The sequence below is a fragment of the Pinus tabuliformis genome, chromosome 2_2, assembly GCF_031772625.1.
Source record: "Pinus tabuliformis cultivar Carrire ecotype Pingquan chromosome 2_2, CPIR1, whole genome shotgun sequence".
In the NCBI taxonomy this organism is placed as follows: domain Eukaryota; kingdom Viridiplantae; phylum Streptophyta; class Pinopsida; order Pinales; family Pinaceae; genus Pinus; species Pinus tabuliformis.
Window position 1 is genome coordinate 657,290,218 of NC_142300.1, and position 72,089 is coordinate 657,362,306.

At 38.1% G+C, this 72,089-nt stretch overlaps 1 protein-coding gene across 1 annotated transcript; it reads right to left on the reverse strand.

The window, feature by feature from the left end:
- Nucleotides 1-29,220: 29,220 nt before the first annotated feature.
- LOC149194332 (uncharacterized) lies at nt 29,221-32,921 on the reverse strand. Its single transcript, XM_089405067.1, has 3 exons — nt 32,041-32,921; nt 29,963-30,235; nt 29,221-29,728 (listed from the first exon to the last, which is right to left on the reverse strand). Exons 1-3 carry the CDS (start codon nt 32,644-32,646, stop codon nt 29,459-29,461), a joined length of 1,149 nt encoding a protein of 382 aa, XP_089261193.1. The 5' UTR covers nt 32,647-32,921; the 3' UTR covers nt 29,221-29,458.
- Between the last annotated feature and the right edge of the window lie 39,168 nt (nt 32,922-72,089).

Below are 72,089 nucleotides of genomic sequence, written 5' to 3' on the forward strand. Positions count from 1 at the left end.
GGGAATATGCGGGAAGGTCCACCATTCAACCACTCATGGTTGTAGTATTTTCGATTCAATGAGTGAGCCAAACAATGTAAAGGTCTGCAATTCTTGTCCCATCTGCTGACAAGAATATCCTGTATAGTGGTGAAGAAGGCCTCTAGTGATGTATCATACTCGAGGCACTCACTCTGTAAAATAATGCTCCTCACAGACTCAATCATGGAATCCCATCCCTCATAAACCTCTCATAGGATGGGTTGGTCTGTATCTTCAAATTGAAGCAAAGAAATGATAGGGTCCATGATCTGAATAAGTAGATCTACCTTCTCCCACCAAGCATCATCTAACATTGTGTCCTTCACTCTTTTAGAGGCTACTTGATCTGTCTTTCTCCAAAAAGACCAAAACTCTAAAATAACCATGGCCCCAAGAACAGTCTTGACCTCCCTCAACCTCTTCAACATGGTGAATGTGAAGCCAAACCGTGTATCCGCAATCTTCAACAATGATAGATTGTTGTACTCCTTGTAGATAGTGAGGGCATTTGTATGATTTTGTACAAAGTTATGGATATGTCGTGCATCCTCAATAATGTTACCAATCCAAAGCACATCAGAAGCAATGGATTTCAATGCTAAGTTCAATGAATGGATAATGCAAGGTGTCCAAAACACTTGTGGATATTTAGCTTCCACAATCATGCTAACAGCCTTGCAAACAGGTGCATTACCTGTAATGGTTTGCACACAAGAATCAACACCTACATCTTCAATAACTTTAATAAACAACTCACCCATATATTGTGCATCCTTATGTTGTCCATGTGAATCCACTGCTTTCAAGAGAATTGGACCATTCAAGGAAGATACCATGAAGTTGATGAGTGGGTGTCGTGCTAGATCTGTCCATCCATCAGAAACAATGCTAACCCCAGATGTTGGCCATGATGTTTCAATAGGCTCAAGCATTTTTTCCACCTTTTTTTTTGCCTTCGTCAACAATGTGGTTCTAAGTTTCTTTGACCCAAGAGGCACATACCTTGATGGAGCCCCCTTGAGTTAGAGCTCGGGACATATCAATAAATAGAGGTGAGTATGCAACGTTAAAGGATATGAAGTTTTGATAGAAAAAAAAGGCAATGGTGAGATTAAGCTCTTCGCGTTTCTCCTTCTGAAAAATCTTGTCCATTGGACCAAGTGAAATTGCCTTTCTTTTTGTTGCTTGTCCCCCACCAGAACTCTCAAATGGGAATTTGTTGTTGTCTTTCCTCAAGAACGGAAAGGGGTCATCATTCTTGGCTTTTTTTTATTTTGCAGCCACATTTACCATACCAACATTGGACTCTCTTTGCACTCCTTTCCTCTTTGTTAAAGGCACCTTTGTAACAAGCTCCAATCCCACAACCTGGTAAAGCCAACAAATGACCTATCACATGAAAATATGTGCTCCTGAAAAAACTGTGGTAATAGCTGCATTTCCAACTCACATTGCCTCCTCCCTTCACCTTGCTGGGTGGCCCTTGCTCTCTTGTGACATATTTCCACAAGGGATATTTGTCAATGTTACATTGACGAGGAAGTCTTCCCTCAACATTACTTGCAATAGAGGGAATACTTGCAGTAGACTGATGAAATTGGGGGAGGAGGGGCATCTCCAATGGGGACATTCTTCCCCTTCCTTTGCCCCTTCCCTGTTGCCCTTGATTGAGCCATGAATACTGTCAAAAAATGAACCAAAAATGCACAAATTTGTAAAAGAAATGCATATGCAAACTATTGTAATAAAAATGCAAAAAAATAGAGAGAAAATGCACTTACCTGTTGCTTGAATCTCCTTGAAAACGCTCCCACACCCTTTGCTCTTTGCTCCAAAACACCCACAGCAAACCCATAGCAAAATAGAAAAGTGAAAGTGAAAAAAAAAACGAATCCAGTTTCTTAGTTAAAAAGGTGTTATTAAGTAACTGCGTAGAATTTTTTGGTTTAGACCCAACCTGGTTTCATGTTTAGTGAATTCTCATCATGGTGAATGCCCAACCCACATGTTAGTTTGTTGTTGTCATACACATGAATATTTTCAAAAATTGAAACACGAGTCTAGTATCTACTCTATTTTTAACTTTTGTTGAGAAAACACAAGCAACCCACAAATTTTTAGACTAGAGATTTATTGTCAATAGACCCTGGAAAAACCCCGAAGGGAAAACCAATGAGAGAGAGAGAGAGATTCTTATTTCTTTTAGAGAACTATTACAGCGATAAATGCAACAAACACAGTCAACTTATTTCTTTGAATTCATGCACAGAATTCCTTGAAAAATGTGTTGACAATCTCCCTTGAAAATAGTGCCAACTGCTGCTCCAAAAATTATGCAGTATAGACCTTGATTTCTGTGACCAGACTCACTCGGAAATCAGTGTCTAACAGCGTCCTCAAAATTCATGTCAGCTACATGAATTTCCCAGCAAAACTTCTCCCTCGAAAATCTCGCTCAGTCCCTCGATTTTCGTGTTGGTCTATTGTACTGACAGACTGCAATAAATGCATTGTCAGACCTCCTCGAAAATCATGCCCAGAACCTCAATTTTCACCTTGTTGTAGCAGCTCTGACAGTGTGCAATAAATGTTTGTCAAAACTCCCGAAAATTGCATTGACAGTTACAATTAAAGCTGGAAAGGTGCCTTGATTTCAGTGCTCTACTCAGCCTAGAAATGTGTGCCTCTCTGCTTGGAAATCATTGTACTCTCATGTACTTGCTCCTCTATCGTACTTTGCCTCTTCTCTGCCCTCTTCTCCTCTTCTCCAAAGCTAGTGAAAAATGAATGCATATGATGCCATTTTCCTCCCTTGAGTTTCTTTTTGTTCTCTCTTAATGAAGAGAACTAACTCTAAAATCCAATGGTTGAAATTAGATCTTAGCCATTGAGATCAAGGGTGGGGATTTAATCTCTCATTGATGCATAAGTCACTTTATCCCCTAAGTCAAATTTTCATTAATTAACCCAAAAAGTCACTCTATCACTTTATGTCTCATAAAGTTACATTAACTTTATTTATCATTAAATTAACTAAAGGGGATCATGTTGGACACTTTTTCCTAGGCTAGACACCAAGCCTTAGAAAACACTTGTCCTTGGTACACTTTTTCTAACACTCCCTCTTACAGACGAAAGTTTTCTCCCCACTCCTAGCTTTCTCTAAAGTAGACATGCTTGCCTCTTGACAAGGACTTCGTGAGAATGTCAGCGTCCTGCTCATCAGTAGATATGTACTCAAGTTGCACTGCCCCTTTCTGAACATGGTCACAGATGAAGTGGTATCTGATCCCTATGTGTTTTTACCTGACATGAAAGACTAGATTCTCCGTGAGTTTTATGCAACTTTGATTATCATTGTAAATCACTGTAGGCCTCAATTGTTGATCAAATAAGCCCACCAACATCTTGTGAACCCAAATGGCCTCACAACTGGCCTAACTAGCTACCATGTACTCTGCCTTAGCAGCACTCAACGCTTTTGACAATTGCTTCCAGTTGAACCATGACACAACTATCGAACCCAACCTAAAGCAGCACCCAGAAGTGCTTTTCTTGTCAACAAAACATCCTACCCAATCTAAGTCTGTATAGCCAATCAACCTGATTCCATCCCCCTGAACATAGTCAAAACCATAATCCACTATCCCCTACAGATACCGAAGCACATGTTTTGCAGCCACCCAATGCACTCTCCTAGGGTCCACCATAAACTGACTAAGATTGTTGACTGCAAAACATGTCTAGTCTAGTGTTGACCAGATACATCAATAAGCCTATCAATTGACGATACATCATGGGATAAACCAACTCAGACTCAGAAGCTTGAAGCTTCTTCCAGTTGGTAATCATAGGTGTGGACATGGGCCTATAGTCCTTCAAGTGAAATCTTATCAAAATGTCTGCTACATGCTTGCCTTGTCCTAAAAAGATATGCCCCTCCTCGGGCAACAACATGTAATCCCAAGAAATATTGCATCAGTCCAAAATTTGTCATCTCAAACTCTGAAGCAAGATCTCGCTTGCAGCATGCTATGAGTCTCTCTGTAATGTAATAAATAAATCATCCACATACAGTATTATATTGAGAGGATCCCCACCAACCATAATGTAATAAAGGTTTGGATATGCATCACTCTTCCTGAAACCCAATTGTTGCAAGTATTTATCCAAGAATACCAAGCTCTCGAAGCTTGCTTCAGTCCATAACTCCATAAAGCGCCTTCTTCAATTTGCAAGCATGGGACTCCCTCCCATGCACCTCAAAGTATTGTGGCTATTCAATGTAAACCTCCCCCTAAATAATCACATTCAAAAATGCAGTCTTCACATCCATCTGGTAGATCTTCCAAGCAACTGGAGCGAAGGTCTCCTCATAATCGACTCCCTCCACCTATGAGAACCCTCGAGCCACAAACCAAGCTTTGTACTTCTTGATGCTCCCATCCACAGTATACTTAATCCTGTAGAGCCACCTAGAGTTACCACTGACTTCCCCTCAAGCCTCGACACAATCTCCCAAACATCATTCTTCATGATGGAAACATACTCTTCCACCATGGCATCCCTCCAGATATGTTGGCTTGCTACCTCCTCATAATTAGAAGGCTTGGACTCAAAAATGCTAATCACCATAGCCAAATAGCTACCAAATTGCTTTGGTGATCTGCTCTCCCTAACTAACCACTTGGGTTTTCCCACTGATTCCTAGGCTTTCTTCAAGGTCTCGTGAAGCCATCTTGGCTTCCTCTTCCTCGAAGTAGCCTCATGTACTAGAGTGGGTATATCCTCCTATGAAGATTGTACCCCTGAAGATGATGCACGTGTGGTTGATGGTGAACCTGTGCCCTGCGACCCTGTCACCAACAGACCTGTCACACCTGAAGCCTATAATCCTCCAGACCCCTGTGGTCCAATACCCTGTGGTGAACTCCCCTACTGAAGAGTATGTTGCTCTACCTAATCCAACTCTCATGACCTCCTCAAGGCTCTCTCCTCAAATCTCACATCTTGTCTCACAACCACCTTCCTCTTGGTAGGAACATATATGTGGTATGTTGAAAATTGTAACTAGTGTCGGTCTTCGAGTCATGATGTAATGAATTTGTCAAAAGAAAGAAAATGAAAAAAAAAAATTATAAAAGAAAATTATTTATTAGCATGGGTTTCATGCTTTATTTATTTTATTTCTAGGTTAAAGCCTCCATTGTAAGCTTCTAGGGTTTGTGTTTTGATTCCTAATCCTTGTCATCATGTAATAGACCCTTCTTGGGCTTTGTATATCAAGAAAGAAAATTTATGTTGATGTAAATTGAGTCAAATAGGCCTCCTCCACCAAGTCGGCCTCAATAGGAGCCTCAAACCACTATATATTGGCAGCTACTTGACTCATTTGGTGGAGACAGACAAGCAAGTTCAATCTACAATTGCAGGAGAAGAAAAGTGTGAAATACCTAGAAGAGGAAGTAAATACCCTAGCTAAGAAGAAGGAACACTAGCAAAGAAGTTTGAAGTCCATTTTCTCTCTCTTTTGACTTACACGTGCACAAATCTAAAGCTACAGGAAGGCCAAAGTTGCAAATCTGTAGTAGGGTAGAAGTTCTGGTTGTTAGGGGCCAAAATCTGAGGTGGAAGCAGAATTGAAGCAGTTTGACTTAAGTTCACTCTTGGTGTTTAGCTAAACATCTTGGAAGGCTGACTTGGTGGAGTAAGGAAAGTCTTTTGGTCTGGTCTAAGGTCTCAAATTGTCTCATTTTAATTTGAATCTACTAGTGGAAGCGTTTGACTGGGTTTTCCCCTTCTTAGGGGTTTTTTCCCTAGATGAGTGCCTATATGTGGTGTCATTGATCTTCATGTTTTGATTTGATAATTACTTAATGAGAAGAAGATAAAAGAAGAACACAAAGAAAGTTAATAAGAATACTAGAATATAACAAATAATTGTCAACATAAGAAAATATTTCTTTCTTTCTCATTTTCTAACATGGTATCAGAGCTAAGGTAAAGAAAGAGAAGGAAAAAGGTAGCTTGAAAATCTATTGAAGGAAGGGTCAAGAAAACAGTTTCAAGAAAGATCATAAGGAGAAGGACCATATGAAAAGAGGAAGGCCTATTATCTACATCAAATAAGAGAGACATTATAAAATCTATGGAATCTTCAATGAAGACTGAAAACAAACTAGAAGGAGACACCAACTACAGAGCATGGAAGAAGAGGATAGATCTCATCCTTGCAAAGCACAAAGTATTGGATTTTGTACTAGGAAAAGTTAAGGAACCCGCAGATGATGCAGGAAAGGAAAAGTACAGGGAAACAGACATCTTGGCCATGAATCTAATTGTAGATGGAGTAAAGGATAACCTAATCCCCTACATATCCAATATAGACACTGCAAAAGGGATGTATGAAGCTCTCTCCAAATTATTTACCATCAAAAACATTGGACAAGTAGCTAGTCTCAAGAATGAACTAAGAACAATAAAGATGACAAAATATGACACTGTGTCTTCTTATTTTGTAAGGATCTCTCGAATAAGAGATGAGCTCCAAGCCATTGATGAAGTCATACTAGATAAAGAGCTTGTGATTGTTGCACTACTAGGTCTACCAAAATCATGGAGCTCCTTTGCATCAGGTATTAGCAGTTGGAAAGAAACACCATCTTTTGAAGAAATGTGGAATGCATGCAGTCAAGAAGAAGCTCACATCTCATTAGTAAGTGACAAGAAGGAAGATGAAGATAACAACACATCCAATGCATATTTTGCTCACTACAAGAAAAAGGGAGGACACAAGAAGTTTAAAGGACCAAAGAAGAAGATTGACCTATCCAAAATTGAATGTTTTAATTGTCATAAGATGGGACACTACAAGAGCCAATGTCCTGAAAATCCAAGGAACAAGAAGAGAGAAAGAGAACATGCAACAATTGTTGATGAAGCTCCACCCAAGAAGAACAAGGTTGAAGAATCTGAAGTCAAAGATTTATATTATTGAGCCTTTCTCTTGCATATCCTTTACTTACAACATAGACTATTGTTTTAAGTTTTGTAAAGTTTTTCTTTTATGTTTTGTATTTCTAGATCTAATATGTCTTGTTAGAAATTCTTGAATTACTTTGATAAGTTGTACGTATCCCTCAAAAAGATTGAATTGATGTAAATTAAGAGGGAGCCTCCACCATTTTACTAAAGATAAGTATCACGTTCTTTGTTTCCTTTTTTTTTCATGTTTGATTTCCTCCATACACCTAGAGTTGTTTGTCTTACATACTTATAATCCTTTATTTGAATTTTCCTTGGTAGGAAAGCTTGCAAGAATAAACGAGGATTATGGAGAAAATTTCAACGAAAGATTTGTATCACGAAAGTAACCTTGTTGTTAAAGAAACAGGTTTGTTAAAGGACAACTCAAAGTATGTTTTAGACTCTAATTTTTGTCGCAAAATCTTATTCATACAAGAAGGTATGATCATTCTTTTTTTCGAATTTGCTTTACTAACTCTCTCATGTTTATGGTTTTGAATCATCAAGATTCTTGTTTAAGGTGATTAATCTTTAGATTAAGTCAACCTTTGTCATACTCTCTATCTTTTGTTTACTTTAGTAAAACCCTAACCTTTAGGGTTCGCTATAAAACCCTAGCCTTTTGGTGCTTAGGGTATGTTAATGTTAATAATGAAACCCTAGTATTCTCAGGGTTTATAACTCATGATGAAATCCTACTCTCTTGATGTTTAGGGTTTTGTGAATGTTATGGTAACACCTAGCCCTTTAGGGTTTGTTGTTGATGTCTAGGTTATATGACGAATATCTAAATCTTTAGGGTTTGATGAGTTAAGATTTACGACAAAACCCTTGTAATAATTAATGAAAGATCCTAGGATTGAAACCCTAGGTATATGTGCTTCTGTATATTTGAAATCATATCTTGGTCGAGTTGTTGTATATCTAACATTGGAGTTTTTTTCTAGGGTTTACGACAAAAGCCCTAGTAGAGATTGATATAAGTTTCTAGGGCTTGATAATGAAACCCTAGATATTAAATGCTTTTGCTATGATTGGATTGCTAACTTGATTTAGTTGTTGATATCTAAGGCTTTAAGTCTCGATGATGGAATCTAGGGTTTGTGACAAAACCCTAGCAAAGTTGTTGAAGTCTAGGGTATTTAAGATGCAACCCTTGTTGATTGTAAACCTGACTAGGTTTAGGTTTTGGATATCTAAATTTTGATTTCTTATTTTGATAAATGCTCCCATTTCTGATAACATGCTAACCCTATATTGATAAAGTTAACTTCATGCTCTTGTATATCTATACTTGGTTGTACTTGTTATTGAAGATTTGTAGGTACATAGTCTTCAAGATGTTGAAGATGTTCACCTACCTCATACTTAATGATAACTTGATGATAATGTTGAGCATTATGAAAAAAATGGAGCTATAAAAATCTTGATGGAATTAAATTTTACATAAAAGAAATGATGTTCCTGAAGAAATTAAGTTTTGGAAGATCAAAATTCTCCGATGATTATGATTATGCGAGAGAAAGAGGTTGTGTGGTTGGAAGAAAGAGGTTTCCGTTGGACTTATCCCAGAAGAAGCTTGGATAAAGAAAAATGTATATCTCCCCAGCTGAGAGGGACGGCATACTATGACAGCTATAGTGAAGACCTTGAAGAAAGAACAATCAATTCCCTCTTGATGTCTACTCTCACACAAAAGTACTTGAACTCATTGGAGGTATACATGCCCCCATTGTCGAACCTCAACACCTTGATCTTCTAAAGCGAACAAAGTTCCTCTACAAATTAATTAATCCAAAAGACTTGGAATATGTAATTATCCATTGAGGATATAAATATTATATTAAATATGTGAATAAGAATAAGAATGAATTACAATGAGAACGAGAGGCTTGCTTTCATATCAAGCAAGTGTCTCTTCATGAAGAGTCATGTCTCAGTTAGACATGCCTCTTCAACCTAATTACTAGTTAACTAATCATTATTACCATTATCTTTATTATTTATATATATTTTATTCATTACATTGCCTCCTTCCTCAAAAAGCTTTGTCCTCAAAGCTTGTCAATAAAAAAGGCTTGATCTCTTTTTTGGCTTCGAAAGTCTCTCTTTCGGAATATTCATCCTCGTCGAGCTGATATGATCTTCTAAGTGACAAACAAAATTGCTGCCCTGAGAAGGGATCAGACCATCCTAGATTAATCTTCTGTGTAATATTCTGATCACTGGAATTTTGTAACGACTTGTTAGCATAACACTGGATTGAGATTACATCACTCTTCTCTGGAACATCAGTTTGGTTTTTCTGGTCTGAACGGTCATGATACGTAGCATGGTTGAGTTGTCTACTCTCATGATTTGGATGTCGATAGGGTACTTTTTTTGTTTGACTTTCCCTTATTGGGCATGTGGCAATTTTTATATTTTCTTCTGGCGAAGATGTTGTTGAGTTGGTTATGGAACATTCACTTGGGATGTTCACAGTTTGAACTGCAACATCTAAGTGTGTCGTTTCTTCAATTGACTTGTCTTCTTGAGTAATCATATTCACTGGATTGGTATTTGTTCCCTTATTTTCAACATGAACTGTTGCGAATGTAGATTTCGACACTTCTTCTTGAGTGAATTGTTCTAACTTATCTTTTAATGCTTTCTTATCATCCTTAAGTGTCATAGTTTGATTGAGCAGACTTTGATTATGGTTTCTCAGACTTAAAAATTCTTTGGTTTTTGATTCATCAACTTTATTTTCACTGTTTTGACTTTTAAGTTTTTCATCTTTTAGATCTCTGATTTGTTCTAATAAATTTTTATTAAAGTTCTTTAAACGTAAATTTTCCTCTTCTTGTTCTGATAAAGGCTGCTTGAATTCTTTCTTTGAGACTTTAGTCTTCTTCACTTGTGCCAGTGATTTTTCGACGTGGTCCTTGAGACAAGAAATTTCTTCATTTTTTTCCATTATTTCTTTCTAATGCATATCCACAAGATTTTTATGTTCGTGTTCTAACGCTTTCTTGTTTTGCTGAAGTTTAGCTATTTTCCCATTCTCTTGATTTTTTTGCTGCAATTTCTTGGTACATTGGATTATATCGTTTGGTAGAAGTGATGATGGGCTTTCAACTTGAAATGTGGATTCTGTTTTCTTCATTTCCTTATATCTTGCCATTAATTCTCTCATTTTTCTTGCTATTAATTGTTTATCTGCATCACTAAAAAGTTTGACTAAGGTAAAAGTTTTGTAACATTTTGTGCAAACCACATTTTGATTTCTGAATGATTCCTGACAATTAGGGTATCCTTCTAAACAAAAAGGACATAGTGCAAAGAAACCGTTGTTCTTTGTGGACAACATCTCTCTTTTTTTGTTGTTAATAAACTTTTTTTATATAATTTTTTTAACTCTCTTTTTATTTTATATATATCGCTCTTTTCTTTTTTTTCTTTTTTTTAATTTTATATATTCTCTTAATCTATAAAATATATTTCCACTTCTCTCTTATAAAAAATCTATTTTTTTTTCTCGGTAAATGCTATTCTATTAAAAAAGTAAAAAGATATGTACAAAGATCAGAGCCGCACAGGAGGCCGAGGCCAGTCCTTTAGCAAAAACTCAGGGATTTTACAGTAGGTGTTGTTCACAGGATGAACAATGCAGATCTTGAGATATTGATTGCTATCCCTGACATCCTGACAAAAAATATCCGGACTATGATATGCCCATCCTTCAGTAGTTTCAAAAATACATTGATATCTATCAAGACTGACTGTATAACAGAAAAAGAAGTCTGAATTTTCTAGTGTTGCTATAACCATCTGAAGCCTAAGACAAAACAGACCCGAGACTTAAACTGTAAAACCATAGACACAGAGTCAAAAAACATAACAGGCACCCGGAGTCGAATCAGTCGGCTTGACTTGGAGAGGCCTGCCTTTCTTCCTTCACCGGACTTGGAGAGGCTACCCATGTGACATAGCCTTCTTCGTCCATCAGCGGTTCTCCAGCCGAATCCGTTACCAGGTGTAAATTTCCAGAAGGGAAATGAGCTGGTTCTCTGACTTTGTCTTCTTCCATGGCCTGAGCGGGTTGCTGAGGAACATTCGAAGCAGGGGCTCCCTCGTTGATGAAGTCCGGGTGATAAACCAGTCCCGTCATATCTCCGAGCAGAACGCCTTCATTCTGAGAACTGGGGGAAGCCGGAGGGGTCGAGCTGGGATGGTGGGTTTCCTCCTCAGAGATAAACACAGAAAAATTCACAGTGACCGTCGGTTTATTAATCCGACTCTGGAAGACAAAACTGGAAGACTGGTATGAGTTGTTTGGGTTGGCTCTCTCCTGGTCAGACTGCGGAGAAGAGGGCTGAGCCAATGCAATTGGAGTTAGCTGTCGGGGCTCTGAAGGCGAGGGGCTTACTCTGATACCAGAGCGACCACCCCTTCGCGGAATACCTCGACTGCGAGGCATTGGGGAAGCGCCAGGGAAACTGAGAAAACAGCTGAGACGGAGAAGAACCGGCAGAGCAGGGATGCTATGGAAGCCAGAATTGCAGAGCCAAACGACTGAGGCCACAGGAGGGACGAGATGGAACATCAGAGACCACATGGTGATATAAAGGCCGAAGGCAAAACCCGCAGCGGGAAAATGAAGGCGCGTCATGTTGAAGAGCGCGAACCAGGACGAAAGGGCCATGCGCGCATTGAATTGCAGCGCCGTCCGAGACTGAGCGGACATTAATTCACTTACCATGAGCCTTAATATGGCGTGTTTCATGCGGGCCGGATGATCACCCTCCTGCCGACTGGCAATCCAGATGGCTGGGCAGAAGGCCATGTCCTTAAATGCTAAGGTTAACACCCGCATCCGGGTTATAAAAAATCTAATATTAATATATGTATATATTTCAAATATTCTCTTCTTCTTCTTTTCACTCTTTTAATAAAATAATTTATATAATAATACTTTTTTTATATATATTATATAATTTTAATTTATATATATTATACAATTATAATTATATAAAATTTATATATACTTTTTTGAGACCCACTTTTCCTTTTATATGTAACTATATAAGGCTTATATAGTATCCTTTTTATAATTATAATAATATTTTTTTTCTCATAAAATTTGCATGAGACGTGACTCTTGGTATGGTCACAATCTTTAGATTTGAACAATTAAAATTATTTAGATCACACCTTTTTTCTCCAATGTTATCAAAATATCTTTTACTTTTAAAATACCATGGGCAATTACCATGGGTTGTTTCTAAAACCTTGGTTAATGTTCTCCACGTAAAATGTAAAACTCACCATTGGTTTCTAAAACCACCAGCAATTACCATTGGTTTCTAAAACCACGGGCTTCTCCACGTAAAAAGTTTTAAATATACTTGAAAAGATTCCCGCTTATCTTTATTATGCACTTTTTATCAATAATGTAAGACCTTTATATATATATATATATATGTTCTCCTTCAAAATTTAATTATTTATTTTTAAATCTTTATATGTACTTTTTTTATATTTTTTATTTTCTTTTTTCTTTTTTTAATTTGATTTTTTTCTATATTTATTTTTTGAATGGCCAAATAGTTGATAGTGAAATGGAGAAACTCCAAATTCTTGTAGCGAAACTCTTCAACGACAACAATGTTAATGAATTTGATGGTCAAGGACCTGGATTGGAGAACGAGTTCTCTGCACCAGTTAAGCAACCTAGAGGACCGAACTGCTCTGGTACCAAATGAAGTGAACAAAGTTCCTTCTACAAATTAATTAATCCAAAAGACTTGGAATATGAAATTATCCATTGAGGATATAAATATTATATTAAATATGTAAATAAGAATAAGAATGAATTACAATGAGAACGAGAGGCTTGCTTTTATATCAGGCAAGTGTCTCTTCACGAAGAGTCATGTCTCATTTAGACATGCCTCTTCAACCTAATTACTAGTTAACTAATCATTATTACCATTGTCTTTATTATTTATATTTATATTTTATATATATTTTATTCATTACATCTTCTTACCTATTTGGTTTTCCACAAGAGCCTTAAACTCCTGGAACCTCTTGAATACCTCACCCATAGTCTTCATGAGAAAAATCCAAGTCTTCCTGGTGAAGTCATCAATGAAAGTGACAGTACTCATATCCACTCAACAATACAGAAGATATGGGATGTTATGAGTGTAAATAATTAATAATTAATAGTTGACAATGATTAGTGTACTGAGGAGGCATGTCTCAAAAGACATGACCATTCATGAAGGGGCACCTGCCTAGGTATATAAGCAGGCCCTCATTTGTAACAATTCCATGTCTCATATCAATTATTTTATATACTATTCAATATCTATTTCTATCCTCAATGGATGCCTTCATATTCCAAGTGTTCTTGAGCATTTGACACGTACACATACGAACTTTGTTCGTAACATTTGGTATCAAGCGTATACAAACTTTGTTCGTAACATTTGGTATCAAAGCCCCGGCCTTTGGCCATCAACCTTTGTCAACTTCGTTGTCGTTGTGAATGAAGCATTTAGCTACACAGCTTTTGGAGTTTCTCTGTTTTGCTAGTTTCATCATTCAAGCCCTTGGCCATTACAAAAAAAAATGGATATATATATATATATATATATATATATATATATATATATATATATATATAAAATAAGAAAAAGATAATAAAGACAAAAAAAAGTTAAAAGAATAAAAATTATATATAAATAAAATTATAAAAAAATAAACCAACCAACTGTCGCAATCGTACAGTTGTCGACCACTACCACAGTGACCACTGCTGCCAAAACCACCACCCAAACCGGAGCCACTTCCATGTCTGTTGTCCGAACCAGAGCTCGCAGCGTAGCCATTACTTTACACCCGACATTCCACCTAAAGCAGTGTCGCCCATGCTGAGCCAAGATAGGCTGCAACAGCCATTGCTATATCCTTTGCCATCCCCTGATCCATTATCAATATGTCGTATGCCTCAGTCGCTGCATTCGCTCATAGCACCAACCGCTAAAATCATTCTTGTCTACACTCTGTCTGCAAATCGCAGACCATAATTCTACAGGTCTTCCTATGAACTGTAAACAACCAAGACATCCAATTGGGAGATAATAAGGGAAGAAGAATCGTTTCCCATCATAAACCATAAGTAGCACAGACTAAAGTTTACTGCAAGAGAAGGTAGCACTGGCAGAAATCAATTTTGGTACACAATAACCCAAGGTTACTTCACATGAAACATCGTCATTAATGTGACAGCGACACTATTGTCAACCATCCAAAAGACGTGTCAATTGAACCTTCAGCTTAATTAAAAGTTAAACTTCAAATTCAATCCATATTAATTATACAAGGATATATTTTGGTAGGATTGACAAAGAAGGCAGAAAGAGGTATTAAAGGCATAATTATTGAAGTTCAATTTTTTCATTAAAAAAAAAATCAAAATCAAAATAAATAACGGTATTTTATTAAAAGGTGTTGAGAATATATTAACCTTGTATAACGAGAAAAATAAAATAAGGTGGAAATATATTTTTATAGGTGGAAAATTAAAAAAACAAAAAGCATATCTCTTTATATAAGTATAAAAAGAAAAATTCAAATATGTACAAGTGGAATTATTAGGAATTATAAAGGTGAAGGAAAGAACTTGAATTCAAAGATTTTTACAAAAAAACAAAAAAACAAAAAAAGAAATAGATAAGTTGAAAAGAAGCAAAAAGATGCATTCCATAAGGAACCTTGGTTTCTTTTCAAAATGTCCTTTTTGTTCAGAAAGATATTCTAATTATCAATAGTCATTTATAAATCAAAATATCATCTGCGAAAAATGTCACAAAACTTTTACTTTAGTTGAATATCAATGTGATACACAAAAACAATTGTTAGAAGGAGATATGAAGTTTTGTAAAGAGATAAAACAATTACTAGCGACACTTGAGCGACAACATGCAGATTCTAATAAAGAATTGAAGAAAATAGAATCCAACTTGCAACTTGAACACCACTCCTACAAGACAATGTAATCCAGTGTACCGATAAATTGTAGTTGGAAAATAAAGAGAATTCACATATTAAAAATTCAGAAGATAAAATAGCCAAACTTCAGCAAAACAAGAAAGCGTCACAACAGAAATATAAAGCTTTTGAGGATATGCATTATTAGCAAGTAATATAAAAGGACAAAGAAATTTCATGCCTCAAAGGTCATAGTGAAAAATTACTCGAACAAGTCAAGAAGGCTAAGATTACAAAGAAATAACTCAAAAAGCACCTAACAGAACAAAAAGAGGAAAATTTACGCTTAAAGAACCTTCATCAAAGGCTATTAGAACAAATCAAAATTTTAAGAGATGAGAACGACGCTAAGAATAAAGTCAACAATCTAGAAAACGAAGAAATTTCATGTCTAAGAATCATAATCAAAACCTACTTACCCAAATAAAGAAGCTTAAGAGTGTTAAAAAGCCGCTAAAAGAAAAGTTAGAACAACTTATTTGAGAAGAAGCATCAAAATCTTCAAATGTGAAAATTCAAGTTGAAGAAAAGAGAACAAACATTGATCCAGACAATACCACAATTCAGAAAGATCCCAATCTAATTGAAGTGAATATGTACTCAGAAGTTGCAGTTCAAACTTCAAACAACGAAAATTTCAAGTGAATATCCAGCGATTAACCAAGCAACTTATGTACTTGAAGAAAATCATATACCTCCAGTGAACCAAGAAATCGCCACAAACACATTAAGGGGAGATCAAACCACAATAACTCCTTATTGACACCCAAACCATAAAAGAAGACATCTAAACTAGTTTGCATATCCTTATCACTGAAACCAGAAACAAGTGACCAGTGTTCCCAAGAAAGTCGATGCCAACATAATCCAGTCTTATGATAACAATTCATCCCAAGTTTCCAGTAATCGGAAGATTCCACAGAAAATTAATTTGGGATGGTTACATAGTTTCACAGTACGACAATTTTGTACCATTCAAAAATTCATATTGTCTTGTATCATCAAGGATGACCATTCCAAGAATTGAGAAAGACAAGAAGACATTACGAGACAAAAAAGATATCAAGCCTTTTCATTAATAAACTTTGAGGATTAATTTTTTCTAAAGGGGAAGGCAATGTTTTGAATGCAAATAATTAATAATTAATAGTTAACAATGATTAGTGTACTGAGGAGGCATGTCTCAGAAGACGTGACTATTCATGAAGGGGCACCTGCCTAGGTATATAATTGGGCCCTCATTTGTAACAATCTTATATCTCATATCAATTCTTTTATATATTATTCAATATATATTTCTATCGCCAATGGATGTCCTCATATTCCAAGTGTTCTAGAGTATTTAACTCGTGTATACAAAATTTGTTCGTAACATAGGACCACACACATCAAAATCAACAAAATCAAGGATCCCTGCTACCCGACTGTCATTGCTTAGAAAATGCAGTCTTGGTGTACTTTCCTGATGCATCCCATGCACACATCCTGGTGTTCAATACTGAAATCTGGTAACCCTGTAACAATCTCTCTCAATAGTCTCAGAGCCCCATGGTGCAAGTGGGCCATCCTCCTGTGCCACAACTCACATAAGTCATTGTTGTTGGTGGTAGAAATCAATGCTCTAGTTGGTTGAAACATAAGCTTGTATAGCTTCCCATGACGAGCTCCAATCACTTTAGCCGAAGTGATAATAGATCCCCTAGGACACATGAGAACTTGCCTATCACAGAACACCACCTCATATCCCTTGTCCTCAATAGTGGAAACTGATATCAAGTTCTTTTTCAATCATGGATCATATAAGACCTCTGTCACTATCATGGGAGGTTGTCACTCCCTCTGAAACGATACAACCCCAATACCAAATGTCCTGACTCAAGAGTCATCACCAAGCACAACCTCAAGATATACATCCCTCTCAGTAAGACCTGTAAAATGCTCCCTAACACCTGTCGTATGGCGTGAAGCTCCACTACAAATGTACAATATACTAGAAGATGTAACACTAGTGGAAAAACTAACCATCAAGGAAAACTGCTTATCGAACTTAGCGAAAAACTTATCCACCTCAATTGAAGTTGCAACACCCTTCTTCTTCTTATTAGGACACATAACAGCATAGTGTCCCATCTTCTAACAAGCAAAGCATCTCACTTTGCTCGTGTCCTTCTCCTCCTCCTTTTGCTTACCCCTTTGCTTGGTCCCACTCGTGGCACCCTTCTTGTACTTCTTTTTTCCCTTTGCCACGAGAAACATTCTTCTCATCATCCCCACCATTCTAGCCTCCACTCTTGGAAATCATCCCACATTCTCTCCCAATCTGGAAAGTTCTCATAGGCTGCAATTCCATCAATGAAAGCATCCCACTTCTTGAAAAAGCCACCCAAGCCTGATCTAACCAGTTGCTCTTCCAAAATGGCCTCTCCCACAACTGCCAACTCATCTCTCACTTGAATGATTTAATGAGGTATGAGGAAACTGTGTCAGTCTTGGTCATCTTGGTTTGCCTCAGTTTTTCCCATAATACCATTTTCCTATTCTCATTGGTACTTTTGTAAAGCTTCGTTAAGGATTCCAACATCTCAAAAGCATACTTCTTCCTTAAAACATGGGGAATGAGGTGATCTTTGATGGCATCTAGAAGAAATTTCTTTGCCTTGACATTCTTCTTATTGAACTCAAGCAACAAATCTTGCAAAGTGGGTGCTGTCACTGTCTTCTCAACAATTTCCCACAACTCAAATTCTTCAAGTACCAAGACCATCCTCTCCTTCCATGGACTAAAGTTATCAGCCCCATTCAACCTGTCCTCAACCCTCAAACCTATTGCCATTTGAAATTTTGACCTGCTCAACCCGACACAAAGTCTCAGAACTTTCCAAAGGCAAACAATTGCTCCCTCTCAACCACAAATTCCTGTTTTGCTTGTTGTTTGGTCACTTTCTCAACACTTTGGCCAACCAAGCTTTGATACAATGTAGAAAATTTTGGGTTTAGAACCAACCGAGTTTCAAGTTTAGTGAATTCTCATCATGTTTAATGCCCAACCCACATGTTTGTTTGTCATTGTCATAAACATGAATATTTTCAAAAATTTAAACACGAGTTTACTCTACTTTTTAACTTTTGCTGGGAAAACACAAGCAACCCACAGTTTTTTACACTAGAGATATTTAGTCAATAGACCCTGGAAAAATCCCAAAGTGAAAACCAGAGAGAGATTCTTATTTCTTTCAGAGAAATATTACAGCAATAAATGCAACAAACATAGTCAACTTATCTCCTTGAATTCATGCCCAGAATTCCTTGGAAAATGTGCTGACAGTCCCTTGAAAATCATTCCAGTCACTGCTCCAAAAACTGTGTAGTGTAGACCTTGATTTCTAACCCAGTCTCACTCATAAATCAGTACCTGACAGTGCCCTTCAAATTTGTGCCAACTACACACATTTCCTAGCAGAACTTCCTCAAAAATCGCACTTAGTCCCTCGATTTTCATGCTAGTCTATTGTACTGACAGGATGCAATAAATGCATTGTCATACCTCCTTGAAACTCTGCCCAAAACCTCGATTTTCATGTTGTTGTAGCAGCTCTGACAGCCTGTAATAAATGCCTATCAAACCTACTCGAAAATCAATTGACACAACTGCAATTAATGCTAGAAAGGTGACTTGATTTTAGTGTTCTACTCAGCCTAGAAATGTGTGCCCATGTCTGATTGGAAATCATTGTACTCTCCTGTACTTGCTCCTTCTTTGTTGTACTTTGCCTCTTCTTAGCCCTCTTCTCCTCTTCTCCATAGCTCATGAAGAATGAATGCATATGGTGTATTTTCCTCCCTTGAATTTTCTTTTTTGTTCTCTCATGATGAAGAGAGACCTAACCCTAAGATCCAATGGTTGAAATTAGATCTTGGCCATCGAGATCAAGGGTGGGAATTTAATCTCTCATTGACCCACAAGTCATTTTATCCCTTAAGTCACTTTTTCATTAATTAACCCAAAAAGTCACTTTATGACTTTATGTCTCATAAAGTCACATTAACTCTATTTGTCATAAAGTTAAATCAAGGGGGTCATGTTGAACACTTTTTCCTAGGCTATACACCAAGCCTTACGAAACACTTTTCCTTGGTACACTTTTTCTAACGCTATGGAAGATAAAGCAAGGAAAATCTTTTCAAGATTAGTTTTGCTCACAAAATAAGATACTTACTTGATATGATGGTCCTTGATGCTTTTCTTTGGATGGCTGCCTTGAGGAAGCTTGTATGTGCCTTGAGGAAGCTTGTATGTCTGTCCTTCAACTTGAATGTGAGGGAACTTGATATCTTATCCTTGAGGATCTGCTCTTCAACTGGAGTGTGAGGATGCTTGTTGCCTTCCTCTTATAGATCTGCCCTTTAGAATAGTAGATCTTTCCTTCCCTTTGATAGATCTAGGGTTTTGGAATGTAGATCTAGATCTTGTTTTGCCTTCAACTTCAACTGCCTTGCCTCTTCTTTAATGTTCTTTGTCAGCCCTTCCTTGATGTGCTACCATACGCCTCTGATACCATGTTGAGAAATCTAGGGCTTTGATATGTTAATGATTTCTCGATCTAGGTAACTACTTGTGAAGTCCTTTTTAACTTTTTATTTATACAAACAATTTCTTCCTTATGTGTGTGTTCATTAACTTCATCAACCAGCTACCATGAACAATAAACAAAAGAACAATAACACAAGATATAGGCAGCAGCCAGGGCAAAACCTCTCCAAGACCTTGAGAGGAAAACCCACAGAAAATCTTCTTATAGAATCTTCACTTGACAAAATTTCCAAGACCTAGACAAAGACCCTTTGACTGATGTGTCTCCAAGATCAAGGCAAGTACCTTTGACTGCTGTTGTCCTCTTACTGCTACTGTCCTCTAACTGTTGTACAGTGAACTGGATCAGCTTCTAGATGAGCTAGGAGCAGCTTCTACCTTCCTTGTACCTTTCCTCAAATTGTACTTGTTTCAAGGGTGATTACAAATCAAGTTTTTACCCAACAACTTGATCTTCCTCTTGCAATTTCAGTCAGCCCTGTAAGTCTGCAATTTCACTGTGAATGACTTCACTAGATGTCAAGGAGTGGCTCTCCTAGCCCTCCTATATCTTCGCTTGCCTTAAGGATTAGTCTTGTGTATCAAGATCCTTACCCTTGACCTTAGAACGAACCTTTTGGAGACCTTTTGGATGACTGCCCTAGCAGCCCTAAATCAGATAAGAAAGGATCTGCAATTCAAGTTCACATGTGGGAGAGGTTTAGGGCTCTTCTAGCCCTCCTAAACCTTCGCTCTTCTAGTCGGATACTTCCACTTAATTTTTCCCTTCAAACTGACCCAAAAACAAACCCTTTCCTTGCCAAAACGAGCACACAAGATGACGCCCTAGTCTCAATCTGTTGTTGCACATGTGGACAAACTTCTTTCTATTTAGGATGGCAGAACAGACTCCTTTTTTTCGCTGACCTGCAGCTCCTTGTCTTGACCTTTTCCTCGCACCTTCATCTCTGATTTTGACCGAGTTCTTGAGTATAAGAGAGTGACCGAATTGATTTCCTTGAACGAGGTGAGTGGGGTCCTTTTATAGTCTTTTTGTGATGCCTCATTAGGCCGACTTGATGACTGCCCCTAAGCCGACATGAAAACTTCCTTGAAGTCGTTCTATCAATGCATGTGTAAGCCTTCTTTGTGCCAAATTAATCGCTCTTTTGCCTTGCTTTTGGAGGAGGAATTTTACATGGTTATTGCCCTTGATCTTGGAGACACAACTTCTCATTTTGACATATTATTTACAAGTGTAACAATTACAATAATGACACAATCCTATCACCTAGCCTAGAGCTCACAATGGGAGCTACTAAAACAATTTTGAGCATGAAACCCATGACTCAAATTTTACAAAATAATTTGCTAGATACAAATTTACATCATGTGTCATTATAAATACCAAACCTAGTTACACTTTCTTCAACACTCTTGTCCCATTGATCTTCATAGTTTGGTAGTTGTTTGATGATAAGAACACAATAATAATCAAGTAAAACAAGAAAGTTAACTACAAGTACATCAAGTAAAAGAACATCACAAGCAGTTATCAAGGTAAGAGAAATCACCCTAATCTAGCTGCCCTAGATTTCTCAACAGTCTAAACCTAGATAGTGATATAAAAGCCTTGAAATTTCAGTCTTAAAGAAAGGAAATTGTCTACACCATTGAAAACAATCAAGGAAGCAATAAGAAGAACTTGTTTAAATTGTCTTGCACCAGCTTTTTGCAAGAAGAAGCAATGAGCTCTATAACATCAATCCTTCAATCATGGAAGCTAAAGGTATGCAATCTTGAGGTGTGTATAGTTTGTTCATTCCTTAAAGATCTAACATTAAAAGCATTAGAGTATTGTAATATATATAAAGTTTAGGGTTTTTATTATTAACATCTAGGGATGGTAAATCCTAAGCAATATGTAAGAAACCCTTGAGGAAAACTTAACCCTAACTTGTTCTCTTAAAATTGTAGCTCTTGTTTCACTTTCCTAGGGCTTGTAATTAATCTAAGGTATATTTCAAATCTTGTACTTGTACATTTCGTTTTGTGGTACTTGTTAGTAAATATTACAGGTACATATAAAAATAAGAATGTTGATGGAATAGGGGAATCCCTCCAAAGGGAGCTTCCATCTTCTCACAAAAGATAAGTATTATTTAACTTTCTATTTATGGCTTTATCTTTTGTTGCTTAACTATTTTCCTTGAAGAACTAAGCTTACAGATATATTCTTAAGAATAAGTAGTAGATTCAGAGGGATTCCTTTAAGAGGAAACCTTACAAGGTTTGTAAAAGTAGCTCAAGGTATGTCTAAAACCACTTGATTTGTAACTAGTCCTCTTCATATAAAAAGGTGCGATCATTTTTGAATTTGCTCTATATTACTAACCTTTTTATGTCTAGGTCTTTTGAATCATAAGGATTCTTGTTTGGGTGATTAATCTTTGGATTAAATCTACCCTTATCACACTATCTCTTGTTGGTGAAACCCTAACCTTTAAGGGTTCACTATAAAACCCTAGTGTTTTCGATGCTTAGGGTATGCTAATGATGAAACCCTAGTCTTCTTAGGGATTTTTGACAAAGTTTAGATCTCATAATGAAATCCTATTCTTTTGATGTTTAGGGTTTTGGTAATGAAGTGGGAAAAACCCTAGTCCTTTAGGGTTTACTGTTAATGTCTAGGTTACATAATGAAACCCTAGATTTTTAGGGTTTGGTGAATTAGGGTTTATGAACAAAACCCTTGTAATAACTAAAATTAAGGTCCTAGGAATGAAACCCTAGGTATATATATTGGTCCATAAGATTGAAACCCTAGCACTGTCAAAATTGTTCTATATCTAACTTCGATGTATTGATGTTTGTATCTTGGGTTTACATAGTAGATATTGATATAAGATGCTAGTGGACGATAATAAAACCCTAGATATGTATATGCAAGTATGCTAACTTAATTACTGATTACTAAAATCTAGGGTTTGTAGCAAAACCCTAGTAGAATCTGTTATGAATTCTAGTGTTATGATTGGATTGATATCTTAATTGAAGTCTTGATGATGGAGTCTAGGGTTTGTGACAAAAACCCTAGCATATTGTTGAAGTCTAGAATATAAAAGATGTGACCCTTGCTAAATATGAACCTAACTAGGTTTAGGTATTTGATGCCTAAACCTTGAATGTTTTGATGCTTCCAATGTAATGACATGATTTTGATATAGTTAACTCCATGCTTCTATGTATTTGTATTTGGTTGTATTTGTTATTAGAGTTTTGCAGGTACATAATCTTCAAGATGTTGGAAATTTTCGTAATTAAAGTTGATAATAATGATGAGCATGGTGAAGGAAGTTATAAGAATGATATTGATCAAGATAACCTTGATGCCATGAGAAAGACATGAAGCCTTGAAAGGATAAAGTTACTTTGATATTATATAAGAAGGAAGTTGTTGATCTCCCTGAGTTGAGAGGGAGCTCAGATAGAAGAAAGGGTATATCTCCCCAATTAAGAGAGAGGGCATATTATAATTGTCATAGTAAATACCTTGAAGAAAGAAAGAATGAAAGTACTTCAAACAAATGTTCATGATTCATAAAGTTGCAAACAAAAGACTTAAGAAGTATTGGGGCTATATTTGGTGCTACTAAAGAAATGAAAGAAGAAAGCTTCTGACAAGTTGTATTTGGATAATATGATGAAGATATAAGTAGCATCAAAATGATTGAGGACCCCGAAGGTTTGTGTTTACCCATATACATATTTGAAGGTTTATTACTGATTGGGGTTGTGATTGTGCGAGATCTCTCCATAAAAAGGTTGAATGTTTGAAGCATGCTTGGATTGGTGGATATGTCTTATTAGGAGAGATAAAGCATCTTGTGGCGACAAGATGCTTGGGAGGACATCTGGTCGACCTATGTGTTGATGTCTAGATCCCGAAGTAGGGAGGGTGGCGTTGGTCTTGGAACTCCGACCTTCAATACGCACCTAGATCACTGGGTTAGTGTTAGGGCTTAATAGCCTGGCGGTACCTAGAGTAGCTAAAGCTTGAGTACACCTTAGTCCCACCAGATTAGAGTACTCTAGTCAAGTATCTAATCTATAGCACTGCATGTGCTATAACTCTTCATACAGTATATCATTTTGAGATCTTCCATGTAACTTTGTATATATGTAATTATGAATACCTCGCTACTTAAGAGGAAGTGTTGAAGAATGTAAGTAGTGTCGATCTTCATAATTATATTTGTCAAAAGAAAATTTATTGTAAAAGAAAAATATTATCAAAGCATGGATTTCATGCTCTTTCATTTATTTTCTAGGTCATAGCCTCCATTGAAGGCGTCCAAATTTTGTCAAGAGTCAAAAGATTCATTGTAATATTTATTAGAACCTTCTTGGGCTTTTGTATCATGTAAAGAAATTTATTTTTGAGTCAAAGAAGTCATTTTGTCCCTCCTCACCAAGTCGGCCTTGTCCTGGAGAAGTCGGCTCTATTGGAGGCAATTCAACCTCATCAAAGTAGTATAAATAGAGGGAGCGAGATTCATTTGGAGACACACACAAAAGTCTTATCTTCATAGAGAAAGAGGACGAAAATGAGAGCAAAGTGCTAGAGAAGAAAACCTAATCAAGGAAAGAAGAAAAACGAAGTATTTTGGGCATCTCTCTCACACGTGCGAAGTTTGCTAGGATTTTTGGACTGAAGCTAAGAGCCAAAATTTCTGAATTAGTTGCAGGTCCGAAATTCTGAAGCTGGAGTCAAAATTCTGGATTGAAGCTGCATTTGAAGAGCTGACACTTGGAAACTTTGACAGAGATCATCTACTAGAAGGAAGGGTTGACTTGGTGATTGGAGGAGGTTTGTGTCTAGGTCTAAAGGGTCTTGGATTGTCTCATCTTAATTTACTAGTGGAAGAGTTGGACTGGGTTTTCCCCTAGATAGGGGTTTTGCCCTGGCTGAGTGCCTACATCTTGTGTCCCTTGTGATCTTCATTGTTTGGCATTTGTCTTGATGAAAGGAACATAATAAATTGAAAGAAGAACTAATAAGAAGAAAAGAGCAATCACAAGAAAATCTCAAAGTCTAAGAGAAATCTACCTAAAGAACCTAATCCATATGATGCCCTAGATTTCTCAACAAACTGGCCAAAACAGTCTGATTCACCAGTCCAAACAGGTTTTGCCCTCCAATCGGTCAAACAGACTGGTTTTGATCAGTCTAATCTGATTCTAATAACATTGGTTCCAGATGGCAAAAGTACCTCCCTCGCTAAGAGGGAGTGTTGATGTTTGTAGCTTGGGCAAGTGCTTTTGCACAGGCCTAAGTGTCTAAGCATGCAGAAGTCGCCCAAAGTCTCCTTAGATACTTGCTCTAGTGTGAGCAAGTTGTTTTTGTAACTTAGCTTAAGTTAGACTTAGGAAAAGCACATAAGTATTATGTTGACTTATTGAGCTAAAGTAAACTTAGAAAAAGTAAAGCAAATTACTTAGTGGATATGTTTTAATCTCAGCCCTTGATCTCAAGTGAGGTGAGATCTAATCTTGGCCACCAATCACTTCAAAGATTAGGGTTAGCAATTTAGCTCAATGTAAAGTTATAAAAGCAAGGTTAGGGAGAAGGAGAAGACACACCATCCAACAGCACAAGATTGATAGAGGCCACTCAGCGAGTGTGATGGGTCCGAGGAAGCGGCAGCCAAGAGATCCAAATCAGCCACGGAGGTTTTGATCTAATGTCGTATGTAATTCCTCAGTTGGGCCATTTTCCTAGGAAAGGAGCCCAAGCAAGTTCAGAAGTCTAATGAAGAATTGTGATTGTGTAGAACATGTGTCATTTTTGTGATTGAGATTGGTAAATTTGCTTTCCACATCAGTTTCTTTGGTTAGTTGGTGCTTTTATTCAGTAGATGTAAATTTGCTCAGAACTAATTTTAGGTTTGCTAGGGTAAGAAAATTAAGATGAAGATGTATCGAGGCAACACATGCGCAAACACTGCCGAAATTTCAGGGAAAGTCACAGGGGCCATCAGGGTCCCCCTAAATTTATGACCCCGCCCAAGATGCTAATGATTTATAATTTAAATATTTGAAATACATAAATGATACATAATCATTGAACAATAAAATTTAATCAATCACAAAACTGAAACAATCATCATTCACACGTCATAATCAACGATCACCACTGTATATCTCTTTATATTTATAAAACTTCCATCAAAAAATATTGATGATACATCAAATGACAAAATAAAATACTATGATACTGATACATCAGATCAAAAAGTTGTAAAGTGCTAGAAACTGTAAAGCAAACCTAAAATAACTCAGAAAAGGTGAAGACAGCCAGCCCTACACTCCCAGCCACTATTCTTATATTTCCAGCAATAGAAGCACAAACATGCTGCATCTCCTCCATGATTTCACAGAGAGATGAATTGCTGGGTGTTTAATGGAATGATTCTCTCCTCTTTTCTGATTGCTGCCCACAAAATGCACACTCTTCTGCGGTGGCTCCTCAAAGTCCACTCTCACAGTCATGCATTGAATTTTCAGTCCACTCACCAAGAAAAGGTAAATGTAAATTTGTATTTTGGTGTGTAGAGGGATTTATATGAATTGTAACTCGGGTTTGGGGGCTACATGCTTTAGGGTTGGTTTTTTTAGTTTTTTTGTTTTATTTTTTTGTATTTTCCCTCCATGGCATGCTTTTATGGGAGAATCAAGAAGTACCCTTAGACATAGTTACCGGAGAATCCACAGTAAAACTTATTTTTCGTCAACATTTCAAATCCCAACTGGGATCCATCATCGGGACTTTCTTGAATGGTACCCTTGTTTATCAGGGTACTTGCTGGCATCCCTGAAACATTATGTTTGAGAGGAAACACTCCCCTTTGTCATGGGGGTGTTCCAATTCCCGTTGCATTCCCTGGAATACCCTGCAAACAGACACATCTGGGAATATTCCCACTTGAGTACCCCAGTCACAGAGAGCCTTTCCTGTCCCTGGGGTTATGTCCATGTGGAACACTGGTTCCTCTAGGAGACTGTTAAAAAGGAGAGAACACTGCTCTTAACCCTGACAGGATTGATTACTGAACACAGGAAGCAACTTCTTGTAAAGTTTTCTTCATATCCTATCTCCCAATGAAAGAAGAAATTACTTTAACACCACCTTGAATGATCAGTGGCCACTAAAACTGGACTGGTTTATTAAACTGAAGCCAAATCTGACTCTAAATCCAGTTCTAAGACTTCCTGAGATTAAGCCCATATATGGAAGCCTTTTTCAGGGTACTTGATGGCATCCCTGAAACATCATGTTTGAGAGGAAACACTCACCATTGTCATGGGAGTGTCAATTCCCACCTGCATTCCCTGGAATACCCTGCAAACAGGCACATCTGGGAATATTCCCACTTGAGTACACTCATCACAGGGAGCCTTCCCTGTCCTTGGGATTATGTCCATGTGGAACAATGGTTCCTCTAACTGAGAAGACTGTTAAAAAGGAGAGAACGCTGCTCTTAACCCTGAAAAGGTTGATCACTGAACACAGGAAGCAACTTCTTGTAAAGTTTTCTTCATATCGTATCTCCCAATGAAAGAAGAAATTATTTTAAAACCGCCTTGAATGATTAGTGGCCACTAAAACTGGGCTGGTTAATCGAACTGAAGCCAAATCTGACTCTAAATCCAGTTTTAAGACTTCCTGAGATTAAACCAATATATGGAATCTTCAATGAAAATTCTGTTAAAACTTGAAAAACAACACACCATGCCGGAAGTACTGTACTTTTTGAATAAATCTGTGTTAAAGATATGTAAACAAAAAGGTAACGAGCTATCTTTTCTGAATAGTAAATACATAAAGAAATGTACTTGTATTCATCAGTTAATTATGCAGCACAAGTGGAAAGGATGGACAGAGCTTTGAAAATTGAAAACCATTGCGGCTAGGGTTTTGCCCTAGCTGACCGATCTATGCTTTGATTGCATGAATCTTTTGCAGATCTGCCCTGCAGTTCATTCAATGGTGAATCTCAGTGATCCGGTGAAAAAGACAGTTTCTCTTGCAGGCATGGTTGCCGGTCAAGCAAACTCTTCTTCGGTTTCGTATAGTTCCATGCTGAAATTTGGTTCTGGTCCTTCAGTGGTGCAAGAAGTTTCTTCCCTCAATGTTCCTCTGGATGAGGAAGCTTTCAGTTGTGAAAAATATTTTGCAAAGCAAGGTTGGGTTTGCAGGTTTAATGGGTTTTGGCCGCGGCTAACAGATCTGCACAAATGGTTCTATGAGACATGGAAACCTCTTTTGAGAGATGAACTGAATATCTACCTTATGGCATGGAGTTTTTTTGTCGTGGTTTTTGATAATATTAAGGACAAGCAGGCCATTTGCGAAGCCGGGCCGTGATTTTGGGGTAGTGTCAGTCTCTTCATGTAGCCCTGGACTCCCACTTTTGATCCGGTAAAGGCATCAATCTCCACGGCTCTAGTGTGGGTAAGGCTTCCGAACCTTCCCCTACATCTTTGGAATCTTCCATCACTATCCTCTATTGGAAATGCATTAGGAAAGTTTTATTGCCGTAACCTTGAAACTAAAAAATTTTACAAGACTACTTATGCCAACATATGTGTGGAGATGGAATTCAACAAGGGTTTTCCCACTGAGATTAATTTGACAGCTCCAAACTATGTTTGGGTCCAAAAGCTCGATTATGAAAATGTTTCATTCCAGTGTAGAGCATGCTATGAAACAGGGCATGTAATTAAAAATTGCCCCGAGCATTCACAGAAAATCAAAGATTGGAAAAAGAACCGAAGGTCCAAATGGTTGTTAGGAGCTTAGGGTGATCACTATATGGGATACAAACAGGAAGAGACTAAGGATAAGAAAGAATCAAAAGATAAGCAGTAAACAGATTCTACCAAAGAAAATGCATCAGCGGCAACAAAAATCAAGCAGGGAAAAGCACATACCAGTGAGGATTCTCCAGAGTCGGCAAAAGTGGAAAATCAGCAAACCCTTGTGGATCACAGATCCTGTCCGGAGTCCACAAGGATTTTTGCTGGAAAAGCATCTTCTTGGGAAGATCAAGCAGATGAGGAAGAATTCCAAAATAGCAGCATTCACTTGCCAAAGAATGATCTGCTGGAATTAGCAAAAAACGTGAGCTGGACTCAAGTTGGAAAGAAAGGAAAAGGTATTTGCCAAGGAAAACAAGAAGTCGGACTAAATCAAAATAAAAATAGTGAATAATGGAGTGTAAATGTATCTAGAATTTAGATATTGGGGGTCTTTTGGAACAATTTTAGTTTAAAAGGGACTGAAATTTTTGTGTTATGGGGAACAAGTTTGAGGGTTTGGATTGAGCCTCCGCGCTCAATTTCAAACCTGCAAGGAAGATTGGAATATGTAAAGGTTCTGGTCTTGTAGCCAGATTTTTTTTTTTCAAAATACAAATCTTTATCCGTTTCTTTAAAAAAAAAAAATAATGCAGCACAAGCCATGTGAAATAGGAAAACTGCAGTATACAGATGATCAGTAACCAAAGTCAATTGATGCTTTATTCACTGCAATTGCGAAGGTCAAAAATTCTTATAACAACAAAGAATCCATATTGAGATGCTTCTGAAAAGGCAATGAGAAAATGGTGAAATACATGAATGAAAAAATGATGTCTCATTCATTTTAAACGCCAATTTATATATCTCCCAGAAGGAAGATGCTTATTTTCTTCGACAAGGACCTGACTTATTGAACAAAACTGAGGCCCTTGCAAATTAACCCATTCTTTCCTTTTCCAGTTTTTCTAACTCTTGTTGCCTCTGAATCTCTTCTTCTTCAAGCTCCCTCTGCTTGTCATATTCCTCTTCTTTCTCGTCTTGATCTTCAAACTCTTTTTCTGCAGCCATTGCCTTCACTATTGGATCCCTGAGCTCAGAAATCAATCCACCTCCAATTGTGTACTCTTCTTCATTTCCAATCAAGAATATCCGTTGATCTGGTCCACTAGACATGGGAATGTCTACTGCAAGTAGCTTAAAGTCATACTGCAGAAAGATTTCAATTATCTTTAAGGGCAATCAATTGTCACTTAATGAAATAATGACCCTTCCAAAAGTGACAAAAATGTTATTTTACTGAAAAACAATTATATCAATCATGCATGACATCTGATCAAAAACAGTTTCTGGCCTAGAATAATAAACTTGAAACATCCTCAGTAAAACAAATGCTTCTGATAGCTCAGTTGTATCAAATTCTAATAAAGATTCGAGGCAAACCTGGCCCTTTTTCTTCTTAACTTCCACACTAACAAGACCTCGCCTTTCAGAGCCATATATTGGGAATATCAGGAAACAGCGTTTTCTGCTTAGCGTGGGCTTAAAGTTTTTTAGTCGAATCCTGCCTCCAGACATAATATATGCCCGGACATCTGTTCCAGAAAGAGGAGCTCCCATAACCTCCAAAATTCCAGCTGATGTGTTCAATTTGCGCATTGCAATCCTGTAAACTTTGTCAGGATTGACTGTATATCTTGCCCGTACATAAAGACCCTGCAAACAATCAATGTCTCTTTATCCTCTTCCAAGATGCACAGTGACTACTCTGCTTCTGTTCTCTTCTCTGATGAAAATTGAAAATAAACCAGAAGAGATGAAGAAGAAGAAATGAAAAACAAGAGAAAAGTGACGGAATCATAAACTTGAAAAACTACCACAATTTCCGCAATTGATTTGTTCCAGAGCGCACAGTTTTGACAAAGGGCAGTCGTAACTTGTGGAGTTGAATATTCTCACAGAATTCTAATGTTTGTTGAAAACTAAATATAAATTTCTTGATAATACAAAAGTTCATAATATTTCTACAAAGGCCAGTAATTTGAACACCGTTACACCACAATACTGTGCATGCTTTGGGGCTTGAAATTGCAGTAGATGTGCCTGCTTTACAGTTTTTGGCATTGGCATTGATCGTTGTATATCAGACCAAACTAGCTTAATCAAAACAGATTTTAATTTTAAAAAACTGCATCTCAACCTTGTAAACTCGCTCCTGCAAATAGGAGAAAAAGAAACTGCAGCACATTTGCTAATTAGTGGTAAAATTAAATGGCCTAATTTCTTCGCCAAATCAAAAAAATCCCGGTAAATCTGTATGCCAAAACAGCATAAGGGACTGAAAAATCAAAGTTCAGCAAAATATTCCCAAAATTGGGCAGTTAGTTCTTCATAACAGTTTAGGGATTAAGGATACGTCCCATCACCCTGGCTTTAAGCATGGATGCTGTATGGTTTGTCACAAGCATAAAAATGTTAAACGTTTTATGTGGAACTGCAAGGTTACCAGAGCTTTTTGAGTTTGGATTCTTGCTGAGTACAGTACTCCCTTTGTTGCCCTTCTTCATTGAAGGGGGGTTATTTGGGGGGTCAAATACATGATCCAATAGGCAGGCAGGAGTCTCTCAAATGATAAATCTGAGTTACTCACAGGCATATCCTTCATAAAAAAAGATGCCAAGCAACCTTTCATAAAGCAGCTAATCCATTCCATATTGGAGAGGTTTCAAGCTTTAGATCCGAGTTGACTATGTAGATTTTGGCAAGGAGAGATTTCAAGCTTTAGATCAGAATTGACTTTGCAGATTTTGGCCAGGATTGGCATTTTTGGGCAAGTTGCAGATTCTCACTTCCATTCAGCACCATGATGAATTTTATATATATATATATATATATATCCTAAGGAGTTAGCTCAGCTCAATTAGTTGTGTATTTGGCTAGTTACATGCAGGTGCCTGGTTTTGAATCCCTTGAGTGAACCCACTAGTCTACCCCTACAGATTTACTAGAGATGCCATCCACAAATTTGGGTAACCATCAGTTAAGTTTCATTGCAAGATCTTCTTTAGAAAACACATATAATGTAATGTGGATAACCATCACATGAGTTAATCTTGCGGGGAAACTCAAGTGATGATAACCCACATTCTATATATAATGTAGATAACAATCACTTGAGTCAACGAAACGAATGTGGTGGTTACCCAGATTTATATATATATATATATATATATGAAAATTCTAAAGAGAAATTTAAGCAATGGTTAGGAAAATTTCTGATTGGTATTCCTATTAAATCCAATGTATATTAATGTGCTTCACCCCAAGGGATTCGAACTAAACACCTACTGATACGGAAATTATATAACTGTCAGTTTGCAAATTCAACAACCCCATCCGCAAAGAAAGAGAAGTCAACAAAAAGTCTACAAACCTGATAACTTTAGCTTGAATTGCAGAGATCAGAAAACACGAACATTCAATCCTCAAACAAAAGTAGGAGTTGAACAATAAAAACGCACCGCAAAGGCGACGATTGCAGTAGCAAGAGCAAGGAATCCATACTTAGCAATGCCTTCAGATAGTCCAATAAAAGTGCTCGCAATTCCGAACATAATCCTCCACAGTAAAATACAGAGACCGACTCCCAGCAACCCTACCAGTACCAGAGTATTCCTCCTCCAGAATGCCTCCAACTGAAGCCCAAACGCTTCTCGGTACCGCGAAAAATTGAACTTCGCAGCACCAAGAGGCTTATGGAGCCCTTTAGGAATCTTCTGAGCAGCATTTGCAGCGTTAAAATTCACTGCCAAGTTCTGTTTAACTGTCTGCTTCAGCCTGAGAGCTGCAGATTTCCATTTCTCTGTCAAGGACTCTGTGGATAGCAATCTCCGATCATATGAAAAAACTTTCTGTAAAGGGCTTGATGGGCAATTCAGGGACGGGGGTTTGGGGATCGAGTATGTAAATGTGGGATTAAAGATGGAGTGATTTGAACCCGCGTTTCCATATGACCGAGAGGAGAAAAGACAATGGGTTTGTTTAGTTGTGGAATTTGTATGAATCCAGAGGGTCTGGAGGCCTCTGTAGAGAACTTTACACGACCTATGGGCAGTTTCGGATGCCATTTTAGCAGAACAATACCCACATTTCTTAACACAGAGACTCTTCTGTATTGATTTTTCAGAATGAATAAATATATATGTAATCTTAAGAATTGATCTATTGTTCCCCTGTTAACTCTTTCATCGTGGTTACGAGTTGCTGAAAAATAGAGCTCGCCTTCACCAGCCCACCCGCTATATCTCTGCGTAAAGGTGCTCGAGGTCCACCCGCTGCAAAAGGTGTAGACATTTTATTCGAGTCATCTTAGAATTGGGTGAATTGCGTTGAAATTAGCGGAAATTACAGTAAATTTTGGCTGCATCTGACGGAAACGGAAGATAGTTTTGACCTCGTATTGCTAAGAGCGGAGTATTCCGTTCAAAGATGGGGATTTAGGTTTGCGCCTAGTTTGACGTTTTAATATTTTTGAAAAGCCTAAAGTGATTTGTTGTCCGTTGGAAATGCATCTGTAGTTGTGGTTGTAGGCTCGGTTCCACGGGTTTTAACTTCTCTCGTAGCGCATTTATTTTGATTACACCAATTAGTAGCTAGGTTTGTTAAGTTCTTTGATTCAATTCGCATGAATGCCCTTGCATTGAATAGTCTTCGAGAGCTTGCCACATCATCATGGTTAGTAGTTCTTTGGGAGGACCTCTTCTTTTTGTTCCCGTCAAATGTTGAAGCTTTTAATGCTCTCATCTTAACCTAGGCAAAGCCACAACAATTGCAATTCATGAAAAGATTAGTAGAAGTTCCAAATAGTTCTATCACTATCACGGTCCATGGCTCTTTGTCTAGCAAGAAGGGGCTTCATCGAGCAATTCACGAGTATCTAGTCATCATTGCACTCACTCACATCCTAGGTGGAAAAGAATTGGAAATCACAAATAAAAGGTAATCTAGCGTTATCCTTTTGTGGGAGAGGTTTTTTCACCTTTTTATTCGAAGAAAAGTTAGTTAGAGATTTGATCTTCAAGAGCGGGCCATATTTCATGGGGCCTCGGGCATTATACTTAAATAGAGGAAACCCAAACTCTAGCCCTAAAAATTATGTACCCTCAATGATCCCAATTTGGGAAAGACTTACATGTTTCCCTCTCTATTGTCGGAATAGAGGGACCTTTAAAAATATAGGAAATGCCTTGTTGAACCTAAAGATGGAATGTTTGCAAGTACTAGAATATGTTGGAAGTAGACTTAGAGAAAGGGATACCATGAGCATTTCAACTAGCCCTGGACAATTGGACCTTCATACAACAAGTGGATTATTATCAGATTCCGTTTAAGTGTAAAACTTGCCACAAGTACGATAATTTCACTCGTGACTACCCTAAAAAACCTGCAAAAGAATCTCACCTAGAATAGAGAGAACAATGGCAATAACCAGAAGAAGAGTTAAGCATGACCCCTGTTCCCCCCTCCCCCCACGAAGCATCCTCAACCCTCGAGTTCTCAAAGTCCACAAACAGAACCCTCACCCTCCAATTTGAACCCTCCCTTCTCTCCTCATACTAACAACCCCTAGTGCATTTGGAGGCCCTAAAGGAATCAAAGCAAGGAGAAAAATAATGGGTAAAATTAGTTGAAATATCTTTTGTGGAAGATGCTCCTTTCCATTCCTCATAAATAGGATCCCCCCTTCTTAAGAGGCAAGCCCTGTAATCTTTATAAATGAGAGGAACTCCATATTAGGGATAGGTGTTGTTCTCCTAAAGCCTAACCAAATATAGGAACAAACAAAAGATGAAGAATTCAAAGATTCAGTGGTCAGTTAATCTATAAAGAAGATGAGGAGAAAATTCAACAAAGAAAAGTGAGAAGAACATCCAAATCGGGACAAACAAATGGGTACATAGCACACTATAGTAGGTTGTTATAGTAGAAACACATAGAATCTCTAAAGGAGTTTCAATTCCTCCTACTTGAGGAGCTCCCAAAATAAATAGTAGATAACTGAAGTCATCTCCTGCAACTGCAGAGGCATGGGGAGTATTGAAAAATGAAAACTAAAAAAGAATCTAATTAGAGATGAGAACCCTCGAGCTCTTCTACGCCAAGAGACCAATTAGACGAAAAAAAATATTTCCAAAGAAGCAAAACAATCTGGGCAAACAACATGGCAAAAGCTAATAGTTCAAAAAGGAGCATTAGATGGCATGTGCATGATATGGTCAACAACGCACTTCCAATTCATTCAAGAACTAATTTTTCTCCCATTGGATTGTTGCATGTATGTTACACAATTCACAAAGTAAGACGATCAATTTTGTTAATATATATGTGTGTAAACGCATATCATGACAAACTTGCTTGTTTGAATTCTCTCTTAAGTTGAAAAGAAACAGTTTGGGAACATAATAGCATCTTTGTAGGAGATTTCAATACCACCATTCACACTTGGGAAAAGAAAAGTGGATCTTTGATTAGAGATCCTTTTAGAGAATCTATGGAAGACCTTATCTCACCCCTTGAGCTAGTAAATTTTGAGCCCCTTAAAAGGAAAAATCATCTAGTCAAACAGATGTCTAGGGCCTAGCCACATCAAGGTTAGGCTTGATAGATTTATGGTCTACAACTCCTTGCTCAAAGAAAACATTACTCTCTATTGGCGCGAAATTTCACTTGCAAGACCCAATGTTCAACCACTAGTTGCCAACAAAAGTCTTTGTTGTAGTCTAGCGCAACGCCAACCCTTTCATTCCTCCGCAAGGGAGAAACGTCTCACCTAAGGCGTGTCGAGACATTTAAGGATAGAGGGGACTGATGGATAATGTTGATGATATTTCATCTTGTAACACCTTCCTTGTAGTTGCCTTAACTCCAACATTTCCTCTAGCACAATGGCACTCCCATAAGACAACATCTCTTTCATGATCAAGAATACATCTACGCAGGATATGATCAAGTCCCATATTGTACAATTGACCTGCAATCAATTGGTAGTCTGCAACATGCACCACCAAATTTTTCTTTTGTGTTGTAGTATAATCCTTTGGGCACTTACAAGTTGCTAAAAAGAGCACAATATCTTCAAGATAATCTTGTATAACCTCAACTCTAAATAGATCGACATCGGGCAATTGATTTCAAGTGATCCTCTTGCCTCCCCATACTCCAAGTGAGAAAGGTGATCAGGACCCACATTAGCTTGTCCTAGCTTGACAACAACTTCAAAAGAGAACTCTTGGAATAGCAATAACTATCTACAAATTCTTCCCTCAAGCACAGGCTTATTAACAAGATATTTTAGTGTGGAGTGATCAGAGAAGAACTTAAATGGAAATCCTAAAAAGTAATGTCGAAATTTTGGGAGTATACCATAGCTAGGGCTTCTCACTTAGTTGTTGTATATTTCTTCTCGGTAGTAGAGAGCTTTTTGCTAGCAAAATAGACAGGATGGTCCATATTGCCATCACCTGGCTATGCCGAAATAACACCCAAGGTGATTCCAGATGCATCAATATGAACACGAAATTCTTTGTTCCAATGTAGGTATACCAGTATTGGAACACTGGCAAACTTTTCTTTCAAACTTTCAAAAGCAGCATTGCATTCTTCGGTCTAGACAAAATGCTCGGCTTTCTTCAACAAGTTCTCTAGAGGCGCAATAATCAAAGCATAGTTGTGGATGAGTCTCATATAATACCCCTTATGTCCCAATGTTGACTGTGACTATTTAACAATTGTTGGTGGCGGCATATTTAAAATTACCGCAACTTTGGCAGGATCTACACATACTCTCTCCTTGCACACAATATGGCCCAATAAAGTACCAAAAGGCATGACAAAGATAGATTTCTTCAAGTTTAATGAAATCTATAATTGTCTACAATAGTCAAACATAACCCGCAATAGACTAGAATGCTTCTTCAAAAGGTTGTATATTGTCCAATCATCCATGTAGACTTCAAGAAATTTATGAATATAATCTCGAAAAGCAACCATAACAATCCGAGAGAATACAACTAGAGCATTCTTAAGGTTGAATGACATGACATGATAAGCATAGGAACCCCATTCAGTTGTGAAAGTGGTCTTCTTTTTGTCCTCCTCATCAACACAGACCTGATGATAACCAGAATACCCATCTATAAAAGAATATGCTTCATTACCAACAACATTGTCTAAAACTTCATCACTAAATGGAGTAGGGAATGGATCATGGATACAAGCATTATTAAGGCTTTGGAAATCTACACAAACTGTGATGTCATCAAAATCCTTTTATCCTTCATAAAAATAGCACTGATCCACCTGGCTTCATCAACTGGAAACATGAGACTTGTAGCTAACATTTTATCTATCTCCCTCTTGACCTTTTCTTTAACTCGCAGATTCAGTTGATATAGTTGATGTTTGACAGGCCTCGCATCATGTTTGAAGACAATTTTCATTTCCCCTAAATCTCCTTTTATCCCCTTGAACTCTGAAACAGATGCAGGAAAAAGGTCTTCACATTGATTTCATAAATCAAAACTTTCTTTTGTAGTTTTGTCATCCCAGTAGTCACTAATAGAAGATAGCTTGGGATTCTCTTCAGTTCCAATGTTATGTTTTTGCAACTTTAAAGGCTTAATATGAGGAGTTTCTCTAACAGGGTCATCTTTGATGTCTCTTTCACCCCCAAATTATTTGAATGTTAGATGTCTTAATTCTTCTAGATTGTCCTCTTCTATCTCCTTATTCATCTTGTCACAAGCAACAACTTCATGAAATCTAGATTCATTAAGATGTCCACAATCTACATAGCTATTGAAATCAACGATAGGTTTTCTTGTTAGGTCCCTATAATGCTAGTGATTCCCCCATTACTATTGTCATTATAGCCTATATTGTTATTGTTGTGCCCCATATTGTCCCCATATTATTATTATTGTGCCCCATAGAAGCCCAATATTGTTATTTTTGTGCCCTTATATTATTATTGTTATGTCAGCTTTGATTATATTGTGACCCCTTAGACTCCTATATATAGAAAGAAGGTTTTGTCATTTGTAACATCCAAGAATTGTTCATTTGTGTAATGTAGAGGAGGTTTCCCCCTCGAAGAGGTTGATTTCTAAGTTGTTGATCTATCATTTCTATCTTTTTGTGAACTGGTTCATAACATTTGGTATCAGAGCTTTGGATTCTAGGGTTTTGCTGCTCCAAAACAGGTCATCGTGGAATTTTCGCTATAACTTTTTTTTCTACGACGTTTCAGAAGCTAAAAAGAAAACCCATTTGAGGTGACATCTCGATGATCCTTGGGTCTGAATTTCAGATCTTGTCTCGCTATATTTTTTGAGATATGTTCCAAGAAAGTTAAGGTTTTTGCAGGCTCCCGAATTACATCCCAAACGGGTGACCTTGGGAAAATCATCATAACTTTCTCTTTGAGTATCAAATTGAAATTTCGTAAGAAATTACAGAAAGAGGATAGACTGTAGTTTTTTGTGCATTGTTTTCAGGTTCGAAGGTTAAAACAGTGACATGTGGCACTTCGTACAAGTTCGCTCTACTGTAAAAGTGTATAATCAGGTCATCTTGGGAGATTGGGCATAACACTTTCTTAGGGAATCCAATTTTGATCAGACTTGTGGAGATGGAAAGAGGACTCAGAGGGATACCACAGTGCGCAATTTCAGACTTGGAGATTCGAAATTTCAGAGATACATCATATACAATATCGAGCTCCTACAAAGTGAAAAAAGGTGTGTGGTTTTCTTTAAAATTTTGCATAAGTTTGATTTGAAAAATTAGTTTGAAGGAATTCAAAGGGAATAGTGAAGCATAATTAACATTAATTGATGCCCCAAATAGAGAAAATGGAAACACCTAGTAAGCAACCTGAAAGCTCTAGCATGACTCATGAAGAAGAGGAAGAAATGCAACATGATATATCAAAATACGAGACCAAGTGCGACAAAATTCACTCTCACAAAAAGTAACAAAAGCTAAGATTGATGGTTTAGAAAAGGGCGTGGAAGCTAAGATGAATGACGTGGAAGCTAAGATGAGTGACGTGGAAGCTAAGATGGATGGCATGGAAGCTAAGATGGATTGTTTAAAGAAAGGCGTGGAAGCTAAGATGGAATATTTTAAGACAGATTTGACAAAATTTCTACAAGAAATGCTTACTAATGGCGAAAGGGTAGTAAAGGAAACTCATGATGAGAACAAAATAAATGTTAATCATGATTTCATAGACTCTAACGTTGGATCGAAGACCCACCATGTTCCAAAGATCAATATGAGGAAGTTTGGTGGCAAGGATCTCGTAACATGGATATTACAGATGGAGCAATATTTCGATCTCCATAATGTGCAAAACACACAAAAGGTACACATTGCAACTTTATATTTGGAACCAAATCAGTTTGTATGGTATCGATGGCTTTGCTCTCGTAAACAATGTGTCACTTGGGCAATTTTTACGTATGAAATGATAGCACATTATGAGGATACAAAAAGCAACATTTTTTTTAGCCAATTGATAAATCTCAAACAAAAGGGTTTGATGGAGCACATTAAGGACTTCCAAAAATTGAATATAAGGGTAAAATATATTCCAGGGGAGAATAGGATTGATGTGTTCATAGGGACTTTAAAGGATAACATCCAACATAAGGTTTGCCTTTGGGAACCCGATTCATTGGAGAAGGCATTCAGGTTGGCAAGAAAAATGGAAAGCAAAATTATGGCAACAAGGAAGCCTACCACTCACAATTATAAAGATGGAAGTGTTGTTTCCCCTAGCCTTCCACAACCTACAAGGTTGACACCACAACAATTGGAAGAAAAAAGAGCAAAAGGGATTTGTTACAGTTGTGATAGAAAATACACTAAAGGTCGTAAGTCTGCTAAGAAGAAATTATTTTACATAGACTGTGAAGAGGAGGAAGAAAAGGAACAAGAAATGTCAAAAGAAGAGGATATACACCGGGAACAAACCCTAGAGAAAGAATAAATGAATCCGACCATATTTTGTAATGCATTGGCTGGAATTACCACTCTTCAAACTATCAAGATAGAAGGGCACATCAAGAAGAAAAAGGTAATAGTGTTTATTGATTCGAGTAGTACCCATAAGTTTATTCATTGTAAGATAGCCAAGGAATTGAATTGCTTCCTATATCCAACACCAGAGTGTCAAGTGATGGTTGCAAGTGGAGGAACCATAAATTGCTACGGAAAGTGCTGTAATATCAAGCTATCCATGGGAGAATATGTATTGAATAGCCCAATGCTTTCCATTCCAATGGGTGGTGTTGATGTTGTACTAGGAGTCCAGTGGCTACAATCCTCAGGTACAGTAGCTTTTAATTTTCAAGAACTTTTCATGAAATTTTCCTTGGAAGGAAAAGGAAGTTGAATTAAGGGGTATCGCAGGGAAACCGGGAAAGATAATCAACTCTAACGGAATGACAAAGCTTCTAAAGAAAGAATAACGAGGCATAATTGCACAATTATGCTCAGTAGAGGTTCCTACATCGCAATCATCTATTTCTCCATATCTCCAAAAAGTCTTGGACAATAATTTCAAGGTATTTGAGACTCCCAAAGGCCTCTCGCCTATTCATGATCATGATCATGCTATTCATTTGATTCCAAGAAGTGTTCCTCCAAACATCATGCCTTATAAATATCCCTATGCCCAAAAGAGTGAAATTGAACGTATGGTTGCAAAAATGCTAGAGGGTGGTATAATTCAACCTAGTCAAGGTTCTTTCTCTACTCCAGTAGTATTGGTTCACAAGAAGGATGGATCATGGCGCATGTGTCCAGATTATAGGGAGCTCAACAAGCTCACTATTAAAGATAAATTTCCCATTCCTGTCATTGATGAATTATTAGATGAATTGCATGGATCAATTTACTTCACCAAGTTGGATCTTCGTTCAGGATATCACCAAATCAAAATGAAGATTGAAGACATTCCAAAAATAGCATTTAGAACTCATGAGACTCATTATGAATTTTTGGTCATGCCTTTTGGCCTTGCCAATGCACCTTCTACATTTCAAGGTTTGATGAATTCCATTTTCAAACCCTTCCTTAGAAAATTTGTGTTGGTATTTTTAGATGATATACTAATCTACAATGAGCCTTTGAAGGATCATGTTCAATATGTTGACAAGGAGCTCAAATTATTGGAGGAGAAACAATTATATGCAAAAAGCTCCAAATGTTTCTTTGGAGTACAAGAGGTGGAATATCTGGGTCATATTGTATCTCATGAAGGTGTTAAGGTAGACCCTAGCAAAATTAAAACCATTAAAGAATGGAAAATCCCCACATCCATAAAGCATCTATGAGGATTTCTCGGGTTGACAGGGTATTATCGCAAGTTTGTTAAGAATTATGGGAGAATAGCAGCACCTCTAACAACATTATTGAAGAAAGATGCATTTTCATGGACTCTAGAAGCAATGAAGGCCTTTGAACATCTTAAAGAGGCAATGTGCCAAGCACCGGTCTTAGCTACACCGGACTTCACAAAAACATTTATTGTGGAATGTGATGCCTCAGGAAATGGAATTGGTGTTGTTTTAATGCAAGAAGAAAGACCCATTACTTTTGAAAGTCATCCAATCAAAGGAAAGTATTTACACAAAGCTATTTATGAGAAGGAAATGTTGGCAATACTACATGCACTTAAGAAATGACGACCCTACCTAATGGGAAGACACTTCAAGGTAAAAACGGATCATGATAGTCTTAAATACTTTTTAGAACAAAGACTATCTCCAGAAGAGCAGCAAAAATGGGTCACAAAGATGATGGGTTATGACTTTGAAATCATCTACAAAAAAGGGAAGCAAAACGTTGCGGCAGATGCACTCTCAAGAAAGGATGAGGATGTGGAAGCATTTCTTTGCACCATTTCTATTATCCAACCAGATTGGATAAACGAAGCAAGGGATGAATGGAAGAATGACGAAGAAGTGTGGGCGCTCATTCAAAAGTTACAACAAGATCCAAGTACATCTGATACATTTAGCTAGAAAAATGATTCGTTATGGTACAAAGCTCGGTTATACCTATGTAAAAATTCCCAACTCAAATGAAAGATTCTTATGGAATTGCACACCTCTCCCTTAGAAGGGCACTCAGGATTTCAAAAAACTTACCATAGGGTTAAGAAGGAATTTTTTTGGGATGGCCTTAAATCAGATATTCAAAATTTTATGGCGGAATGTTTGGTTTGCCAACAAAATAAAGTTGAAACAATTAAGAACCCAGGTCTATTACAACATTTATCCATTCCAAGCCAACGTTGGGAGGAGGTTTCAATTGATTTTATCACAAGTTTACCCAAGTGTGAAGGAAAGAGTGTTATCATGGTGGTATTTGACATACTTACCAAGTATGCACACTTTTGTGCATTATCTCATCTATTTAAAGTGAGTACACTTTCTATTGCATTTATGGAAACAATTCAAAAGTTACATGGAAACCCAAAGATTATTGTAAGCGACAAAGATCCCATTTTCACTGGAAATTTTTTGACAAAATTATTTTCTGGCCTTGGTACTCAGTTAGCTCATAGCTCATCTTATCATCCTAAATTTGATGGGCAAACTGAGATAGTAAACAAATGTTTGGAAGGATATCTTTGTTGCTTTGTATCTGATAAATAGAAACAATGGGTCAAATGGTTGCCTCTGGCTGAATGGTGGCATAACACTTCCTTCCATACTATAGCAAAAATGACCCAATTTATGGCACTTTATGGATATCATCCACCATCCATCACATCATATTTAAGAGAAAATTCTAAGGTTCAAGCAATGGAGGATCACATCGAGCATCAACAACAAGTTCTCCAACTCTTAAAGGATAACATCACTTTGGTGTAGAATAGAATGAAACTACAGGTAGACCAACATCACAACGAAAGAAGTTTTGATGTAGGTGATTGGGTATTCCTATGGCTACAACCATATAAACAAATGCCCCTCAAGCAAGCTAAGAAGGATAATAAATTATCACCAAAGTATTATGGTCTGTACAAGGTGTTGCAAAAGGGAGGTACTAGGGCATACAAATTGGAGCTTCCTTCAGCCTCCCGAGTGTGCCCAGTTTTCCATGTTTCATGCTTAAAGAAGGTTATAGGTGACAAGCTCCCAGTTCAAACAATATTGCCAAAACTTGATGAGGAAGGAAAAATCATATTGGAACTTGAAGTAGTCACAGAAACAAGAACTCGACAGCTACGAAATCGATCAATTTCAGAGTATCTCATCAAGTGGAAGAACTTACCCGCTGAAGATTCCACATGGGAGGATGAGAATTTTATACAGAAGCATCCAGAACTACTCAAGCGTTGAGGACAACACTTTTTTGAAGGAGAGGGGCATGTTAGGTCCCTATAATACTAGTGATTTCCCCATTACTATTGTCATTGTAGCCCTTATTGTTATTGTTGTGCCCCTATTGTCCCCATATTGTTATTATTGTGCCCCATAGAAGCCCACTATTGTTATTTTTGTGCCCTTGTATTATTATTGTTAAGTCGGCTTTGATTATATTGTGACCCCTTAGACTCCTATATATAGAAAGGAGGTTTTGTCATTTGTATCATCCAAGAGTTGTTCATTTGTGTAATGTAAATAAGGTTTCCCCCTCCAAGAGGCTAATTTCTAAGTCGTTGATCTATCTTTTCTATTTTTTTGTGAGCTAGTTCATAACATTTCTAGTGGGAAACGATACTCTTTTTATTGCTTTCAAAGCCTTTGTTGTCTTCTCATATTTGTCTGAGAAGGAGAAATCACTGCCAAACTAAGCTATCAATGGTTCCCAGTTAGTTGTCTACCTTCTCATCTCTTCTTTCAAGTACCACACTTGGGGAAATGTTCCCAAAGTGTGAATGAAATGATGCGTCCACATTTCAACAGGAAGTCCATTTTTTGTCCAAACAATAGTGTAATTCTGAACATGCCTGTATGGACTAGTATGGTCATCATATACAAGAATCTTATCTGAATGGTTTTCTGGAACAACAAACTGACATAGCATTGCAGGCTTAATTGATTCCTAGTTTTGAAGTTGGTTACTATGAGCTCCCCACCATCTCTCAGGGGTTGCTTGCATAGTGACATCTAATATAGGAATCCTTTGGATTTCTTCAATATTCAAATCAACTTATTTAATAAAATTTGAGACAAAGTAGGATAGTCCCTTACCTCAGTATCGATCTAGCAAGCACAACAAACAGTTGTGCAACCCTCAAAACTAGGTTGTGAATAACCTGCAGAATTTGTTTGAACGCTACTACCAAAAATACCAACTCCACTAGAACTATCAGTCGTGTAATTGTTATGGACTTGCTGAAATCACAAAGTTTTAACTAATTTACAAAGACAGTTAATAAGATTCTGATGGAGTACCAAGGGGAGGTTAGGGAGAGAGTTAGTTGTACTGCTACTTCACAGGTTGTTGTTTCCAGGGACCAAATCGTCTTTAAAGAATAATCGTCACATTACAAAATTCATGTCATTGTCTACAAGAGTATTCTCGTTAATGGTTGTTTTGGTGTTTCGGGTGTTTGAATTCTTATGACTCTTGTTAGGCTCCACTTTCTCCATCTCTATCTCCTACCACCCCTCCACTGGTAGCTCATATTTCTCTAGAGTGGGATCCTTCTCCTACTTCACTATTCTGCAACACCGGGCTACCCATTTCTCCTATCTGCAACCTTAGACTACTCAAAGCTTCACTTATCCACTTCAACTATCTTCTCCTTTGTATAATCTCCCATAACTTCTTTTTCTGCCACTCGTCAGTTATATGTTCCCTCCTTATTGTCCTAAAATATCAAGCTCTCCACGACTCCTCTACATCCATCGCAACGCCCCCTCATCCTCTGCAATTGAGCAACATCTCTCCCTTAAACCATAACCCCATTACCTAGGGTTTTAAGCTGCCATATTATTTTCTTGAAACGATAATAGATTTTCTTCTACCATCAAAATATTAATCCACAAAGGGATTTCTTTCAACAACCTACTTTGTAACTCGTATTTAAATATTGCTTCGGCTTTGGAGAAAGATTGATGATTCTTCGCAACAAACTCAATAATGTAACCCTCTAGAGTAGCTTGAACCCAAAAGTATACAACTTTGGTCAGGTCAGTATCAAGCCAATGCAAATCAGCTAGATGAGTTGTAGTTCAAGTTGTCCAAACACAAAGGAGATTTCCAATCCTTATCTTAATCTGCAATATTCTCAACCAATTGTGTAATTCCTCTGGAAACTTGCACCAGAAAATTTTGTATTGATTGCAATTAGGTTCTGCAAACAAAATCTCCTCCTTAACCCACTCCAAGTTCTTCTGCCTTAGTTGAGCTTGTTATAGGATGAACAAATTGAGCTTCTCGTGCCATCACTCTTGAATATATCCTTTAAGAATCCTCAACACCATGATCTAGATACCCTTAAAATGCGCGAGTCCTGACAATGGAACCATTTGTTGGCACAAAATTTCACTTGCAAAACCCAGGGTTCAACCGTTGGTCACCAACAAAAGTCTTTGTTGTAGTCTAGCACAACGTCGGCCCTTTCATTTCTCTATAAGGGAGAAACATCTCACTCGAGGAGTGCTGAGACATTTAAGGATAGAGGGGACTGATGGATAGTGTCGAGGTTAGTCCAATAGAGGATCGATGCATTAATTAAATGAGTATGCAACATTCACTTGATTATTCGGAAATATTCATGTATTTAAGACTAGAGCATATACAGAAACAAGTAACAAACAATGCATCGAAACAACATGGAAAAAAATTTAAAGAGGCCAACTAATTCATAATCATTTCACACACATAGACACCGAGTCCATTCCTACAACACTTCCCTTTCATAGTATAGAAGAGGACAAATACATTACTATGTGGGATCTTTGAAAGAATACTAAACTGCAGAATATTAGATCAAATTACAATCAAGCACAACATAAAATTCAGTCCTCACTTTGGCAGCGTCTTGGCATGGGCTCGATCTCTCCCTCTTTCAGTTCGTTTCCTATAGTATTTTATAGATTTACTTCTTCAATTCATTCCATGCTCATTTGATTTGGCTTCTTTGATTACTTTGATCCCCCTTGCTTGATTTGGTCTACTTTGACAAAATCCAAGTTCTTTGGTCCATATCATCTTGGTTTTTTCAAAAAGTAACGCGTAGATCCTTCTTTCACAACTTCACCAGGTACTAAGATAATTATTTCCTCTCTTTGATTTTTGCTTCCTTCTTTCTGGTCCTGCTTTTCAGCTTGATTGACCATTTAATTTTCCGCACCCACTAATCATTTATGCAACCCTTTTTCAAGCCAAAATTGATCAAAATTTACCAAAAATGAAGGACCCAACACTCTCCAATCTTAAATCCTATCTTGGGTTGGTTCTGGTCATAGACCCATATCCCTCTTTTTATCCTCTCTCAAAAGTTACAACCCCCCCCCCAAATTTCGATACAACCCCATCTTGATCCAATCCCCTAACTTCTTTGGGGTTGTTTCCAATGCATGGAACTAATGGATCAAGGGCTCTCTGATTCACATTTACAAAAATAAAATGGGTCAAGCTAGCTCTTAAAAAGTTGCAGTAAGAACAAAATGGCAAGAGAAAAGGAGTTAATATTCTCTCTTAAACTTCAACTAAAAGAAATCTAGGAAAAAACATTGCAGAAACCATGACTCAGAGACTTCTCATAGTAGGAAAAAACAACTTTTCAAAAACTTCAAACATAATTGAGAAAGGAGGAGGAACTTTGACAACTCAAATCTATAAGTTTGTGGCTAAAGGTAGGAGATAAAAACATCATTTTTTCCACAAATGGGCCAAACAATGGGTATGCAGGAATCTTGTCAGTGAAATCACCACTTCTAAAGTCTTCAGTTTGCCCACTTATACTCAAACCAAGGAAGTTGCAATAGAGCACTTTGATAACCTTTATAGAGAACAACCTATGTTGGAGGCAGAAGCAATAAAATCTATGCTTGAAGATATCCCTTGTTTAGTCTCTCTATAAGAAATTGACAACCTAAACAAATAAATTTTAGTTGATGACGTTGGGAAAGCTCTAGTTTCCTTTGATATTGAGAAAAACCCTAGCCTAGATAGTTTCTCGAGACATTTTTATAAGCATTGTTGGGCAATAATAAAGAAGAATTTAGTCATAATGGTATATTATGTTAAAAAATTTCCAAAATGGGAGGTGAGATCAACCTTGCATTCTTAGCCCTATTTTGAAAGAATTTAACCCATCCTACTTTGATAGATTTAAATCCACTTCTCTTTGCAATGTCTCTTACAATATAATAACAAAAGTCGTTGCAAATAATATCAAACCTATTTTAGCAAAGCTAATATTTGAAAATCAAGGCAGATTTATTCAGAAGCTTTAAATAATTGATAACATCATACTCGTACAAGAAGTCAATCACTCAAGCAAGAAGCAAGGGAAAAAAGGAATGATTATAAATTTGGACATGGCTAATGCCTTTGATCGGGTTAGACATAGTTTTCTATTTGAAGCTTAATAGAAATATGATTTAAAATTTGAATTTATTTCTTGGATCTCCTCTTGTATAATCTTCCCTTAGATTTCATCCTTGGTCAATGGTAGATCAACAAGATCTTTTAAAGTCTCCTGTGGTCTTTAACAAGGATGCCCTCTGTACCCTTTGCTTTATATCTTGATGGTTGATTCTTTGAGTAGAAAGATAGAGTATGAAAGTGTTGAGAAATCTAGGGAAGCTAGATGAGATGCGATTTCTCTCAACCTGATAATTGATTGCGATGTTCTTTAACTTCAACTTGTAGAATTTATAATTAGCTTCTTCTTCTATTGATTATTACAATGTTCTTACCATCAAACATCTACCAAAACATGAAGATCAATAGAACAAATGAACACGAGATGTAGGTTGCTAGCCAGGGCCAAAGCCTCTCCTCGAGAGGAAAACCCACAAGTAATTCTTCTATTCTTATAAAATCTTTAAATGATGAATTCCAAGACCTTTAGACCCAAGATTGAGACCCCTCCAAGACCAAGTTAACCTTCCTTTTGTCTAACTTCAACAACTTCGACTTCAGCAACTTTTTGTAACTTTGACCCCCGACAACAATTTCGGCCTCTACTGTAGGTCTGCAAATTTTCAACCCTTCTGTAGTAGCTGCTACAACTTCATATGTGTAGGATAGATAGGTTATTTTAGGCCTCCTTAGTCCTTGGCTTGGCTTGTTTCTTCTTTCTTGAACCAATGGATGATATGTCTTCCCTTTTGATTTCAAATTTTGGCCTTCCTTGGAGATCTGAAATTTTGTCCTATGTAGTTGCAGAAACCATAGCTTCTTCTTGGCATGTGTGAGAGAGATTGACCCAAAAATTTCAGATTTTGTTGTCTTCTAGTCCTTTCCTTGTCCTTCACTTATCTTTCTTGATTTTGTTCTTGTGATCGAACTTGATTGATTTGTTCTTAAAATGAGGTCGAGTTCTTCTTATAAATAGGCTTATAAGGAGTTGAATAGCCCTTAATGAGGCCGGTGTGTTCTCTTGTAGGTTGACTTGGTCTTGGAGGGATTTTAACACAATTTTGACTCAAAATAAATTCTTTTGACTTGATACAAGATCCCCAATAGGGTCTATTACATATGACAATAACTCTTTTGAATTCTTGACTCTATGACAAAACCTAGAAGCACACAATGGGTGCTTTGACCTAGAACAATTTAACCTTGAGCATGAAACCCATGCTATAAAATAATAATAATAATTTTTCTTTTTCCTTTTACATCAAATACATAAAATCAAGAGTACATAAAATATTATGAAGACCGAACCTAGTTACATATTTCAACACTCCCTCTTAACTAGGGAGGTATTCATAATACATTGAAGGTACATGGACATTCTCATACTGAAGAATTCTCATAAGAAGAGTCGGATTGGTAAGCCATCTCATAAGCTATCTTTTCAGCTTATATTAGTGCATCTCATTATATCAACCAACATTGTCATATAGCAAGGCCTTGACTAACAACTCTATCTCTCCACTAGATTAGAGCACAATTTTGGGGAGACAATGATTTATAGACACCCTCATCATTGTCTCTCAAGGCACACACCCCATCCACATGTTCACAAGGTATGTACTTTTAGGATCATTCTCCTCTTGGATTTACACATCCTCAAGGAGTTTCCTCTTTGACTACTCTTGCCTATTATATGCCCCACCTCATCCTCAAAGAGTATCAATATCAGTCTTAGATTCTTACCCAATCCTCCATTCTTTCTTCATGATGTGAAGACAAGAATGATGTGTCTATCTCTCCCTCTCAACCAGGGAGGATCTACTCATTCCTTTACATGAAAGGAATATACCCAAGCTCCCTCTTAACTAGGGACTTGTTTCTAACAACAACTATATGTTCTTAGTGGAAATCATGGTACTCACAGTTGCTTGTAGGGCTCCTCTTTCTTCTTCATCACGTCACGAATAAACTTCAACTTCTATATCATGGAGCCAACTTCTTTCATAACTTCTTTGTAGGGCTTTGACCATTTTCTATATCACTTCCCTTCAACGAAACTTAGTGTTGAACCAAGTAATGTTAGTCATCTCATCCTTCATTTCATCGGAAAGTGACCTTTGTTATCATCTAGTTGTCCTTCATACTATTTATGATGGCCTTTTTTCATAACATATGCTTCTGCAACATCAACTGTAGAATTTTTGTAGAATTTTTCTACAAATCAGCTAGCTCTGATACCATTTAGAACTTTTTCTACAAATCAGCTAGCTCTGATACCATGTAGAACTTTTTCTACAAATTAGCTAGCTCCAATACCATGTAGAACTTTTTCTACAAATTAGCTAGCTCCAATACCATGTAGAAATTTCCCACCTGTAGATCACTTGGTAATGCAATGTACTAAAGCAAAACACTTGATCTACTTCTACAAACAATTTAGTGGAAGCTTGATTGAATTGAGCAAGATCAATAAGAACACATATAACTAATATGGAGAAATCAAACACACATAACACAGAAGATATAACCAGGGGAAAGCACCAACCTAAAACCCCATCTCTGCATTAGCATACAAGTGGAAATATGTCCGGATTACACAAAGCCTCAGCTCGGAAGCTATCCATCTCTCAGTACAATCCCTCTGCTACTCATAGACAGTCAAAGGCTTCTCACAAACCTTCTCCTTTGCCCTCCAAGCCTCCTATTTCTATGCACAGTTTTTCCTGGGTCCTCCAGCTACAACCTGTGTGATTCTCACCTCACACACAACACTGACCTTTGAAATAACTGCAAAAACCTGAAGGAGATAAATCCTCATCATGGATGAGCTTCCTTTATAGGAAAAATATTCATCCAACTAATAGTACATTGTCCCTTCTCTGATCTCAACTGGGTCTCTGTCTGAACTGACATGCATCAGTTATCCATGAGTGAATACTCAGTTATCTGAAAATACCAGTTGTCACATGCATGCAAGCATCAACAAACTGAATCTCATTAATTTAACAACTTGTTAAATTAATCTAACTGAAGTTGACTAAGTTAAACTAAGTCAATTGATCCTCTCAATATAGAACTCATCCTTAATTCCTCAATTAGTGGAGCAAATCAAGGACACATTCCCCAATCAGTGGAGAAACTATTGCATGTTCTCACAAAGACTTCAAGTTTGATTTTCCTTAACTAATTAACTCATGGAGAATTAATTAATTAATATTCAAACTACTGGTAAGACCAAATTCGAATTTTACTTCCTATTTTAGACTAGGGACTGCCTAAAAATAGGAATCCAATCTGAACTACTAAAAATAGAACTTCTAGTTTTAGCACTTACATTTTTCATTCCTTATTGCCCAATCCAGCACTGATATCCAAACTGCGATTTTCAGCAGTGCTATTTTTAGCACTTCTATTTTTAGCAATTTCTTGTTGCCATTTTTCAACATCAAAATCCTTTTTCATACTATATGGATCCATCTCCAAGACCTCTATTGCTAAGGTTATCCTTCCTCATCATACTTATCAGGGTTTTCATAGGTTCTTCATGGAGATGTCATAACTTATCCTTTTTAACATCAGATGTTGATTATCCATATCATCTAAGTACTTGTATTTTTCATGAACTCTTCTTTCAACTTCTTCACATATTGCTTTCTTCAACATCTCTTTACATGGTTCCTTCTTATTAGAAACTTTATGGCCCACCTTCTTATAATAGTATATTGATTCCATCATGCATTTATGTAGTATGCTAAACTTATGCCTTCATGTTTTCTTCATATGGAAGAGTTCTTTCTTCTTCAATCATGCTCATGAGATAGAGCATTCTAACCATTCTATCTACAATTAAGTGATGACATGACTTTATCTATCTATTAAAAATTACCAAATATATGCATACCTTTTCCTTCATGTGATCATCTAGACTTCCTTCAACAACTTCCTTTTCCTTGCTTGAAGATGGAAAAATACTTCAATTAAATTATCATGCTGCACATTTCTGTCATCATACCTTCATCCTTCCAAACTATGGATCCCACACTAGGTGGAATGTAGACTATCTATGTAACTTTGCTTCTTTCAAGTAGAGGTGAACCTTTTCAACAAATATTTGAATGGAGGATCTTGATGATCCTTTTCTGCAAATGTTTTTTCTTGATGATGATAAGGTGTGATGAGATCTTATCTTCCAATCTTGCTAGATGACATGCTTCAACCATGCAAATTGCTACTTTTGTTATCCTTTTATGCTTCTAATGTGATGTCGTCCCAATACTGCTACAATGCATCCTACCATTACTGCAATGCTTTCTACCATGACTGTTGTCTTGAAAATAAACTTAATGTATGAGAGACCTTTAATAGTAGAGGTATTTCACTTCTTCCTTATTTGTTTTCTTCTCTTTCGGTTCTTCTACTTCTTCAGTCACATGGGCTTCACTTATTTCTTTCCTTTTCTTATTGTCATTCTTGAGTTTAGGACAAGTCCTCTTTGAGTGCCCATATTCATTACATTCATAACACTAAATCTTAGACATGTCAATTTTCTTTTGAAATTTCTTTCGAGGCTCAAATTTTCCAAACTTTCCTTTCTTCCTTGTCATAACTGCAAATGTTTGTGTTTTCTCATTTGATCCAACATCATTTTTTGCTTTTAATCTGGTTTCTTCAATCTTACATAATGCCCATAAATCATTGAACAATGTAGCTTCATTCTTTACAAAGATGCTTGATACAAAGTTGCCCCATTCATCTGGTAGTGCATTGAGTACACAAGTAGTCATTTCTGGATCTAACATTGTTTCTCCTAGCTCTTGTAGTTGATCTTTAATTTGAGATACTTCCATGAGATATGATGCTACCCCTTCTTCTTTTGATACTTTCATTTTGTCTAATTCGGTTATTAAAGATATTATTTACCTAGTTGTACTTACAAAGTACAACTCTACCAATTCGTCATAGATCTCTTTCGATGTCTTCAATTTTTCTACAAATGGAATAAGAGAATCCTTGATATATTCAACGAGGATTCTTTGAGACCTTATTTCTGCTTTCATATATTTTGATGATGCTTGAGATTTCTCTTGAGGAGGTCTTATGATGGAGCCCTTGGCATACTCCAAAACTTCATTTTCTGTGAGAATCAAATTTATTCTCTTCTTTCGTGCAAGATAGTTTGATGTCCCAACAAGTTTATTGTTCTCCTTGTGGAAAGCAATCATTTGATTTGCAGGTTGAGACATAAATACAGAAGTACTTATTTGATAAATGAAGATGCTTCCTTGAATATGATGTCTTCCACAAGCATGTGAGATTTAGAATGAGGGAGGGATGATGATGGTTCTTCTTCATGATGAGGAGAGATGATCTTCTTCCTTTGAGGTCTGCTCTTCTATCTTCCTTTGGTTGATGATGTAGAATGTGCAGGCTTCCCAAAATACTCCAAATGTGTAGAGTCATTCTTTCTTTGATATGGAGGAGGGTCCTTGAGGTATTTTAAACTTCTTCCAAGAGAACTTCCTTCAAGATGATAGGGTATTTATGATGAGATGACTCGGTCTCCTTGATGCTCTTCTTCTTATTTTTTTAGCCCTTATGTATCTTATTTCAATTTGAGCAATCTTCAAGCTGCATCTACTTGTCACCTTAGCTTTGATACCATGTTGAGAAATCTAAGGCAACTAGATGAGATGTGCTTTCTCTTAACTTGATAACTGCTTCTGATGTTCTTTAACTTCAACTTGTAGAATTTATAATTAGCTTCTTCTTCTCTTGGTTATTATAGTGTTCTTATCATAAAACAACTACCAAAACATGAAGATCAATAAAACAAAAGAATACAATATGTAGGTTGTTATCCAGGGCCAAAACCTCTCTTAGAGAGGAAAACCCACAAGTAGTTCTTCTCTTTTTATAGAATCTTTAAATGATGAATTCCAAGACCTTTTACACCCAATACTGAGACCCCTCCAAGACCAAGTTAATTGTTCTTTTGTCCAACTTCAACAACTTCGACCCCAACAAAGTTTTGCAACTTCGATCCCCAACAACAATTTCGGCCTCTAATATAGGTCAACAACTTTTCAGCCCTTCTGTAGTAGCTACAACTTCATACGTGTGGGATAGATAGGCTATTTTAGGCCTCCTTACTCCTTCACTTGGCTTGCTTATTATTTCTTGAACCAATGGATGATATGACTTCCCTTTTGATTGCAAAGTTTGGCCTTCCTTGGAGATCTGAAATTTCGTCATATGTAGTTGCAGAAACCCTAGCTTCTGCTTCACACGTGTGAGAGAGATTGACCCAAAATTTTCATATTTTCTTGTATTCTAGTCCTTGTCTTGTCCTTCGCTTCTCTTTCTTGCTCTTGTACTTGTGATCAAACTTGATTGATTAGTTCTTCAAATGAGATTGAGTTTTTATTATAAAGAGGCTTCGAAGGAGGTCAAATAGCCCTTAATGAGGCTGACTTGTTCTCTTGTAGCTCGACATGGTCTTGGAGGGATTTGACACAATTTTGAATCAAAATAAATTCTTTTGACTTGATACAAGATCCCCAATAGGGTCTATTACATATGATAATGACTCTTTTGACTTCTTGACTCTATGAGAAAACCTAGCACATAATGGGTGCTTTGACCTATAACAATTTACCCTTGAGCATGAAACTCGTGCTATAAAACAAAAATAATAATTTTTAATTTTCCTTTTACATCAAATACATAACATCAAGAGTACATAAAATATTATGAAGACCAAACCTAGTTACATATTTCAATAGAAAGAAGGATTGGTAATCTCCCCAAGATCAAAATAGTCAAAGGTGTCAAGGAGGTTAACCATACTTAGTTTGTTGATGACATGCTTCTATCAGTGGAGCCTTCACAATTGTAGCTACCAAATTCAATGACTTAATTGTACAATTCATTAAGGTTTAGGGGGTCTTATAAACAAAAAGGAAAAGCCTTCTCCTCATGCAAAACATTACCTCTTACAAGCAAGTGGCCACACAATCCAAACTCCAAATCCATCTGTGATATCCCCTGTTTAAGTGCATTTTTTCCTCTTGTAAATAATTATAATTATTTTAAATGGATGAGAAAGGGACACAAATTCCATTTCTTGAGGAAATGGTTATTCTTTAAATATCAATCCTGGTTGGCTGAAAGGAATTAAATGTGTTGAATTTTCATTGAAATCAATTGAAGAAGGAAGGATTGGTCCAAGTGTCCTTCAACTCAACCAACAAGCAAAAAATAGGACAAATTTAAGAGCGACATGGGTTATGTTGTTAAGACGTGACTGTTGTGCGACTTGTGGGAAGGACAAGGAAGTTAATTCGTAAGGTGACGACGGACGTTGCATTGAGGAATATATGATCCCTCTTTTGGTCTCATGCACACACAAGCTAGGGAGTATTGGCAACAAAACACGATGTACAAAGCTACTGTGTGTGTGAGAACTAAGAGTTGAGATAGAGATCAAGTGGTCTCTAGTATTGAATGAAATCCTGGAAAAAGGAGCGCAACTGAGGAACCTTTTGAATGAAGCTTATTGTGCAAATGGTTTAGAGAGTGTTTCTTTCTTGTAATACTAAAGAAACTACTTGAAGATGGTGGCTTGAAGACCTTGCTAGATTCAAAAGATTCACCTCGATGCTTGTAAGGGTTGAAATAATGACTAGGAGTTGACTTAGGCTAAAACTATGGTGCTTGACTCACCGATGAACCACCTAAAGAGTGACTTCTTTACCAAAGATAATTTAATTACTAATGAACATCCTAATAGTGGACTCTCTTCTCCTAAAAGTGAGCTGGAGTTCTCGGTATTATGAAATTTTGGCATGATTCTATGTATACCTGAGCTATGTGAGCCATAATAAGCTTAGTTGGTGGATGAAGGCAACAATGGCCTTGTGACATCTTGTTTTAGTCGTGTTGGTTGACTGAAATCACCCCACCTGAAGCTATTGAATCTGGCTCAGGGGTGACAGTTGCAAGTAAGACCTGGCTGTAGTTATCTATAGTTGGGTTAAGAGTTGTAGTCCCTAAATCAGTTGCCAACTCTAGCGTTAAACTCCATATAAGTGTTTGTAAATGTCTTCCTACTCATTGAGTTCATGCTGAGTTGTTACATTGGTATCATATACTTTGTGTGAATGATTCATGGTTCATTGTGATTGGAATGTGAAATTCTAATGAATATGTGCTCTAATGCTATAGTGTTGCATTGACGCTCTTGTATAGGAAATACATAATTACAACTACCTTCATGAGTGTTGTATGTACTAAGTAATATCATTGTATGTCATGTGAGCGTTGGGTGCTCATCTTATGGCATTAGGCTCATGTTAATGTTCTGTTGACGGTGCTAGACTTGCTAACATTCAGGGGATCTCCCCGATATGAAGTCCCAACTAGACCTCACACCATTTGGAGTAGGAGTCCCTGCGGTGGGTGGTAATGTTATGCCTTAACCATAGAAACACGAAGAGTGAAGTATGATAACTTTGGGTGAGAACAAGTGTGTGACCCTGCAGAGAGTCAAGTGTGATGCATGAAGGTTCCAACAAACGAAGGGAAAAGGAAATGCGCCCCTTGGAATCCTGTAATAGTATGCAGATTGAAAGGAACAAACGAGCAAAATGACATCACAAGCTAAGATGTGAAATAGTCCACAAGTTAAAGTGATGAGTTAATCCAGCAACACACATTCAACAAGATTTGTATAAATGCAAACAAAATAGTTCATAAGCATATGCATAAGTTAAATAACATGCATTTCCAATACAACAAGAATAGTCCTACTATATTAATAACATATGCATGTGTTGAGAATGCAAAAAGATGATGGAGCTTAGTGGAAAGAAGTCGCCTTCACTAAGTGGGCCCGCAGGCTATTTTTGGCGCAAAGTCTATTTTTAGACATATGGATCATGGTCTATGAGTTGCAGGATGCTATTTGTGGATGATTGGTCATGTTGGTAAAAATAGATGGACTTCTATTTTTAGACATATGGGCGGTTTCTATTTTTAGACTACCAGGCTAAAAATAGATCAGTCAAATATTATTGTCTCATAATAATATTTGGACTATAAACATTATCTTATCCTCTTGGAGCACTTCAGTTTGAGCTACAGATGTGGCACATGCAACTGTCAGAAGGAAATACGCTTTTCTTGTGGGTCAGTTGAGCTATTGCATGCAGGACTTCAGTTAGAACTCATGTGGTTGAGTTTGGTGGAGTTGATTGTGGAGTTGTGTTCAGTTTGACTTGGTTGAACTAGTTGTATTTTAGTCTAACTAAAGAATACACTAGTGATGAGTTGTGTGAATTAAATATTAATTAATTCAATAATTATTAACTCATAAAGCAACTAAATAATACATTAGTTAACTCAGTGCATGTACATTTCAGTGGAGACAAGTGTTAGAGGTTGAGATTGCTTTCAGTTGTGACTACAGTGTGACTATAGTTGTGCATGTGATTTGCACATGCATGGATGGAGATTGCCAATGATGGCTTGAGTAGTATACCAAGGGAATTTGTTTTTACAAAGTGGATGATTTCTCTTGCAGATTGCGCAGTGGAGGCAGGCAAAGCAGTGGAGGAGATTTGAGCTGTGATTGATCAGATCTGAGCTAGTTTTGTGTGTAACAGGTGGAGATAGTACTGAGTACTTGTGAGGAGTATTGTACTATGTATTGTTACATGTTATCTATCATTATAATATACAGATAGTGTGGGGTTTTCAGCTATATGCTTTCCCCAGGTTATATACTGTGTTAATGTGTGCATGCGATTGATGTTTCATTGTTTTTAATGCTGCTAAATTGATGATCAACGTAGAGGAGGTTATGTATTGTGCATGTATTCCGCAATAGTGCATAATCGGGATAATCTCTGTGAATAAGTGTCATATTATTCAAAATTTCTATATGGTATCAGAGCTGTTGATCATCAGATCTGTTATTCAGAAAGTGTTTACATTTTATTTCTTCAGGCAGAGTCTGTAATCGGGCCAGGTAGCCTTTGGATTCATCCTTCCTTTGGAAGGTGAGATATCCGGTAAAAGCCCATACAGTCAATCTCTATACAAGAAATACTTTGTTCTCACGAATTCTAGATTAGAGGCGGTTGAGTTTTGAGCTGGTGGAATTCGAATTTACAGCAGTGTTTTCTTGGTGTCAACGTGGCAATGTCTTTCAATGGATTGCGATTAGAGTATGCTCTTGAGGGCAGCTCGAACTATATTGCATGGAAGGACAGGATGGAGGTGTTGTTAGATGATAATGGGCTGAAGGAGTTCATAGAGGCTAAGGTCCCAAAGCCTACTGATGCTGCCGAAGCTGAGGTTTGGCAAAAGAAGACAACAAATTGTCGAAGGATTCTGTTGGAGGGCGTGAAGGATCACATTGTGTCCAGCCTACATGGAAAGGCTTCTCCATACTTGATGTGGAAAGCGTTAACAGATCTATTCCAAAGCAAGAGTGATCAGAGGAAGCTGGCGCTCAAGGATAAACTCAGAAACATTAAATGCGAGAAGGGAGACAGTATGCCCAAGTATCTCACGAAGTTCACTCAGTGCAGGGATGAGCTGGGAAGTGTGGGGGTGACTGTCAATGATGAGGACTTGGTGAGCTTGGCTCTCCTTGGTCTTTCGAAGAGTTGGCATTCCTATCAGGACTCTGTCAATGGTCGGCAGAAATTGCCAGGATGGGAGAGACTTTGGTCAGATCTTGTGCAGGAGGAGATCAGGTGGAATACGAGGGACAGATCTTCATCAAAGGTACCTGATGAAGAATTTTGTGCTTTGGCTACCAAAGCAAAGAAGGGGAAGAACAAGAAAGCTTCTCATTCCGGTGCGCAAGGTAAGAAGCAAGACATGTCCAAGGTGAAGTGCTTTCACTGTCACCAACACGAACACTATGCCACTAATTGTCTGCAGAAGAAGAAGAACAAGCAAGCTGTTGGATCTGCAGCAGGAGAGGCTCTAGCCTCGCAGTTTGAGCTTGATTTTTCATTGATCGCATGCTTGGTTTCAAGTGTGATGGGATCAGTATGGTTCTTGGACAGTGGTGCGTCTTTTCACATAACATGAGATAGAGATTTGTTTTCTGATCTGGAGGAGAAAGATCTTGGAGTGCACATCGAGATGGGTGATGATGGTAGATACAGTGCAACCGGTATCGGTACCATTTCCTTTGAGAGGGAGTCTGGTAAACCCTTCGTATTGAAGGAAGTGATGCATGTTGCAGGATTGAAGAAGAATCTTATCTCTGTGGCGATGTTAGAAAACAAGGGATATGATGTTGTTTTCAGCGATGGAAAGGCTTTCCTACGCAACAAGACAATTGGAGAAACCCAGAAGATAGGGGTTCGAGTGAGGAACCTTTATTAGTTGCATGTAGATAGCTGCGCAGCAATGGCATGCAAGGCAGAAGGATTGGTGAGCCGGGATGATGGTGAGATGTGGCACAGGAGATTGGGTCACCTTCACCATGGAGCCTTGAAGATACTGCAACAGATCACTACAGGGCTTCCTAAAGGCACTCTTGCGTAGTTAGATCAGTGCAAGGGGTGTACTTTGGGAAAGTTTGTGAAAGCCACCTTTCACGAGAAGGATAGTCGCACCATGACGATCCTTGAGAGAATTCACACAGACGTGTGTGGACCTTTCTCAGTAGCTTTGACAGCAAAACACAGGTATTATGTGATCTTTGTTGATGATTTCTCTCATAAGTGCTGGATCTTCTTCATGCAGAAGAAGAGTGAAACATACTCAAAGTTCTATGAGTTCAAAGCACTGGTCGAGAAGGAGTTGGGGAAGAAGGTGAAGGCTCTTAGGAGTGACAATGGTGGTGAATACATCTCTGGCGAATTCAAGGATTTCTACAGTGCAGAAGGGATTCGAAGAGAGCTCATAGCTCCCCATAACCCAAAACAGAACGGGGTTGCTGAGCAGAAGAATAGAACGATTGTGGGTGCTGCACGGGCGATGTTGCATGATCAGAGCCTACCCCTTCACTTGTGGGCGGAAGCATGCAATACTGCAGTATATGTGCAGAACCGTTGTCCTCACAGGATACTTGGCATGAGTACACCCGAGGAGGGTTATTCTGGTAAGAGACATGATATTTCTCATTTGAAGATTTTTGGTTCTAACGTTTACATGCATGTGACGAAGGATGCCAGGAAGAAGCTAGAGTCGACCGCAGAGGTTGGGATATTTGTGGGGTACACTGATACGCCACACAACTATCGTGTGTATTTTCCAGACAGTGGCAAGACTGTTGTGCAACAGGATATAAAATTTCAGGAGGAGAAAACCATGAAGTGTTCGCTTGAGAGGGAGCCACACTTGCATGCAGATGAGGAGCTATTAGTTCCTAAGGATGAGCTTTAGGACGTGGATCAGCCACAGGACGAAGTTCATGGAGTGGAAGAGACCACTCATGCAGCGCCAACCAACAAAAGGGCGAAAGCGCTTGACAGAAGCTGAGCGACTGGCTCAAGATGCAGAGAAGGTTGTAGGACCACCTACAGCTCAACGTAGACAGAGACAGTCACCCGATCGGTACACTGGATACATGGCTCTTGTGAGCAAATGTGTTGTGACTGAGCCATCCTCTTTCAAGGAAGCTATGGAGGATCCCGCATGGGTAGATGCCATGGTGGAAGAGTATGATTCAATTGTCAGAAACAGTGCATGGGAGATTGTCCCAAGACCGGAAGGGAAATCAATGGTGGGTTCGAGATGGATCTACAAAGTTAAGCAGGCAGCTGACGGGAGTGTGGAGAAGTACAAGGCAAGATTTGTTGCCCAAGGCTTTTCACAGATAGAGGGGATCAATTATGAGGAGACCTTTGCACCTGTCGCAAGGTATTCTTCCATACGGACGATTCTTGCTCTCTCAGCGCAGATGGGGTGGCACATTCATCAGATGGATGTGAAGACTGCATTCCTCAACGGAGTCATTGAGGAGGAGGTGTACATAGAGCAGCCCGAAGGTTTCGAGATCTTCAGCAGCGAGTCGCATGTGTGCAGGCTCAAGAGAGCATTGTATGGGTTGAAACAAGCACCACGTGCTTGGTACACACGGATAACTGGACTTGGATTCTCCAAGAGTGAGGCAGATCCTAACCTATACCAGATTGTGGTGGAGGGTAAGTTGCTTATCATTGTACTTTATGTAGATGATTTCATTCTAACAAGTGATGAGTTGTTGATACTTTCATGCAAGGATGATCTTGCTAAGGAGTTTGAGATGAAGGACTTGGGCCTCCTTCATTATTTCCTGGGATTGGAAATTTGGCAGCGTAGTGATGGACTATTTGTTTCTCAGGGTAAGTATGCTCAGGAGATACTGGAGAAGTTCAACATGCATGGCTGCAAGCCTGTTGATACTCCTCTTCCCAGAGGTTGGAGGAAGGAGGATGCCACTTCAGCAGAAGAAGTGGATGCCATTGTTTATCGACAATTGGTGGGGTCGCTTATGTATCTAGTCAATACACGACCCGATATATGCTATGTTGTTAACCAACTTTCACAAGCTATGGTTAAGCCAACCAAGCTCTTCTGGAAGGCAGGCAAGCATGTATTGCGTTATCTCAGAGGCACATCGGGATATGGATTGTGGTACAAACAGGAGGATGAGGTGAAGCTATGTGGCTTCACGGATGCAGATTGGGCAGGGAGCCAAACGGACAGAAAGAGCACATCATGAGGGGTCTTCAGTATCGGGTCGACAGCAGTTTCTTGGTATAGTAGGAAGCAGAGATCTGTGGCACTCAGTTCAGTAGAGGCCAAGTATATGGCAGCAAGTTTGGCTGCATGCGAGGCTATATGGATGAGGAAGATCCTGGTCGGGTTGTTCAGTTCTCACTTGGAGCCTACAGTGATTTATTGTGATAACCAGAGTTGCATCAAACTCTCAGCTAATCTAGTATTCCATGATAGATCTAAGCACATTGACATTAGGTACCATCATATCAGAGATTGTGTGCAGCGGAGAGTCATGTTACTTTCATACATTCCAACGGAGGATCAAGATGTTGATATCTTGAAGAAGGTGCTCACCAGGAGCAAATTCGAATACCACCGAGGCAGGATAGGGGTTGCTGATAATCCATATCTTGTTGAGAGGAAGTGTTGAGAATGCAACAAGATGATGGAGCTTAGTGGAAAGAAGTCACCTTCACTAAGTGGGCCCGCAAGCTATTTTTGGCGCAAAGTCTATTTTTAGACTATGTCTATTTTTAGACATATGGATCATGGTCTATGAGTTGCAGGATGCTATTTGTGGATGATTGGTCATGTTGGTAAAAATAAATGGACTTCTATTTTTAGACATATGGGCGGTTTCTATTTTTAGACTGCCAGGCTAAAAATAGAACAGTTAAATATTATTGTCTCATAATAATATTGGACTATAAACATTATCTTATCCTCTTGGAGCACTTCAGTTTGAGCTACAGATGTGGCACATGCAGCTGTCAGAAGGAAGTACGCTTTTCTTGTGGGTCAGTTGAGCTATTGCATGCAGGACTTCAGTTAGAACTCATGTGGTTGAGTTTGGTGGAGTTGATTGTGAAGTTGATGGAGTCGTGTTCAGTTTGACTTGGTTGAACTAGTTGTATTTTAGTCTAACTAAAGAATACACTAGTGATGAGTTGTGTGAATTAAATATTAATTAATTCACTAATTATTAACTCCTAAAGCAACTAAAGAATACATCAGTTAACTCAGTGCATGTATAGTTCAGTGGAGATAGGTGTTAGAGGTTGAGATTGCTATCAGTTGTGACTACAGTGTGACTATAGTTGTGCATGTGATTTGCACATGCATGGATGGAGATTGCCAATGATGGCTTGTGTAGTATACCAAGGGAATTCGTTTTTATAGAGTGGATGATTTCTCTCGCAGATTGCGCAGTGGAGGCAGGCAGAGCAGTGGAGGAGATTTGAGCTGTGATTGATCATATCTGAGCTAGTTTTGTGTGTAACAGGTGGAGATAGTACTGAGTACTTGTGAGGAGTATTGTACTATGTATTGTTACATGTTATTTATCATTATAATATACAGATAGTGTGGGGTTTTCAGCTATATGCTTTCCCCGGGTTACATACTGTGTTAATGTGTGCATGCGATTGATGTTTCATTGTTTTTAATGCTGCTAAATTGATGATCAACGTAGAGGAGGTTATGTATTGTGCATGTATTCCGCAATAGTGCATAATCGGGATAATCTCTGTGAATAAGTGTCCTATTATTCAAAATTTCTACAGCATGAAAGTGTGTTGGCTCTGATTTTATTATTATAAGTGAAAGTTCCATCCATACATACATCATTGACGACCACTAGTCCCCATAGTGGAATATTACATTCAAGAACACCTGATCCTCCAAAGAAGTATACTCACTCTACGTTATGGAGAATCCAAGGCTCTTCGCAATACTCCCAAGCTCTTTCTAAGCCTAGGCCTAGCCAAAAGATGGCTCCCAAAAGCCAATTACATGAGTTATGAGGTTCTATTTATAACAAGAGGGGGTGACTCTTCAACTCCCTTTTGTGACCTTTGGATTACCCTCATGACTCTTCAACTTCTTCACAAAATAACACATTACATTACATGATGAATTTTCATATTCCAATATTGACACTTGGAATTTCACTTACAACATAATTACAAATAATATTACATTTTCCACTCGTACCCATATAAGACAAAATAGGGTAGAGATAGCCTAACAAGACACAACACTATGATGCTGGAGTTTGGGAGAAGTCCAGCTCAACAACCTCCACTTGCTGCTTCTTAGTCACATATTGGTGCCAAGCTTGGTATTGCGTGATGGTGTCCCCAAACTACTTAACGGTGTCTTGCTAGAAGCGGACTCTAGCCTCCATGGCATCTGAGTACACTATCTTGGAACCTGTGTCCAACTCATTCTGAAGCATGAGAAACATTGTTTTGACTTTGATAGGACCACCGATGAACTTCTGCATGTTGTGTGCATTCAACTCCAAGTCTTCCCTGGTGGCATCCTGTCTTAGCTACTCCAAGTACTCTTCGACCTCCTGTTAGACTTGGTTCTTGGGTTTAGCTTTGGTGAGGGAACTGATTGATGGGATTTGGTGTGTTCTCACCAAGACATCCAAACTACTGTACAACTACACATATGAGGCCTGTATGCTGCCAATGAATGAGGCGAGTTTCTTGTTGTTCTGAATCAACATTCAAACCTTCGCTTTCTCCAGCTCTGCCTGTGGCTTCATTTTCTTCACTAAGTCAAGCAGGGCCCCTTTGTACTGCATTGTCCACTCTTATACATAAACGATGGCATCTTGTATGCTTTTGAGAGTTTTAACAAACTCTTTGCTCTGTTGTTATAGGCCATGCAAATGGACCACTGCTTTATGCACGGTGACAAACCCGTCTTAGAGCTTCCACGTGGTTTCTCCAAGTGTTGATACTTCAACAAGTATCGCTACTCTCATCTCCCCCAATGCAGAAACTGTATTCTACATTATTTCTCGGAGTTGTTATGCCTCTTGCGTCGTAGCCTGTAAGTTTTGTGCTAGTTGCTCATTCTCGGCTGTCAAATACTAAACATTTGATCTTGTTTCTCCTACATAAGCCAAGTTGGCTTCGACAATGGTAGTTGGATGCTTCCTGGTGTCTAACACTATCACCCTTTCTTTGATGAATGCAAGTGATGCGTGATCATCCAGAAAGTGCTTCCTTCGCGCTTGTATAATCCTCTTATGGAACTCATCGAATGATAGATTGTACACATCCATGACTGGATCATCATCAAGGAGAAAAACATCTCCTTGCTCGCTCGGGGCTGACTCTACTGCTGGAGGTGGTGGAGACTAAGGTATGACCTGTGGTGCTCTCGGCATCAGGTCAACATCTTCATGCTGCGGCTCCTGTTCCAACTCCATGTCTTTCATTTCAATTAATTGCTCAATTTGTTGAGCGAGCTCCCGATCTCGCATTTGTTCATCTTCCTCCTCGACTATTGGTTGTTTTTGTTCCTCAACCTATATTAGTGTTGTTTCCTCTGTCATCACACCTTGCCTTTGTTCTTCTTCCTACTTCTGCTTCTCTTCTCTTTCTCTCCTGCACAACTCTTGTTCTTCCTTCAACTTCTTTTATGTCTCCTGCATTTTCAGTTCTGCTTCCTGCAACCTTTGCTTTTATCTCTTCCTTCACTCTGCTCTTTGCATCATTTGCTTCCTCTTTACTTTTTCTGCCAAAGATGCCTTCGCGATAAGAGGATCTGCTTTCATTTTGTAGCTTTTCTCTCCCTCTGGATTATCAACAATATTCCTCTTTCCCTTGTCCTGCACGAGATTGTTGCCTTCTACTTTTATTGCTTCTGGAGCTGCCGATGTCTATGGAGCAGCCTTTGAAGTCCTTGCTATACTGATCAACTCATTGATTCTGGAGGCATTGTAGCAGTACCTCCAAGGATCCTCCTCTGGCCAATGAAATGCCCTGCTGATCCATGGAAAGTAAACTCTCGTACAATGGTCCTTGCAAATACTGTGGGGATCATACGGATTAAAGTCCTTAGTGCCGAATTCAAATTTCACTATCTCCTTAGCCTCGACATCTGTGAATTTCAATTTATTTATCTCGTATAATCTGATCTATAAAGGAAGAGTGGGCCATGGTGCTTTCTTCTTCTTGTGCAGTGCTGCTGACAACCCTGTAGTGAGATGGTATGATACTTCTTGCATGATCAGTTTGTCAGTGGCATACCTTGGTAAGACATGCAGAGGCTTCTATTCGTCAAACATTCTAACGAAGGTGCCACCTCGTGAGTCACACCAATCTGTAATATCTACTATCACCTCCATTTCTTCTTGGGACATGCAAGGTAGATCTTGTTTAAAGATAAACTTATACAATGTGATGATAAAGTGTCTAGTTAGTCTTTCCAGTACTCCTCGACAACTACATTCTAAAAACAACTTGCAATAGATGTTCACGAAAGTCTCTCGTGGTGTCCATGTCCAGTTCATGCCAGGGAACTATTGTTGCACATAGATTGCATCCATTAAGTATGAAGACATATAGAATCTTGCTCGCTCATCCTTCAGCGGATTCTGAGCCTGTAATACATGGACTTTCAGTTGTTGAGCCAACAGATCCGACCAGTTGAATGGCCTCCCATCATTCACCAACTGATACAATAAGACTTCCCAACCTTCATGAAAGGTTTTAGTGCTCTCTTGACCAGGGATTCTACAAGTAAAGATAACCAAGAGTCGGTAAGCTTTCCTGAGGGACTTTGTCTTGTACACATGGGTGGGTGTTTGTCGAAACTTTGATGGCTCTTTCACCCAGTGTTTGAAAATGACTCTTGTGTTCACATAGTTATGGATGGCATAGAAGAGTGATTCATTGCTCTTATTGGCTCGGGCAAGTGATACATCTTTTGAAAGTATTCTGCCTTGAAGGTGGCAAGCTTGTGACCGCTGACACTGCTCAATGTCATAGTCTATTCATCCATATGCGAGACAATCCAACTGATAATGTTTGCATAAGGGAAGGTGGGATACCTGCATGTGACCTTGAATAGCCCTAACTTTCGAATGCTGAGATAAACCTGTCGGTCCTCTAAATCTACCTCAAAGTACGTTTCAAAAGTATATTTAATTTGTTTCCATGTCAGTGTTGATCCCTTCTCTATAAACAATTGAGTATCTACATACACTGGAAAAATAACTGATGTCTGCTCAATTGCTTCCAAGTACTGCTCTCAATGGTTTCCTTTGATGCATCCCTCTTAGATGCCATGGTAACAGTGAGTACTCGAGAGGTGTTCAAAAACTGTTGTACCTATAGGACAAAGAGGACACTCATGGCAAGAAACTGTCAGTTTAAAGCAAAACAAATTACAAGGCAAGTTCAAGCAGCAAATCGGGCACTAGATGGGAAGGATTGCATAATTTTTTCTAACAGGGGGATCTGGCTGCCTATTGGAACTGCGCACTGTACAGTCCTAGCAGTGAAGGTGGAAGCTTTATGGTTGAAACTGCGCAGTGCGCAGTTTAGACTGGGTAGAGGCCTGGGAGAGACTACGCATTGTGCAGTATCATTGGCCAAGCTGAGAGGTTGGCTCCTAGAACTATGCAATGCACAGTTGGAGCTAGCTTAGGTTGTGCATTGCACAATTCTAGAAGCTAAGCTTTTGGCTTGAGCCTCTAGATTGTGCAGTGCCAACTGTGCAAAGTGAAACCCAACCAAGGGAAACCTAGATCTCCCCAAGGGAAATGTGAAAAACAAACATATCTAAGAGATAGTGTGAAGATGAGTGTAGGTCTGACTAAGTGTGCATAAATGCATGTGAATCAAGTGCAACAATTGATCAAATGGAAGGAAAATGAAGTAAGTGAGGAGAATCGTCGCAACGACGACCATTGGTACAAAAACAGGAAAACTAATGCGACACTTGGGAAAGGCAATCTATAACTTGAAACAACACTTATTCAAGTTAAAACAAGTCAAAGTGCCATCAACCATGAAGATAAACAAGTGAAACAACACTCACACAAGCCAAACAACCAAAAGCGACAGAAAAATGGCAAAAGACAACAAAAGCAAAACTCACCCAGAAAAGCGTCGACGATCGCACCAAAGGTTCCTTGATCTCCTCAGGAATGCTATAGATCCAAGATCGAATGTGAAAATGAGCTCTAGAAGCATCGATTAAATAGATTTGGGCAAATTAGGGTTTATGACATGCATGCCTAAAATCAAGGAAAAAGCGACACTTGGTGAAAGTTTCTAAAAATAGCGCAAGTGCCTCCTTCAGGATACTAAAAATAGATCCCTATTTTTTAGGGATGCTTTTTTCTTTTTTTATTTTTTGATTTTTCTGGGAAACTTTCCATGCACACTGCCGGGAAGTACTGCACAGTTCTAGGGTACTAGGAAACTTTCCGACTCAGTACACTGCGCAGTTTCTGAGCTCAGTGAGGGTTACACAATTTCTGGGTTTAGTGTTGGGCTGCCTCCTCATGACTGTGCATTTTCTGAGCTCAAGGATCACTGGAAGTCAGGACTGCACAATTCCCATCATCAAGGTTGTTTGCCCTCAAGAATTACGCAGTTTCTATGGGCAATCCCAGAACTACGATGGGACCAAGTTGAGAGATCAACTTGTCAGTTAAAAAAATCAACTAAGTGAGCAAAGACAAGAAAAAATGAAAAGATAAGTCTTAGTTGAAGCACGAATACCTAGATCAGTGCGAGATGAGCTACTGTGGTTAAGAAGGAAGGCTCCAAAATCGAAGCATAGGCAAAATTTTGGAGGGTGGTTGTAGTCGCTACATGTTCTTTTTATGGTCACTATGTGGCTTATGCTTGGAAAATTGATTTGGCATGAGTACGATGATTGTAGGCTTGTCATAGTGTTACCACATGCCTAAATGTGTGATTATGCCTATCATATGAACTGAAGAGGGGATTTCCCTTCATTTCCTAGAATGTTGATCTCCTCGTAACCTTCTTTGGGAAATTTATTCTTTCTGGTTACCCTTGCAATTTTTATTATGCTTAGTTGATCCTCAAAAGAGACTTGTAGATCTCTGTAGTAAAACCGACATGTTTCCAATAGTCTGTTAAGATTTAAAGGGGGTCATAGATATTTAAGAGACTGAATGGACAAGTCATTGAAATGTGCCTTGTAATTATGTCATCAAGAACCCTAAGATGGTATCCTTGTAGAAAGCTTGGGAGGGATAGCACCAGAGCATGCTTCATAAGACTTTTAATGGTTATGGTTAGACTTTGGTGTAAGTCCATACGTTTGTAGAACTACCGTGGTCGAGCCATGGATGAACCCCTTTCACAGATGACACATAGTTCAAAGTGGGAGGAAAACCTTATCTCATAGTCTCAGCCTCATAACTTTATCCATGAACTTAGATGAATGTATCAGGCCACATAAGTGTCAGTTTAAAATCTAAGTTACTAGCCATAAAGACCACAACATAGGACCAAGAGAGGAAGCTCACATGATCAATGGGTGAGAGTAAGTGAGAGGAATCAATGGCTAGATAGAAGCCCAGATGACGTAAGCCCAAAAGTTATAACCTCAAATTCCACGAGAAGTTGCGCTAAGAAAAGGTCAGGTTGGTTAGGACCAGGCTAGCATGGCAGGATTGATAGCGTGGAGTAGGTCGGGATGACTTGGAGGTCGTGAATTAGCCAGCAAAGGAACTAGAAAACCCATCGCATCGTTAAAAGGCCAAGGTGGGCCCGCATATATGGGAAGTAGGTGTAACAGATGACGATAATATTTCCTATCCTAGATTTTGTTACCCAAAAGAAGGCCTTAGCGTAGCAATGGAGGAGAGCTAGGATGACTCAGCTCCAGGGTGACATGGTATGTGCGGGCCTCAGGGTACACCACTACGTCCTATTGCAAGAGGGCACGTGGAGCAAGGCACCAGAGCTATTATATAAGAGCGAGGAACTGTAGACCAATTAGAAGTGTTGTTAGGTGCAAAAGTGTGGACCTGTTGGGACACGTAAGTTCGAAGGTCAAATCCTGATAGTTCAACAATGAAGTGAGTTTAAAAAGGGGTGCATGATGACATAAGCACGAGTTATGATGAAAATTTCATGAGCCTCACAATTTTTCCAATGGTGCATGGGCTCGAAAATGGGTCAACCGTAGAGTAGAAGTTAAAATGCGCATTTGCAATGGCTGGGTAATAGAGCTAGGGAAATGGGAGAATCGCTGACAATTAATGCCCGTCAACTAGATTCTATATATATATATATATATATATATATATATATATAGATATATATTTGTTGACACCTAATAATTGGGACTGGGCAAATGTGTGTAAAATAATGTAAATAGAAAATAAGGAGAGTTGGAATATGAAGAGACACTGGGAGATGAAGCCCAAGAGTCTCTCCCTCCATGTATATATATATGATCAACCTTAATGCAAAATCAAAATTCATTTGAGGAGTTACCTCCTGGCCTGACATGGTATCAGAGCCAACTCCATTTTTGGCTTCCCTCTCTGCCCTTGTAACTCCCTCCTACTTATGTTCTGCCTATTTTGCAGAATTGACACCTCTGCCATTGCTCCATTCTTTGTGTTAAGCGCTAATCTACACTGAAATATGTGTTGTTGGAGGATCAAGCATGTGCAGCCTAGAAGTGTTGTGGTGCGGTGAGTCTCCTCCATGTTGCGCGAATTACATATAGATATGTGGTATGTCAAATTTTTTTTATGACTGTGGCGTCGATTGATTTATTGAATGGTGATATTACATTGAATTTTGTGTTATATATGTTGAACATTGTGTTGTATATGTGTTGAAATGCTGGTCCAAATAGTTATATATCAATTTAAAATCAATTGTGGCTTCCACCATGCGTTGAACATTGTCCATTACATACTGCCCATCATATGTTGAAAGTTGTTGTATATATTAAATATCGCCCCGACTCCTCATGCGTTGAATGCTGACCTGACATCATCGCCACCTCCCACAGTCATACCTCCCACCGCCACTGTATACCACAAGTTTTTTAATATATAATGTTGGCCTGACATGGTGGCGGTCCAAACCGCCTCCTCCTTCGTTGAACGTTGTGTTATCATGGTGACCATTGTGTGTATAACTCTTGCCTCCATTATATAATTCTCCCATTGTAATACCATACCACTGTTAACCACCACACTCCCCAGACCACTATTAAGCATCGCTCTCCCATTGTAATACCTCCCACATTCTTACATTCCCTGCGCGTTAATACCATTCCCTCTCCCATTTTTTAACTATGATTTTTAACCATGATTTTAATATATATAACTCCCATACCACACTCCCATATCACTTGCTCCATACCAACGTGCTCCCATACCGCTTACTCTTATACCACCGCGCTCCCATTATAACACACGTTGAATGATGCTTGCCTCTCTCACCCCAAATAGTTAATACCTCCCCCATACTTAACTCTGATATGTCCAGTTAATACATCCCCCATATACCACCTCCCCTAAATAATACTTCCCCCATATACACCCTCCTCATATACCACCTCCCCTAAATAATACCTCTTCCATATACACCCTCCCCATATACCACCTTCCCCAAATAATACCTTTGTTGTATATATATATATATATATATATATATATATATCAGAAGTGTATTTTTTTTACAAAATTACCACCATAAGTGCATTTTTTTACAGTATATTGGAAGCAGAGTACATTTTTAAAATGCATTCATTGATATCTATTGTTGGAGTAGTCCTCTCGGGAAAAGAAAACTATCCTGAATGGTCATGAAAGATAAAACACACTCTCATTTTCAATGAGTTGTGGAAAGGAGTTTGTGTAGGAGAAGGAGAAATTGAACCTGCAAAGCCCACTTCTAATAAGGAGATCGCCATTTGGGAAAATAAGAACAACAAGACCTATGTCTTGATTGCAACATCTATAAATGAAGAGGTGATTCGCCATATTTCACCATTCTCAAATGCTTTTGAAGCCTTACAGAAATTGAAGGAACTATATGACTCACACTCTGAACTTGAACTTGTCCAATTGATGATAAAATTGTCGTGTCTTGAATTGAAAAATGATGACCCTTTTCTTTAGAATTAGAGGTTAGATCCATTATGCATGATATAAAAACCACTGGTGTTCAAATAGACATTCCTCTCATAGCTTATGTCAAGGCATTATATCCCACTTATTCAAATTATCTTGAGTTATTTTAAGCAAGTGGAAACCTCAAGGAAATTACCTTTGACTCCCTTGAGAAGAAGTTTGTTGAGAGAGAGAAGGATTTTGGGAAGAAGACAACTCCTCAGTCTTCTAAAGAAGTTGTGTGTCTTGCACATAGAGAAAAGAATCCTGCACAAGATTCTTCTAGAGGAAGAAGTGGTCGAAGAGGAAGAGGAAGAAGGAATTTTAGAGGCAGGGGGGCAAACAGTTCGAAGGAGAAAAGTTTGATCTTCATTGCATACATTGAAATAGAGATGGACATGATGCATCCACATTTAAGTTGGCTTGGGATAGAATTGATTAGGAAATAAAGGAATCCAATGGTAAAACCAATGACAAAGGGAAAGGTAAAGCACCTGAATCTACTCACTATGTTGTGGCACATTGTAATATTGGAGTAACTAAAGACTTGTTTAATTCTTCACTTGCTTCTTGGAAAAATGATTGGTTGCTTGATTCATAAGCAACTTGCCACATGAATTGTAGAAGATATTTTTTTGAAGAATTGCTGACAATGTTGATGGAGCAGTATACTTTGCAGACAAGTAAAAACTCAAGCCATCAAGGCTTGGCATAATCAGGTTCAAACTGTCTGGTCTTCCAGACTTTCCTTTGCATAATGTTTTATATCTCACGAAGCTGAGGAGAAACTTGTTGTCTTTGGTCCACAATCACCAACAAGGACACTCCATTCATATGTTTGATGGCAAGGTTGAGGTCAGAAAAACATCAAGTCGCTCACTTGTCATGATGGGGATAGAAGAAGAAAGACTTATGAAGTTGCAAAGGTACCTCTACTCATGCACAAATTTCTCATACATTTCTCATTATGATGAAGGTACATTTCCATCAAGTCTTTTATGGCATGCTAGATTTGGACACTTGAATTATGACAACCTTCATATATTGAAGAAAAATGGTGTTACTGGTTTGCTTACAATTCCTAGGAAACTTAAGCAATGTGATGCTTGTATTCTAGGAAAGCATAGAAAACAATCTTTTCATGATTCACATTCCAGAGCACATAGAAAACTTGAAATTATTCATTCAGACTTATGTGGCCCAATGCTTGTTCCTTCTGCAAATGGAAATAAATATATGATGACATTTATTGATGACTACACCAGAATGTGTTGGGTTTATTTATTGAAGAACAAA

What these genes read in the sequence shown, in the direction of transcription:
- LOC149194332 (XM_089405067.1), bottom strand. Translation starts at nt 32,646, where the DNA reads ATGGCATCCGAAACTGCCCATAGGTCGTGTAAAGTTCTCTACAGAGGC. An exon ending in CTGCAATCGTCGCCTTTGCG is followed by an intron (nt 30,236 to 32,040) that starts GTGCGTTTTTAT and finishes GATTGTTTGCAG; the next exon opens with GGTCTTTATGTACGGGCAAG. An exon ending in TTAAGAAGAAAAAGGGCCAG is followed by an intron (nt 29,729 to 29,962) that starts GTTTGCCTCGAA and finishes ATCTTTCTGCAG; the next exon opens with TATGACTTTAAGCTACTTGC.